The sequence below is a fragment of the Camellia sinensis genome, chromosome 15 (assembly GCF_055761805.1).
Source record: "Camellia sinensis isolate YWXY chromosome 15, ASM5576180v1, whole genome shotgun sequence".
NCBI classification, from domain to species: Eukaryota; Viridiplantae; Streptophyta; class Magnoliopsida; order Ericales; family Theaceae; genus Camellia; species Camellia sinensis.
The window spans coordinates 135,984,735-136,056,823 of NC_138975.1; the positions used below are offsets into that span (position 1 = coordinate 135,984,735).

The window sequence follows — 72,089 nt, forward strand, 5'->3', positions numbered from 1 at the left end:
ATCACACTTTTTAAGCGTGATTAATAACATTTAGATCACACCTTTTAAGTGTGATTAAAAACATTTAGATCACACCTTTTAAGTGTGATTAAAAACATTTAGATCACCCCTTTTAAGTGTGATTGATAATATTTAGATCACACCTTTTAAGTGTGATTAATAACATTTAGATCACACCTTTTAAGTGTAATTAAAAATATTTAGATCACACATTTTAAGTGTGATTAATATCATTTAGATCACACCTTTTAAGTGTGATTAAAAATATTTAGATCACATCTTTTAAGTGTGATTAATAACATTTAGATCACATCTTTTAGGTGTGATTAATAACTAATAAAACCTGTGATAATAAACATTTAGATCACAGTGTGATTAATATCTAATAAAACACGTGATTAATAATCAGATAAAGTCACATGTTATATGCATTTGAAGAATGTAATACACACTATATACTATATTTTGAATCATAACCATATATGGAATGGAATAACGTCATATATTTCATAAATAAGAGTTAAATGTTCAAAAAGTATATACAAAAGAATTAGTAAAAAGTTTTTAACTGTGCTTACATATATTAAAAAATAAAAAAATAGAAAACTTGAAAAAACTAAGTTGTTGAATTCTTTGACCACATTTTGCATTTCTCCAATAAATTTCTGACCTGAAAAATAAAAACACAAATTAATTCAGAAACCGCTAGAAGCATATGAATAAACTTAATATTTTTGTAGAGACTTACAAAAGACAAAATCGAACATTTTCTCATCACACTGACTCTTCATCTCCTGCATCAATAGAAAAGGAATAACAACTTTGATTGTTACTAATATAAAATACTTGGATTACCATATATGAATATGACATATACATAGAATCAATAAATCCAAAATGAAAATCTTCAATGTATGAGCAGATATTTTAAAGTCATAAAATCAAATATACATAGAATCAACAAATCTAAAATGAAATCTTGAAGTGATTATATATTCTTTACCAACTAAAGAAATTGTTGATTAGTAATTTAAAGAATGGAAATTATATCATACTAACATTGGATTTCAACTCATATTCTTTAGTACGAAATTAATCCATTCAACTCGCACTTCATCAAGTTCAGTTTCCGTGTAAGTCTTTTTTCCATTGAACTACAAGAGGTTATTTACAAACAATTTGATAATGAAGAAGATGTACAAGTATCATGAATATAATCGTAATAAAAGTTTAGAATTTATCTCACATTTTGTTTTCTTAGGATGCTTTGATCTCTAATGTGGTCTTTCATATACCGCATTACATAAAACCCACATTCCACGTTTGTAGGTTGTTGTGGGGACTATATAAAAGCATTTTCATTATTATTAGAAACTATATATAAAGTGTCATGATCAAGCTAAACAATCATTAGCATAATATAAGTATGATAAAATTAGAGAAAATGATATTGATTACCTGAACTACTTTCCAAACTGGATTGGTCCTCCTCCTCCATTGGGTAGTTTCATAAATTTTCAAAGCACTTTACAAAAGAAATTTCAAATGTCAAAATATTTTTAGAGTAACTCAAATTGCTTAAAAATGTACGAACTAGCCAAACTTACGTGTTTATTACAATTTCAAAGCTTGTGTTTATTTTAGAATTAATCGGATCAAGTAAGTACACAATCATCAATGTTAGATCAATGACTAACAATATCCAATGGTACCTACAATTGAACAAGTCACAAGTATAAGCTTAATAAGTTTATTATCATTTGAACACATGAAATAAATAGTTTTAGATAATTACCCAATATTATAAGGAATTAAAACCAATTGTTCTAGCATAGCCTCCTCTAATCTTCTTGCAAGCAACACTGATTTTGATTTCTCCCCGGCCATAGTTTTTCCTGTAACGCCCTCAAAATAATAACAATAAACCCATCAGATAAGACATGCATTTACATTTAAACTAACTGCATTCCTTTCATTCATTAGAATTTCCAAGACGTAAGTATTACATGTTAACCTCATAACAAAATGCCCTACGGGCTTACAGCTTTCCAAGTTAACACTTGGTTACAACAAAGAGTTCTAACTCGTTTACACATTAAGCCCTTGGCTTGAAATTACATGTAATACATCAAAAGTAAAACGACAAAACTATGCCCGCCACTAGCCTCCCAGCTATGTCCTTGGAGGTGGCATGCTTCCTGTACCTGAAAATGATATTCCCATATAGGGTGAGCCACAGCCCAGTAGAAACACACTAAACCAACCATGGACAATGACTAAAACATTAGCAATTGATAGTTGGTCAACACTGATACAATCACATAAATTACATATTTATGTCAACGACTTACAAGTCCCAATTACTTTTCATTTTCCCTTTTTCAACAGATAAGCATGCTAGCTCTATCATCATTTCCATAGATATGTATAAAAACTATATCTCACATTCAGATAAGCATAGAAGCTACATCCACATTCTCAACAGATATGTATATCAACAATATCCACAGATAAGCATACAAGCTGTATCCACATTCTACAACAGATATGTATATCAACAATATCCACAGATAAGCATACAAGCTGTATCCACACTTCACAAAGATAAGCATATGAGCTCTATCTTCACTTCTCTAGACAAGCATATGAGCTCTGTCTACGGAGTTCATCCCCTATCTCCTCCCAATACCTATCCGGTTTAGAGGTACATCCCCTGTCTTCCCCTAAACTGCGGAGTACATCCCCTATCTCCTCCTCTACACATAACGTATATAAACACATTGGTTCTATATACAATCACACAATACACGCAATTAATGTATTCTATCAACCGTCAAGTTCCATGACACATTCCATTGATTAGTTTCCGTTTACCTAATCATCATGCATTGTCTACAACAATCTCGACTATCCTCCACCGATAGCCCAAAGCAGTTATTTCTAAAACAGAAAATAAATGCACAAATGGATATTCAATCAACATTTCATTTCCTCATTTCTCACCAATTAATTATCCCAATTAATTAAACAATGTAATTAGGCCATTTTCCATAATTACTATTTCAACCCTTAGGTCCCATTTTCATCAATGATTCAACAATCATTCTATTTTTCTATGCCAAACATGCATCTAGGTTTATTATGAATAAAACCCCCAACTTTTGTAAAATTACACAAAAGCCCCAAACTTTCACAAAATTACCAAACCAAGCCCAACATCTCAAAATACCAAAATTTAAAGACAAAACCCATAGAGAGGAGTAGGTTATCCCTACCTCAAATTCGGAGTCCCAAAGGAGAAGACGACAAAACCCAACGTGCTCCAAAACCCGAGATTTTCAGATTAAAATGAAGCCCTCGACGATCAACAACTTTTTTGTAAAGGCCAAAGGTGAGTAAATCACTCCTACTAGATCAAAACCTAGAGAGAAGGTAGAGTCTAGAGTGAGAGACTCAACAATGGTGTTTTTGGAAAAGTAAGAGAGAGAAGAGAAAGTGAAAAAGTGATTTGAAAAGTCACAATTTCGGGACTTTAACCCAGGTCTCCGCTCGAGCGTAAAACACCCCGCTCGAGCGGCCACTCACAGACTTCCGCTCGAGCGGCCAACCTCCCGCTCGAGCTCAGAATGCACTCGCACAGCACATTTGCAGAACCAGGCCTCCGCTCGAGCTCCCAACCCTACGCTCGAGCTCACAACACTGCACAACAAAATACTGGATGGACGTAATCTACGCTCGAGCGCCAACACCTCCGCTCGAGCGTACAGGCCAAAAATCTGGGCAACTAGTTTTGGTTTCTAAACTCAACCAACCTGTAACAAACCCGCCCAACACATCCTATAACTCAATACAAAGTAAGAAAGGATGTAAACAAGATAATAAACAACTACCAACATCCACGGACACATGTCCGGATCACGGTATAACAAGGGTAAACCCGGGATCGCTATAACCTCCCCCCCTTAAAGAATTTCGCCCCCGAAATTAAGCACAAGTTGCAAAAAAAAACTTTTTCTCCAATTTAGACAATGTTACACTTGAACATTCAACAATTCGACCCATTACCGGTCATCCCATCCCTTTAACAAGAGACATATCACAATGTGTAAACAACATATGTATTTTCAACATGCATCAACATTATGCACTATCTTTCCAATTTCAACAATATATTTAACACATATAATGTTACATTCAACTTCCATATGAGGCAAGTTCCAAAACATACTTCCAATAATCAAAACATTTTCAATGTTTCACAACTTAAGACATATATAAAAGCTCTTAAGTTCAACAAAAATGTAAAATTTAAATATAAGATTACATATCAACAAACAAGTCCGGATATTTCTCTCGGACTTCCAACTCACGTTCCCAAGTGGCTTCCTCCACTCCGTGATGTTTCCACAAGACTTTCACCAAAGGAATGGTCTTGCCACGCAGGACCTGATCCCGCCTATCCAAGACCCGAACCGGTCTCTCCTCATACGAGGCATCCTCATCTACCTCTAAATCAGTCCAATCCAACACATGTGATGGATCTGGCTCATACTTCCGAAGCATACTCACATGAAACACGTCATGCACTCCGGACAACTGCGGTGGTAAGGCTAATCGATAAGCAACCTCACCAATCCTCTCAAGGATCTCAAAAGGACCAATAAACCGAGGGGATAACTTCCCACTCTTCCCAAACCTCATCAGGCCTCGTCTAGGTGATATCTTCAGAAAGACATGATCACCTACCTCAAACGCCAAAGGCCTCCTCCTACGGTCGGCATAACTCTTTTGTCGACTCTGGGCTGTAACAAGCCTTCTACGGATAAGCTCAACTTTCTCCGTCGTCTCCCTAACCAACTCCGGACCCAACAAAGGTGCATCACCCACCTCGGCCCAACAAACTGGAGACCTACACGGTCGGCCATACAAGGCCTCAAACGGTGCCATACCGATGCTAGACTGAAAACTGTTGTTGTAGGCAAACTCTACCAATGGCAAGTGCCTCTCCCACGTCCCGCTGAAGTCCAGGACACAACCCCGAAGCATATCCTCGAGGATCTGAATAGTACGCTCGGACTGCCCATCAGTCTGAGGATGATAGGCCGTACTAAAGGTCAACTTAGTGCCCAAGGCACTCTGCAAACTCTGCCACAACCTAGCAGTAAAACGAGGATCTCTATCTGAGACGATCGTCACTGGGACCCCGTGCAATCTCACTACGTCCCGAATATACAGGTCGGCAAGGTGATCTACCGAATCTCTCACGCGCATAGGAATAAAGTGCGCCGACTTAGTCAATCGGTCTACAACCACCCAAATAGCATCACTACCCCGCTGAGTCCTCGGAAGACCTACAACGAAGTCCATAGTGACATGCTCCCACTTCCACTCGGCAATAGGCAAGGGTTGCAACAAACCCGCTGGCCTCTGATGCTCGGCCTTCACTTGCTGGCAAGTAAGGCACTTCGATACGAAAACAGCCACATCTCTTTTCATACCCCGCCACCAAAACTGGCGACCCAAATCCTGATACATCTTAGTACCTCCCGGATGCACCGTAAGGCGCGAATGATGAAACTCTCGGAGTACTTCCTCTCGGCAAGACTCCGGTACAAACAAACGGTCTCGGTATCTCACACTCAGGTCGGGATACACCGTCAAACCCTTCTCAACTTTCCCACTGGAGATCTTTTCTCGGAGGGATTCTACCTCAAGGTCACCTCTCTGTGCCTCTAACACTCTAATCACAAGTGTAGGCTGCACAACGACAGAAAACAAAGCCGCAGCCTCAACAGATTCGCCCAGTAGCAAATCAAACTCGCCAAGTGCTCCCAACATCACCCATTCCCGGATGGCTATACTAGCAACATCACTAATGGTCTTCCTACTAAGGGCATCGGCCACAACATTGGCCTTTCCCGGATGATAATGTAACTCAAAATCATAATCCTCGATGAACTCCATCCATCTCCTCTGCCTCAGATTCAAGTCTCTCTGTGTAAACAGATACTTCAAACTCTTATGATCCGAGAATACCTCGAACCTCTCACCATAAAGGTAGTGCCTCCAGATTTTCAAGGCAAAGATCACAGCTGCTAACTCTAGGTCGTGTGTGGGGTAATTCTTCTCGTGTATTTTCAACTGACGTGAGCCATAAGCTACCACTTTCCCCTCTTGCATCAACACACAACCCAAACCCTCTCGTGAAGCATCACAATAAACCGCATAACCCAACCCTCTCTCCGGAATAATCAACACCGGAGCGGTGGTCAATCTAATTTTCAACTCTTGGAACGACTTTTCACAAGTCTCACTCCACACAAACTTGACTCCCTTCCGAGTCAGTCTAGTCAACGGTGACGCTAACCTGGAGAAATCTTTCACAAACCGACGGTAATACCCAGCTAATCCCAGAAAACTGCGGATCTCAAACACACTCTTAGGCTGTGCCCAATCTTGCACTGCCTCAACCTTGGATGTATCAACAGACACCCCTTTCCCGGATACCACGTGGCCTAAGAATTTGACTTCCCTCAGCCAGAACTCACACTTCCCAAACTTGGCATACAGCCTATGGGCTCTAAGTAACTCAAGCACCACTCTCAAGTGTGCCTCGTGCTCCTCCTCAGAAGACGAATAGATAAGGATATCGTCCACGAAAACAACCACAAATCGGTCTAAGAACTCCCGGAAAATCCGGTTCATCAAGTCCATAAAGACTGCCGGTGCATTGGTAAGCCCAAATGGCATCACCAGAAACTCATAATGGCCATACCGCGTACGGAATGCCATCTTAGGAATATCTTCCTCCCTGACCCTCAACTGATGGTAACCCGATCTCAAGTCTATCTTAGAGAAACAACGGGAACCCTTCAACTGGTCAAACAAATCATCTATACGGGGCATAGGATACTTATTTTTAACCGTAGCCCGATTCAACTTCCGGTAGTCTATACACAATCTCAAGGCACCATCTTTCTTTTTAACAAAGAGGGCCGGTGCTCCCCACGGTGAAACACTAGGGCGAACAAAGCCCTTATCTAGCAATTCCTGGAGCTGAACTTTCAACTCAACCAACTCTGCTGGAGCAAAACGGTAAGGTGCCATAGAAATCGGCGCCGTACCAGGCACTAAATCAATAGAGAACTCTATCTCTCGGTGAGGTGGCAAACTAACAAGATCTTCGGGAAAAACATCCGAATACTCACAAACCACCCTCGGCAACACAATCAGTGTCTCATCACACTTACTACTCTCAAAGCTAGCAAGTAGACCACTAAGCTCACTTCGCCCTCGCGAATCATACCCCGGTGGCAAAACACTACCAACCCGGTCTCCCAAGAAATGGAACCACTCCCCGCTCAAGGTACATAATGTAACCCTCTGGCGGTAGCAATCAATAACAGCCCGGTATGACGATAACCAGTCCATACCCAAAATAACATCAAAACCCTTCATGGGCATGACAACAAACGGAAAAGGAAGCCTATAGTCGGCGACCTCTATATCACATCCTCTAACACCCTGTTTCAGAATCAACTCACCACCCAAAGGTGATACCACACAAATAGGAGATGCTAACTGTGCTAACTCCAATTCCAAAACAGATGCAAATGCAGCAGATACAAAAGAATGAGATGCACCCGTGTCTATCAACACATTAGCAACTGAGTTGCAAAACAGAAAAGTACCTCTCACTACTGATGGAGCCGGTACTAAATCCTGCGCGGTAACAGCATACACGCGCCCCGTAGGCCCCTGGTCTACCTGCTCACCTCTCGGAGCAAAAGACTGCTGCACAGACTGGGATGACGAAGCTCCCGGATTGGCCCTCGAGGCCTGCACAGACTGAGCTGGCTGAAAACCCTGCGTCTGCCTAGAACCAGACGCTCCCGAAGTGGCACTCAACTGTGGGCAAAACCTCTTCATGTGCCCAGGTTGTCCACACTGATAACAAGTCAGGAGCTGCCCCCTGCCCAAACTCTGACTCGGCGGTCTAGCTGAAGAAGAAGCAGCTTTCTGACCCCCACCCTTCTGCGGGCAAACCGAAACCTTGTGACCCAACTGGCCACACTTGTAACAGGTGAAATCCCCCTGACCACCTCTCCCGGAGCCTGCACTCGGCACTGGGAAGGTCGATCTAGCAACACCACCCTGCGACTGCTGAGGGTTAGAACCCCTCTGCCTCCTGCCATCACTCTGACTATCCTGGCTCCTCTTGGAGCCTCTCTGACCCTCATCCTCCTCCTGCATCATAAGCTCCATATGAGCTGCAGCATCTACCAGGTGTCTATACTCTCGAATGTAAGACCCACCAATTCTCAACTTGAGGCCCCGCCTCAACTTCCGCTCAAACTCATAGCAACGGCGTTCCTCAGACGCCACCAGTTCAGGTGCAAACCTAGACAGACTGGTAAAAGTAGCCTCAAACTCGGCCACTGACAAGCCCTGCTGATTAAGCCGGCTAAACTGATCCCTCAGCTTCTCCCTAGCTGCTGCTGATAAAAACCTCTCCTGAAAAGCATTCACAAACGCCTCCCAAGTACCACCAACACGAGCTCTCTCGTACTTCCACCATTGACCCGCATCTCCCTTCAGTTGGAAGGATGCCAAGGTCACTTTCAGTGCTCCGTCCTCGATGCCAAGCATCTCAAACGTCTTCGTTGTCTGTTCGAGCCATTCATCTGCCTTAAGCGGCTCTTTAGGATCCCCGATAAACTCGTCCGGATTACACCGGAAAAACTCCCTCTTCAAGAAAGAAGGCCCTGCCTCAGCTGCCTGATTCCCAGCTCTAAGAATACCTAAAGCTCCTGCTATCTCTCTGGCCAAGGCACCCATAGCCTGCTGACCTACTGGCTCGGCCACATTGGCCTGCCCAACTCCCTCCTGCACTGCCGGAATCTCACCCTGTAACGGTACTTCCTGCCTCGCAGGTCTACCACGCCTAGCACCTCTTCCTCGTCCTGACATCCTAATAAAGGCAACACAGAACGTTAGCACATTCATAGGTGTGCCGAAACTAAACACTCACGTCCTAATGCATGGACAAGTGTAATTCACTCCACATAAGCACATAAACACATAAGCACTTACGAATTTCATTTCCGGATAATAATAGTCCCGAGGCGTTACTAGAGTTCCGGTTAGAAACAGCATTGATCAAGTGCTTTTCCAACAAGACTCCCAGAAACTCAAGGATCCAATCAATATCCCAGAAATTAAATCCCATACCCACATAGTCACATAAACATGTTATCAATTAAGCACATAGCATAAGACACTACATCTAAGTCTCTACCAAGCGAGACAAACCCATTGTGATACTAATCACTTCCCACGTACCCAAAGTATTCGAACCCGGTACGCTCTGATACCAAGTTGTAACGCCCTCAAAATAATAACAATAAACCCATCAGATAAGACATGCATTTACATTTAAACTAACTGCATTCCTTTCATTCATTAGAATTTCCATGACGTAAGTATTACATGTTAACCTCATAACAAAATGCCCTACGGGCTTACAGCTTTCCAAGTTAACACTTGGTTACAACAAAGAGTTCTAACTCGTTTACACATTAAGCCCTTGGCTTGAAATTACATGTAATACATCAAAAGTAAAACGACAAAACTATGCCCGCCACTAGCCTCCCAGCTATGTCCTTGGAGGTGGCATGCTTCCTGTACCTGAAAATGATATTCCCATATAGGGTGAGCCACAGCCCAGTAGAAACACACTAAACCAACCATGGACAATGACTAAAACATTAGCAATTGATAGTTGGTCAACACTGATACAATCACATAAATTACATATTTATGTCAACGACTTACAAGTCCCAATTACTTTTCATTTTCCCTTTTTCAACAGATAAGCATGCTAGCTCTATCATCATTTCCATAGATATGTATAAAAACTATATCTCACATTCAGATAAGCATAGAAGCTACATCCACATTCTCAACAGATATGTATATCAACAATATCCACAGATAAGCATACAAGCTGTATCCACATTCTACAACAGATATGTATATCAACAATATCCACAGATAAGCATACAAGCTGTATCCACACTTCACAAAGATAAGCATATGAGCTCTATCTTCACTTCTCTAGACAAGCATATGAGCTCTGTCTACGGAGTTCATCCCCTATCTCCTCCCAATACCTATCCGGTTTAGAGGTACATCCCCTATCTTCCCCTAAACCGCGGAGTACATCCCCTATCTCCTCCTCTACACATAACGTATATAAACACATTGGTTCTATATACAATCACACAATACACGCAATTAATGTATTCTATCAACCGTCAAGTTCCATGACACATTCCATTGATTAGTTTCCGTTTACCTAATCATCATGCATTGTCTACAACAATCTCGACTATCCTCCACCGATAGCCCAAAGCAGTTATTTCTAAAACAGAAAATAAATGCACAAATGGATATTCAATCAACATTTCATTTCCTCATTTCTCACCAATTAATTATCCCAATTAATTAAACAATGTAATTAGGCCATTTTCCATAATTACTATTTCAACCCTTAGGTCCCATTTTCATCAATGATTCAACAATCATTCTATTTTTCTATGCCAAACATGCATCTAGGTTTATTATGAATAAAACCCCCAACTTTTGTAAAATTACACAAAAGCCCCAAACTTTCACAAAATTACCAAACCAAGCCCAACATCTCAAAATACCAAAATTTAAAGACAAAACCCATAGAGAGGAGTAGGTTATCCCTACCTCAAATTCGGAGTCCCAAAGGAGAAGACGACAAAACCCAACGTGCTCCAAAACCCGAGATTTTCAGATTAAAATGAAGCCCTCGACGATCAACAACTTTTTTGTAAAGGCCAAAGGTGAGTAAATCACTCCTACTAGATCAAAACCTAGAGAGAAGGTAGAGTCTAGAGTGAGAGACTCAACAATGGTGTTTTTGGAAAAGTAAGAGAGAGAAGAGAAAGTGAAAAAGTGATTTGAAAAGTCACAATTTCGGGACTTTAACCCAGGTCTCCGCTCGAGCGTAAAACACCCCGCTCGAGCGGCCACTCATAGACTTCCGCTCGAGCGGCCAACCTCCCGCTCGAGCTCAGAATGCACTCGCTCAGCACATTTGCAGAACCAGGCCTCCGCTCGAGCTCCCAACCCTACGCTCGAGCTCACAACACTGCACAACAAAATACTGGATGGACGTAATCTACGCTCGAGCGCCAACACCTCCGCTCGAGCGTACAGGCCAAAAATCTGGGCAACTAGTTTTGGTTTCTAAACTCAACCAACCTGTAACAAACCCGCCCAACACATCCTATAACTCAATACAAAGTAAGAAAGGATGTAAACAAGATAATAAACAACTACCAACATCCACGGACACATGTCCGGATCACGGTATAACAAGGGTAAACCCGGGATCGCTATATTTCCACTAACGACACAAGGGTTAACAAATACAAATTGTTTCCTCCAATTGGAAGCCTTCAACACTTGATGGAGATGACTAATAAAATAAACAAATTTTAATTAAATTCGTAATTCATAAAATCTACAAAAATAACTATTGATGTAGCAAATTTCCTTACCTTATGTACAACATGATACATGTAACAGATAATTCTTTTACATGACATATGTACTCCATGTCTACTCTTTGAAGTTGGATATTGATCTCCTCCCCAAATATGTCTTTCTCTAGTGGAATGTCTATGGCTTCATCATACTTGATATGCTCAACTAATGAAACAAAAGATTGAATGGACTCTTGATATTTTCCACATTCAACATTAATTGAAGCTCCCTAAGTTTAAAATTTTCAAAATAAACAAATATAAGTCAACTTTAACTTTAAGAAATTGTAATAAAGTTTTTAAGTTTGAATATTTTACCTCATCACCGACCAATACAAGATTTTTGGGCCAAGCAACAAAAAATCCCACTGCTTCTCCAACAATAAGCATCTCATCTGGGATAGGTATAGGAAGAGGGGCATCTTTTTGAATAACAACTTCAATAGACACACGTACATTGGATTCTCCTAATGGCACCGTATGAATGGCTTCATTGTGTTCAATTCTCTCATACACCGTACCATGAGCAACAATATTTTCAATGGAACCTATCGCGAGTTTACATGGTTTGCCCTATAACACAAAGTTAAAAATGTAACTTCTAATAATATCACTAACGATATTAGAAATTATAACATCAATAGATAAAAACTACACACCTTTCTCTTATTTTGTTTAGGATCTTGAGGTGGAATGTCATCCTTAGTTCTCACCATATTTTCTTCTAATAAAGAATCATGCTGAAAATTGCCTCTACCACCACTTTTCAATGTGTTTGAACATTTGCTCTATAACAAACACACAGATAACAACAAAAGCACTAATAAAATTACTAACAGTATTAGAAAATATAACTTTAGGTGTTCTAAATGCTACACACCTTTATAATCTTTTGGGTAAGAGCTTGGGGTGGAATGTCGTCCTTAGTTCTTACTCTGTTTTCTGTTAAGAGAAAATCAGGCTGAAAATTTCCTTCATAACCACTTCTTAAGATGTTTGAACTAACATGTTCAGATTCTGGTGTATATGGTATTTGTTGTTCATTGCAGTAAGCCTAGCTTGCAATTGTACCACCACTGTCTCAAGATCATTACACTTCTTCTCCCAATGTGATTGATTCCCACGTCTAGGCAAGTGAAAGTAGGTGCTAGGTGTGACAGAATTTCCTACACCCCTTACTCGACTAGAAGATTCAGGAGTACCCAATGCCATAGTTAGAATGTCATTGCATCCTTCAATCTTTGAACTCCCATCACTTTTTTGTTTGGTCAACTCATCCTAGAATAATACATTACTATATAAGAAAGATGAACAGTCAAGATAATATAAAATAAATGCAATCAGTACATACAAATATCTTACAATTCTCGCAGCTTGTTCCATAATTGTCTTGTCATCATATTCTCCATTTTTATTTTGACGAGCCTTTTTCCATAGAACGCTTCTGTCCAAATCTTCAGTAGATCTGGTCATACGTTTCTGTCAATTAAACATACATCAATTTTTCAAAATAATGATATCAAAATTGTTATTAAATAATAAAATTTATAACCACTTACATAGTCTTCTTGAAAGCGAGCATAGCCCTTTCGACTAATTCCATGGTTATACTTATTTTGACTTCGTCTCCATTTTTGAACCTGGCTCAAAATCTTTGAAAATGTAACACACAAAATTAATCCAAATGTATAGCATTTAATATTTTTTTTAGGTGAATAAGTCATAAAATAAAACATAAAATTTACAAGATTACAATACGAAGTTTGATGGGTCTAGCATTTAATACTAACATTTTAAATAACTAAAGTTTGATTATTTTTACCTCAAACTCTTCTGATAGTCGCCTTACAAGAAATGAGTCCTAATGTCTTTGTTCAATGAATCCATAAATTGCTGGTGGGTTTGATATGATCTCAGGATTGGACTTGTTTTCACGTATGTACTTGGTAAGTTCTTTCTTGAATGTCCTCCATTTTGAACAAATTGAAGATAACACATTTTTCTTACTTCTTTCATCCACTTTGTATGTTAACTGAGTAGTCAAAAAATATAACGTTATAAAATTCTAATTTTGATTGCATTTAAATACATGTTTATGTGTCTTACTTACCTCCACACAACTCCATAATTTTTCTTTCAGTTCAGATGGCACCTCAAACCAGTCTTTATAGCATATCGGAATCATTGTGCGAGCCAACACCCCATGATAGCTTGAACATTTGATTGAATTGTTTCCAATCAATTGACCATTCTTGTTATAGTCAATGGCTTTTCGTACATCAGAACTCCTATCCTTTATGACATCCAGTAATGTTGTCGAACCTCTGCCTTTTCTTTTATTAGATGTTGGTTCTGTTGCTGGTAACCATGCATCCTCTCCATCAGTAGGCAGGACATGAGAAGTATCCATCCTGTGAATAAAATAAAATAAAAATTTAAGAAAAAATGTCAAATAGTTAGACAATTAAATATAAAGACATGAAGAAAATGAATATAAGTCAAACATTTTAACATGAAAATACAATACTTAGACATACATTCTTACAAAGACATTTTTTTTTTCATCATGGATTATCGAGCCAAGTTCCCTCACAATCTCCTCGCATGTAAGATGACATAGAATCATCAACCACATCTAATTATTCAACTTCTGGCAAAACTTTTGTAAAGCCATGATGCTCTATACAAAAATCATTGAACTCATCATCCTTTTCACAAGAATATTGTTTTTGAGGAGGTTCTAGCACAACTGACCATCTCGGATCAAGTTGATCTTGTACATAAAAAACTTGCTTAGCTTGGGAAACCAAAATGAAGGGATCGTCTTTATGGCCTATCCTCCCTAACTCAACTAATGTGAAACCCAACTCATCCACTCTAATTCCTTTTGTGTTGTCAACCCAATCACACTTAAATACCGGAATCTTGAACATATTGTAGTCAAGTTGCCATATCTCAATAATAACTCCATAGTAACTCATATCAGTAAACACTGGGTTCTTATCCTTGTAACCTGTCACATGCATTGTTGTTGCCACTAAACTAACTCCACTGTTTTGGCTAACTCGTGAGTTATCCCGATCTTTTGTGTGATAACGGTAACAATTGATGATATAGCCAGGGAATTTTATAACATCCAATCGAGGTCCTTGTGCTATCCACTTCAGGTTATTTGAGATATTATTTTGGCCACTTAATTCCTTTGAGACCTGTATATGGTTGAATAGTTAGGTAACTTTTTCTTAATAATATTTGCTATTAGAAAAAGATAAATGTTGAATTACCCCAATACCTTTTCACGAAGCCAATACATAAATGTTTTGTTATGCTCAATTTGTAGCCATTTTTGACTTTCTGATTGACGATGATATTTTAGCTTCAACCAAGCCATATGCTCCCTATCAAATCATCAATAAAGCAATATATTATGAGATAAATCTCTAACTTGTGAGAATACAATTATACAAAAATGTACATGAAATATTCTTACTCAATGTATGGTTGAATGTCACTTGTATTTTCTAACACATAACGATGTGCTTGCTCCCATTCATTACGATCAACAGTAACAACATAACCACTTGATAAAGGCCTTCCAATTTCTATATCATCATCAACTGTCATGTTCCTATTAGAAGGAATCCCGATTGCATCCACTCCAGATAAGTACTCTGCACAAAACTCAACAGCTTCTTCTACAATGTAACTTTCAGCAATACAACCTTCAGGACAATTACGATTACGAACATAACCCTTTAAGATCTTCATGAACCTCTCAAATTGGTACATCCATCTAAAGTGAACTGGTCCACAAAGTCGAACTTCTCTAACAAGATGCACTGTCAAATGCACCATGATATCAAAGAACGAAGGTGGCAAGTACTTTTCAAGCAAACACAATGTGACCACAAGCTCTTTTTGAATCTCATCTAATTTTCCCACATCCACCACTTTGTTACAAATAGCATTGAAAAAGAAACATAACCTGATAATGGCATGTCTCACATGCTTAGGTAACACAGATCGTATTGCCACAGGTAGTAACTGTTGCATCAATACATGACAATCATGTGATTTTAGACCATAAAGTTTCAAATCTTGCATTGATACACGACTTCCCAAATTTGAAGAGTATCCTTCTGGAACCTTCAATTCCAATAATGTTGTACATACTCTTCTTTTCTCTTCCTTAGACAATGTGTAACATGCTGGAGGCAAGTATGTTCGCTTCTCCCCAATTTGCGGTGCCAATTCTTCACGCAAACCCATTTCTACAAGATCAAGGCGAGAATTAATTCCATCCTTTGTTTTTCCTGGAATATTAAGTAACGTACCAATGAGGCTCTCACACACATTCTTCTCAATATGCATAACATCCAAATTATGTCGAACATGTAAGTACTTCCAATATTCAAGATCAAAGAATAATAATTTCTTCTTCCAACATTTTGTACCACCAACATGTAATGCTTTTTTATTTTTCTTTCCCTATATGGTTACAAGCCCTTCAACCGTATTTAATATCTCCTCCCCAGTTAATGGTATTGGGGCCAATCCAAACTCTTGCTCACCATTAAAAGCATTTTTTTGCCTCCGATATGGATGATAGCGTGGAAGAAATTTTCTATGGCCAACATACATGTTCTTCTTACCATATTTTAATATGTGAGAACATGTTCCTTCACTGCAAATTGGACAAGCATAATATCCCTTTACAATACAACCGCTCAAATTACCTAATGCTGGAAAGTCGTTAATTGTCCACAACAATATAGCCTTCAGCCTGAAGTGTTCTTCTTTATAAGCATCATAAGCTTCAACACCTACCTCCCACAACATTTTCAAATCATCAATTAGTGGTGCCAAGTAAACATCAATGTCATTACCAGGTTGTTGTGGACCTGATATTAACAATGATAACATCATAAATTTCCTCTTCATACATAATCACGGTGGAAGATTGTAGGTAATCATTATAACTGGCCAACAACTATACCTACTGCTAAGGGAACTGTGTGGATTTATTCCATCTGCAGAAATAGCTAATCGAAGGTTTCTTGGCTCTGCAGCGAAATCTGGCCACTTGTGGTCTACTAACTTCCATGATGGAGAATCCGCTGGGTGACACATTGTGCCATCATAATCTCTTTTGCGAGCATGCCATGTCAAATCCTTCACTATTTTTGCTAATTGAAACATCCTTCGAAACCTTGGGATAGGTGGAAAATACCATAAAACTTTTGCAGGCACATCATTTCTTATTTCAGTGGAATTCTTCTTCAACTTCCATCTGGATGTACCACATGTAGGGCATGAAGTTGCATCTTTGTACTCCTTTCTATAGAGTATGCAATCATATGGACATGCATGTATTTTCTCATATCCCATTCCCAATGCAGCAAACGTCTTCCCAGCCTCATACATGGATGATGGTATTTCATTGTTCAATGGCAGCATATCACCCAACAACGTCAATAGGTCTGAAAACCCAGTGTGAGATAGGCTATTCGTAGTTTTAAAGTTATACAGTTTAACCAATGCAGATAACTTGGTAAACTTTGTGCAACCTGGATACAATGGTTTTTCGGCATCTTCAAGTAATTTCTTGAACACTTCAGGATCAGCCGTGCAATGATCGTATGCATCTTGAACCATTTCTATTGTTTCAGCTACATTGTCTGTGGGAGACGGGTCAAATTGTTGTTGGGAAAAATCTTGTTCATTTAAACATGGTGATGTCCCACTAGTGACTGCTTCTCCATGCGATATCCATGTGGTATAACTTTGGTCAACACCATTGAAAAAGAGATGATTTCTAATCTCTCGAATAGGTTGGCTTCTCAAGTTTCCACAGACTCTGCAAGGACAACATATGGATTGAAGATCACTTGCACGGATCATAGCAAAATTAAGAAATTGTTCAACTCCATTCTCATAGTCTTTTGATCTTCTATCCTTGAACATCCAAGATTTGTCCATTTTAAATGTATTTTTGAATACCTATACCAACAAAGAAATTAGAATATAAAATAATAAACTAGAGGCTACACAGTTGATAACCTTAAAGGAATGTCATTGATAAGGCACAATTTCTTTGATAGAACATTAAATGCCTCAAGCAAACTTGCAACAAATAAATAAATAAAATACAAGATCTTATAACAAATAATTTATCTGATCTATGAATAATTGCAAAGTCAAAAAAAGAAAAAAATAATAATTCCATAAAGTCTAAACAATTTCGTAAAGTATAAACAATGGTGGGATTGGGTGACGCTCAAGATGAAGGAGAGAAAAATGCTCATAATGTGGAGTGCAAAAGGATTTTTTTTTCATCCATTAAACATGGGTGGTGGTTTACATATTTTATCCAAAAATGCTATCTTATCCATACCTGAATCTGAATTAATGGATAGATTTAAGAGTAATTTAGTCAAAATCCTTTCATTGGATCATTGTTTGGTGAAAAGAATAACCCAATTTATTTATTTTTTCATAATCCTCTAAGGAGAAAACACATAATTGAATAAGAACAAAATAAAATATCTTTTTTTTCTTTTCTATTTTTCCCTTTCTTGGACAATATTGCCAGAGAAACATATTACTATGAACCAAAATAACATGTTATTCTCAAATAGAGTAATTATCACATAGAGTAACATATTACTGTCAAACAGAGTAACATTGTTTACATTAATTTTAACAGTAATAATTACATAAATCTTATTTGATAGATCTTAATAAGAGAATTCTAAAAATATTAATTTTATTAAAAATCAACATTTACATCAAAAGTTATATTATTTTAAAATTTAATATTCTGATAATAGTGATATTTGTTAGACTTATTAAAAAAAACTTTTTGTGCATGTCCTTAATGTATTAAAAATTTATTATGAGAAAATTTTGATCAAATCTCTCTAAATTTAAATAACTAAGAGCTGTTTGTAAAAATTGACTATTTTAGTAATTTTTAAATTTCTTATAATATGTAAATAAATAAATAAGTTAAAAGGTTAAATCTCTTAGTTGCCAAGCCAAATCTAAAATGAATCAAACTCCAAAGAAAAATGTTATGAAACCCAAATGATTTACCAAATTTTCTACCAAACCTCTCATGGATTTGAGATAAATTTCTTAGTTATTTTCCAGATAAATTTTGTGAATAAAAAACACTGGTATTTTATCATCTCAATTTATTTACTTGTGTTAAAGAAATGTGACAGAACATTGCCATGCATAATATTTACTCGTGAATATTTTAAATGAAAATGCTCTCTTGTACAAAAATTATGATGGTATGTATAGCATAATAGCAATTTCGTTTTGGAAAATATTTTTTGACAAACAAACAAACAAACGAACAAACTCACAAGCTCAACAGAACTTGTCTACTAGCCACTGCTTCTGACTATATGTTCACAATCTCACATAACCATTTCATCAAACAACTGATAAACATATTATCAAACCCCTCCTATCCAAACAAGAAGCTAGTTATAGAAATATGACTCTAAAATGCCCATAATAATGCAAGATTAAAAGCCTTAGCATAACAAGAAGTTTTAGGAAAATGTGTGATTCACAAGTGTAAAAGACTATATACTACATATAGTTGAAGTTTACCTACATAGAAATTTGTCAAGAAATAGTACAACAAATGACTGAAACGGAATTGTATTAATTTGAATTCTTCACAAAAATACAGTAGCCCATGTTGCAAAAAAATCGGCACTAGCAAGGTCGTCAATGTTGGAAAATCATTGTTGGTGCTTGAAAGTTAAAACTTCTTACCAGCTTCTGAGTTATTGGAGTGATCTTTGCTACTTGCTTAAGGTTTTTTGCTATGTAGTTACGGCATTTTATAGTTTTGGCTAGGTTGTTGTACATGTAGCAATTTTGGTTACATAAAGAGTTGATAAAAATAGTAAAGTATACAGACCCGCAGGTCCATTCACATTGACCTATCAAATTATCACATAAAGAGTTGATAAAAAGCACTAAAGTTTAATGTTAAAGATTACCCCTAGATGGATTAAAGAGTCAACAGAAGGCTTTGTCTAGTATCTGATAGTAGTAACAAAGACAAAGACGAAGGGATCGGTAAACAAAAGGATATGCAGAGAATATCCACAGAGACTGTGGTTCCCATCATTCATCTCTACAGATAAAAGAAAAGTTTCCAATTTTTTAGGAAATTGAAGAATAGTTGCTGTACCAATTTGAGGAGCAGGAGCAACAGCACAGGGTGTAACTTTCGAAATGGGTAGGCATGATAGCACTCAACAGCACCTATGCTATACAATTTTACATCGTAAAATTATTAGGTATTATAATTTTTAATTATTTTATATTTTTTCCCTCATTTACCTCAACAACCAAGGACTATAAACAACCAAGCATGATCAAGCAAAACTGAAAAACAAAAAAAAAAAGGTGTTGAACATAGATCCCATGAATGAGCATGTGAAGACTCTGTTATGGAATTAATAAATAATACGAATCTCCACGACTTGGGTAAACAATCACACACACAATTAATCTAAAAATGGACAAGAAGATCAAACACTCAAACAAGAAACATAAGAGATTTATGTGGTTCACCCAAACAAAATAATTCTTTTTTTAAGAAAGCAAGCCTTTCATAAATGAATTTTTTTGGGGAGGTCAGACAATTTTTGTTCTCTCTATATATCAATCTCCAAGTTAAAGATAAATGAGTTTTTGCTTACATCCATCTCATCATGGGACCAAATCATTAAGCACCCAAGCACAACAGTTCATGCCTCACCTTTGACATGCAAAACTTTTTCCTTACATATTCTATTGAGTTTCCAAAACTTGTTTTTTGAAATCTTTTTGAAAAACTAGAAACTAGTGTTTTTTTTTTTTTTTAAATGCACCGTTAAAAAAAATTAAAATTTTCAAAGATTATTTATGCCCCATAAAGAGAAAAACATATGAAAATAATGATTATTTTTTAATTTTTTTCAACTGAACTTGTTTTTGAAAAAAAATTAGAAACAAATTCTGAAAACTCAACCAAACCGCATAAACTATCTAAGTTAGAGTTAAGAACTACAAAGTACCAACCAATACTAAATGAAGCTTCATCAACTCCAGCCTTTTTGCTAAATGTTCTAAATTAATAGAGTTATAGAATCAGTACTTGAAAGTGTTGCAGAGCAAACAAGTCACCTTTAACAAAAACAAAGAAAAATTAACGTTCATAACTTATTACCTTCCAAACCATAAAAAAATAGAGAAAGAAAAACATGACTCTATCTACCCTTTCTAGCCATGTAAAACACATCCAATTTGAATGGGAATTTCTGGTTCACTAGTCTAACCAGCTAATCTGGAACTTCAATGTTAAATGCAATGCTACATGTGCTTGGACACAGGACACCCATCGATACAAATGACATGGATAAGTTGATACAACAAACCTTTTTTATTTTAATTTTACTTTGGTGAAAAGGAAAATTTATAAAATAAATATGTATAATGACACTTAACAGAGGCCAATAAAGTAGTGAGTTTCGCTATTTCGGCACTCAACCACTGGTTGCAAAGAGTGACAATCATCATTTGTCTGGTTCGAGTAGGAAGGATAGCAACCTTCAAATGATCCAAGCATAGCAAGTTTCTATAATTAAGAACCGACGGAAGAACAGAAAAGCAAATTCCAAAATATATAGAAGGCCAACCAAATACACATCCTTAGCATACATACAAATACAATACACCCAACAAGTTAAAAGACCAATCAAATACATATCCATATCCAATACCACAAGAGGATAAATACACATACAGAGAAGAAAATTAATTAGTCCAACTCCTTGTCTTATTATGCAAGTCCTTTCTGGGAGTAATTAATTGTTTTCCTCAACACCCATATTCTAAAATGTTCACACATGACAAGTTTTAGCATGCTTTATTGTTTCTTTGAGTACACCCTGAAATGTGTAGTAATTGACGATGATTCACTATAAAGATTTCCCGGAAAGGAAGAGCTTACATTCCAACTTAGATCTAGAATTTTGCGGCATCTATTTAGCTTATACGAAGCATCAGTTCTTTGAGTCTAATGAAGGCATAGGAACTCAGCTTGAACGTGGAAAGGGGGGTATTGAAAACTTACCTACAGATTCCACTAATAATAACCTATATCACACAGAAGGGGCATAAAAACCTATATCTATAAAATTTCACTAATAATAACCAAAATCATAAATATATACACACAGAAGGGACATAAAAAATAGAGAACTCACCAGAAATTCCAAGAGGTTTTTGATTTCAAAAGACAAATTTGAGTAACTTCAACGGTGGTTCGGAGCTGTGAATAACTTCAATGGTGGTTTGGAGCTGATGAAACAGGGCTTCGTTTCAGAAACAGAAGGCAAGAAGAAGGAGAAGGAGAAGGGACATGCGTGTTTGTGAAATTCAATGGGGAATGGAAGAGTCGTCTCTCTCATTCATGGGTATGGGTATGGGTAGAATAAAGGCGCGAATTGTATAGTATAGTTTATATAAAAATCAAATTGAAATGTTTTATACAACCATACTATTTAGGAGTGTGATTATATATATATATATATAAATATATATTCACATTTAGAAATAAAGTGTGAAAAAGAGTGAATAAGAAATAAAAAATAAAAAATAATTATCATTTTAACTTTTGGGCAGGTTATATACATACGTATGGCTGTTTCAATTAAATTTGTAAAAAATTATTTCTAACCACTCGAAAGATAAAAATTATATTAAAATGAAAATTATTTTTTATTTTTTATTTCTTAACCAAATTAATTTTTAATTTTTTTAAAAAAAAATTCTAAAAATCAAACTATACATAGCCTAAGAATATTTTGATAAGTCATTTCTTACGTTGATAACTTATTTAATTATTTGTTAATTTTACGACATTTTTACCATCAAGCTTGTTTGGTAACCATTTCGTTTTCAGTTTTCAATTTATATTTACAAAAATTTTAAAAACTGTAATAAAAACTTGTTTGATAATTTTTTTAGTTTATAAATGGTTGTCTCAGTTTGTAAATTTGAGGAAAAAACGTAAATTCAAAAAATGAGCTTACGTTGGTTTTTAAACAGAAATTTAAAACCTTTACTAACAAATTTTTTTTTCAATTAATCTTTTTTTTCAAATAATTTTTTTCCAATTAATTTTTTTTCCAACTAATACTAACCAAGAGGGCAATTGGTAATGCTACTTTAAACCTTAAAGAGGGGATTGTAATTTCTAAAATGTAAGGGGTGTCAATGTAATTTACCCAATGAGGGAAAAATTAGATTTAAAAAAATTAAATTGCTGAAGGGGGGAATCTGTAATGAAACTTTAAATCTCAGGGAGGGAGATGTAATTTCCAAAAGGTGAGGGGGTGAACTATAATAAACATAAACCTCAGGGGGGTGTCAATGTAATTTACCAAAAAAAATTAATTGGAAAAAAAATTATTTGAAACAAAATTAATTGAAAAAAAAATTTGCTAATAAAATTTTTAAATTTCTGTTTAAAAATCAACGTAAACTTATTTTTTGAATTTACATTTTTTTCTCAAATTTACAAACTGAGACAACCATTTATAAACCAAAAAAATTATCAAACAAGTTTTTATGATAGTTTTTTAAATTTTTGTAAATATAAATTGAAAACTGAAAATGAAATGATTTAGCAAACAGGCTTTAGTTGGTAAAAATGTTATAAAATTAACAAATAATTAAATAAGTTACCAATGTAAGAAATGACTTATCAAAAGATTCTTAGACCATATATGGTTTGATTTTTAGAAATTCTTTTTAAAAATTAAAAATTAATTTGGTTAAGAAATAAACAATAAAAAATAATTATCATTTAAGGGTAAAAAATAATTATCATTTTAACTTTTGGGCAGGTTATATACATACGTATGGCTGTTTCAATTTAATTTGTAAAAAATTATTTCTATCAACTTGAAAGATAAAATTATATAAAAATGATAATTATTTTTTATTTTTTATTTCTTAACCAAATTAATTTTTAATTTTTAAATTTTTTTTTCTAAAAATCAAACCATACATAGCCTAAGAATCTTTTGATAAGTCATTTCTTATGTTGGTAACTTATTTAATTATTTGTTAATTTTACGACATTTTTACCATCTGAAGCCTGTTTGGTAACCATTTCGTTTTCAGTTTTCAATATATATTTACAAAAATTTTAAAAACTATTATAAAAACTTATTTGATAATTTTTTTGATTAATAAATGGTTGTCTCAATTTGTAAATTTGAGGAAAAAACATAAATTCAAAAAATAAGTTTATGTTGGTTTTTAAATAGAAATTTACAAATTTTACTAACAATTTTTTTTTCAATTTATTTTTTTTTCCAGTAATTTTTTTTCAAATAATTTTTTTTCCAATTATTTTTTTTTCAATGAATTTTTTTTCGAACTAATACTAACTGAGGGGGCAATTGGTAATTCTACTTTAAACCTTAGGGAGGGGATTGTAATTTCTAAAATGTAAGGGGTGTCAATGTAATTTACCCAGTAAGGGCAAAATTAGTATTTTAAAAAAATTAAATTGTTGAGGGGGGAATCTGCAGTGAAACTTTAAACTTCAGGGAGGGAGATGTAATTTCCAAAACGTGAGGGGAGAACTGTAATAAACATAAACCTCAGGGGGTGTCAGTGTAATTTACCCTATATATATGTATGTATATATAATCACACTTTAATTAGAAGTGTGATTAATATATATATATATATATAATCACACTTAAGTAGAAAATGACATAAAAAATAAATATTATCACACTCAATCAGATTAAGTGTGATTAAAAATTTGTAAATTGTATATTTTATATAAAAATTAATTTGAAATATTTTATACAATCACACCTATTTAGGAAGTGTGATTAAAAAGTAGTAATGTAGATATAATCACATTTTAATTACATTGTGTGATTAAAAAATACATAAATAATCACACTTTAATTAGAATGTGTGATTAAAAAATATATAAATAATCACACTTATTTAAAATGTGTGTTTAAAAAGTAATAGTGTATATATAATCACACTTTAATTAGAATATGTGATTAAAAATATATATATAAATAATCACACTTTAATTAGAATGTGTGATTAAAAAATATATATATATAATCACACTCATTTAAAAAGTGTGATTAAAAAGTAGTAGTGTATATATAATCACACTTCAATTAGAAGGTGTGATTAAAAAATATATAAATAATCACACTTTAATTAGAATGTGTGATTAAAACATATATAAATAATCACACTTATTTAAAAAGTGTGATTAAAAAGTAATAGTGTATATATAATCACGCTTTAATTAGAATGTGTGATTAAAAATATATATAAATAATCACACTTTAATTAGAAGGTGTGATTAAAAAATATATATATATAATCACACTCATTTAAAAAGTGTGATTAAAAAGTAGTAGTGTATATATAATCACACTTTAATTAGAAGGTGTGATTAAACAATATATAAATAATCAAACTTTAATTAGAATGTGTGATTAAAATATATATATATAATCACACTTATTTAAAAAGTGTGATTAAAAAGTAATAGTGTATATGTAATCACACTTTAATGAGAAGGTGTGATTAAAAAAATGTATATATAATCACACTTAATTGAAAGGTGACATAAAATATAAATATTATCACACTCAATCAAATTAAGTGTGATTAAATTATCAATCTAATTTTTTTTATCACACTTTCAATAAAAGTGAGATATTTTTTTTTGTCAAAGTGTGATCTTTAACCATTTTTGTAGTAGTGTATGTATTTTCATTGAAAATTTTATGGAAACCCAAGTTACCGTCTGTTATGTCAATGTCAATGTCAATGTTGAATTTTTTGAAGGCCAAGCCCCATCTTCATTCTTGTATGATTTTTCATTGAAATTGTATGTATACAGACGGCATCAAGCAAGCATGGTTGTGAATTTTATTTTTATATCTTTTATTTAACCCCCATTCTTTTTTGTTTGTTTTCTTTCAGGGTTAACAAAAACAAACAATAATAAACAAATAAGTAGTGGGTAGAAGTCTGAGCCCAATTTTGTGGCAAGAGTTGGAAAATCTTGAGAAAGGTGCAAATAACAGAAAATCTGCAATGAAAATGCTGAAATCATTTGTTAAAGACTTGGATTCAAAGGCAATTCCACTCTTTCTTGCTCAGGTTTCTGAAACCAAAAAGAAGAATGGTTTGGCATCATCGCCATTTGGGGAGTACAAAATTTCCCTCTATGAAGTTATTGCCCGTGTCCATGGCCCAAAAATTGTCCCTTATATGAGAATTTAGTGTATGGTTCTGTTAGCCCCAAAGTCCAGCTTAGATGAGTCAGTTGGGCAATTAGTGAACCGAGCTGTGAGCTGTGCATAAGATGGCTACTTGGTTTATTGGAATTGAACTTGTTGGATTTTTTTCATGAAGGATGTTGTATTGGGTACTATTATAGATGGGAGGGAACAGTAATTAAACAAATATTTGTAAGTCCAACTTAGTTGAGTCACTCGGTGTACTATTTTTTTCATTAATGCTATTTTATAGGTATTTTTTTTAGTTAAATCTCACATAGTTAGCAATTTGGAAAAAAAATAAAATGAAGCTATTATGGTGTTTTTCAAATGCCGCTCTAGTGCCAACGGTTATATTTTTAAAATAGTAAAAAAGCTACATTTTTAAACCGTCGCTAAATACCGGTGTGACGTCATGTGTTAGGTACCACATGTAGTGGCATTTATAGAAACGTCACCTATACTAATCTAATGACGTTTTTAAAGCGCCATAAGCCCACAGCGACGGCCGCATCGTTAGTGTTTGGAGCTAAGCGTCACAAAAGGAATTAGCGACGTTTTTGAGACATATAGCGACATTTTTAAAACGCCTCTAAAAGCCTAATTTCTAGCAATGCATTGGGGTCAGTTCAGTTCGGGTATGGACTCGTTAGGTAATTGAAGATACACTTATGTAATTCCTTTGTTGTCTTATTAATGGATTATTTTGTGGTTTTAACCCGTGGTTTTTTTATCACAATTGGAGGTGCTCCAATTGTGATTTATTTTCACGTTAAATCGTTGTATCGATTTGTCTTTAATTATTTGATTGGGATTGTTATACGCTATTTAAAATTGAAACATAATCACGAATCAATATATCAAAAATTTTAGATTTTTTAAATTCCAAAAACAATTAAGAATTTTAAATGAATTTTACTCAAGCTTATAAAATGTTCTATTACCGGAGACTAGGCTACTGTTATTCATTTAATGGTGTGTTGTTATCTTGTTGAAAGTGGAAAGAAACTATTGAATGTGAACACTACCATAGGTATCCTACTGAAATTTTGTTTTCTCTGTTCAAAAATTTTTAATCATTGTGTCTTCTTTGTTCAATGTATGATTAGTTTCATATAACTAGAACATAGTTTATGATTCATATTTGTTTGTAGTAATTTTCTTTGAACAACTGAGTTGGTTTTGATTTTTAACAACATAATTCTTGCATTACTTAACAATTTTTTTGGACTGGTCAGAGATTATAACACTACTTGACTTCTTTTATTCTTGCAGTAGTCATTTCAATGGTTGTTGGAGCAGCAATTTTAGTCACTTGTGCATCGTTGATTTTTCGGTTTAGAAAGAAAAACTCTGCATACAAAACAATATTCTTTTGAAGGAAATCAACAATGGCAGGTGATAATGTGGAAGCTTTCTTGAAAATTAATGGATCTTTGGTACCAAAAAGATATAGCTACTCAAGCATAAAGAAAGTAACAAATTCTTTCCAAGATAAACTCGGGAAAAGGTGGCCATGGTGATGTTTACAAAGGCGAGCTCCTTGATGGACATCTGGTGGTTGTCAAGCTTCTAAATGAAACAAAGGACAGTAGTGGAGAAGAGTTCATAAATGAGGTCACAAGCATTAGTAAGACTTCCCATGTCAACATTAATTGCAAGCCTTGTAGGGTATTGTTTCGAGGGTCGCAAAAGAGCTCTTATCTATGAGTACATGCCAAATGGATCTCTTGAGAAATTCAAACACAACAACAAATCACATGAGACAAATGACCACTTGGAATGGAAAACAATGCACAAAATTGCAGTAGGGGTTGCTCAGGGATTGAAATACTTGCATCGTTGATGTACAACACGCATTTTCCATTTTGACATAAAACCCCATAACATTCTTCTAAACAAAGAATTTTGTTAAAAGATTTCTGATTTTGGGCTTGCTAAATTATGTCCCAAGAAAGAGAGCATTGTATCCATGTTGCATGCTCGAGGAACTATTGGATATATAGTGCCTAAAGACTTCTCTAGGCATTTTGGAAGAGTCTCACACAAGGCTGATTTGTATAGCTACTGAATGTTAGTCCTAGAGATGGTTTAGGGAAGAGAAAACACTAGACAATCAGTTGAGGACACTAGTGACTTATATTTTCCACATTCGATCTACAAGAACCTAGAATGTGATGGAGATATAGAACTTCATGGGATTGAATCTGAAGAGGATGAAAAAGTTGCACGAAATATGATATTAGTTAGGCTATGTTTTGTACAAGCTAATCCATCAAAGAGACTAGCAATTAGCAAGGTGATTGAGATACTTGAAAGAAATTTATGTAGGAAAATATTTTTGAAAAAATCAATTTAATTCAAATAAATAATAAAATAAAATATAAGAAATTTCTTATAGAAATTCAATATAGATTGTGACCGAGGCCAACATTTGAACACTGTATCTTTAAGATAAAATTCCATCCTCATCTCTGGTGCTTGCGATTAATGGACGTCTTGTCTCTAGGATACAATGATCACCCTACACAGAAATTGCACAACTTTCTGTGTGTACAGCGAGCTAATTTGTGTTATGCACTCTCTCTTTTATACTTGACTATGACTTATGTATGAATCCTAACAATTGCCTTTTCAAATGAATACCATGGGAATGGTATTTATAGAAGTATTTATGACTATTCATAAGGGTTAGGGTCACACCCTTTCATATGAAGAGACACAATGAAAGGTTTATGACTATTCATAAGGGTTAGGGTCACACCCTTTCATATGAAGAGACACAATGAAAGGTTGCGTCCTTTCATTTGAATGGAGTCAGTTCCCATTCACTTCTAAAATTTTCCAACAATCCTCCACATGAATGAAATTGACAACACAATGCAAATGAAATGCAGACACCGACAAAAAGAGTACAAAATGGAAATATCCTGCATCAGGATAGGTAGTTTTCAGCTTTGAACCTTTCTTAATGAAAGACTATCGGACTTACTAGCTAACTAGTGGACATGATGCCTTGAACTGTTCCGCTATTTAAGTGAACACAGCTTGGTTCTTTCGGTTGTGCCTATTTTGGCCTTGGGCAATTCCTGGTTTTCATGAGTGCTTTAGAGAATATAGCCTTATTCAATTCTCATAGAAGTGGCCCTTTCACATTCATTAGGTGATTCTTATATTGAGTCTCTTAAATACTCCTCTTGAAAGATACCCCTCTGGGTTTTTCAAGATATAAGTAATCATTAAAAATATAGCTTATCCTAAGCACTCTGCATACAACACACGTTCTAGATATCACTTTCATCACAAAAATGGATAGGAGATAGACTCCTTTAGTGATTTTTGGTGAGTCATCCATAATTCGGTTGTCCCTTTCAACCTAGGTCTTGGGATCTCCAATTAGCTAGGTTGGGTTGCCATTATGGCAACTCAAAATTTATAAGTTTTAATCACATTCCTCTCGATGAACTTTCCTTCATTTGTTCTCTAGTCAAATGTTTTGTTTAGCAACTGTTATTTTCTGTTTGACCTTCTTTATTATATATTATTGAGTAGCTAGTGGATCCGCTGTATTGTTCTCAAACAATACTCACGTTTAAGAGCAAATGCCATACGGTATTAAGTCTATGAATAAGTTGAGAATTACCGTTACTCTATGTCACTCCCATTTTTTAATTCAAATAATAAATATAGAGGTGTTCCTTAGGAGTTAATAAAACCATTTTTGCTTCTACTCCAATTTTGTCCTATAGAAAGAATTGAGATTCTTTGTGGACCTACTATCGAAACCGTTACTTTGGTAAAATTCTCCAAGCACCCCCAAATTTTAAGTGCTCTAAGAAAAATTAATTTCCTTTTAAGATATTACCACACGAAAATATCAATACACCCTCACAATTTTGATACAAATTAGAATAATAACATTCATCACTTACTAACTAAAGTGTGCTTGAATAATAAAATTCTAAACCAAATTCATGAAATAGAAAACTTAGAATAATTATGACTATACAAGTCAAAATTAATGCTTAAACAAAATTATATTTTAATAAAGATTTTGCCCAAGAATCAAACAATTCAAAAACTTCATTTTATTGAATCTTAGAATGCATTCAAGTTTTTGTAAGTAACTTGTCATGAATCGAGATTAGCAAACAACTATGCTTCTCTCCCCCATATTTGTTGTAATACATAAATTAGCACAAACAACATGACTCATTTATGAACAAGTATTACTGCCACAAAAATATTTGTGACAAAAGAAAATTGAATTATCTCTTATAATTCAAGGATAAACTCCCACCATGAGTAATCTTTATTTATCTTAAACCATAGTTTTCATGCTAAGTGTTTAAATATGCATTTATCCTTTCAAATAACCAGATACCCACTTTAACATATAAACAAACTATTCTCAATAAGTTTGAGAAATTAAAAATTGTGGGCCTTAAACAATCAAAAACTTTAGATATGAAGAACTAAAAATTTCTTGTATCTCAAGTTTCATGACTTGCGTTTGTATTTGTTTTGAGTCATAAATTGGGCAACCAATATGACACTTTCATTCAAATACAAGTCACATAAATTAGAAATTCTAACTTAATTATATGCAAAAAAAAATTCCAAGTATATAATGTATACTCCATGTTTTCTCAAGTTTCAAGAGTTCACAAAAAATCATACCTATTTTAAAAATACATTCTTAAAACTTTCACAAATTATATTTCAAATATTATTTTGTGCCTTTTCTTAAAACCAAAACAATGATTTAAGTTTCATTTTTGATCTTGTGGACTTTCAATTTTAAATTCATACCATAAATTTAAGCAGATGCAATCAGCAGATCGAACCCATCCAAAAGATTATTTTAGACTGACTTATGTTGTAACGCCCTAAATTTCTAACCCAAATGAAAATACAACAATCATGGCTCTTTCAAGAAAAACCAAATATAAATCTCCAAACTTACATTACATGATACAATAATTCTTCATGCAACAATACATTAATCCAACAAGAAGTAAATAAACAAATAAATAACCCCAAGGGTTTACAAGTTTCAAAGGCTAGAGCCTGGTTACACAAAACGATTATTCAAACCCACACAAACACAGCCCTTCGCTTACACACAGAATCACAGCAAAATGAGAGTATTGTACTCCTAACACACATACTTCCACGCTCCTAGTTGGGTGGGATCACTACATCTTTTCCTACACAAAAATCCTGTAGAGTGAGCATAAAGCCCAGTAGGAAATTCTTAACAAAGTATATACATTTTATACAAGTCTCAAGAGATGAAATGCACATGCCATGCTATGCCCTTTTTTAAGATAAATCACATTTTCATCTTTTGAAAACCATCATGCTCAATGATATCATGCAATTTCAATTGTTCAAAACTTAACAATTTATTTCAAGAGTAGTAAACACGACTCTGCTAATCCCTAGGCCGGGGGTCTGCAAGTAGACTATACAAGTACTACCAAATTTTCATTTTTACCGGCATTAACCAGAATGCTCGACACCTATTCGCGCAGGTTTTCGATCTTTCACCCCGGACTCTCAGGCCAACTTATTCAATATCATCTACACCACCTATCAAGACTTACCAACGTATTTACCCCAAAACCATTTCATGAAAACTTGTTTCTCAACATTCTTTTCTCAATGCAAGTTTTCAAATCCACTTTCAAAGTTTAATGTAATCAAATGAATTGTTATGCTAATAACACAAGATGAATATAAATACTTTTATTCCAATTCATCATCCAAGGAAAAACACAATTCCCTCTTCTCAAGTATCCTCAACAATTAGTCATTTCAAGACTATTTCAACGTTTTGAACAATAATTTCTAAAATGAACAACAATTCTCATATTCCCTGAAATTCATCATTTATATAAATATAAACAAGAAATTTTTTAAACATCCATTTATTTTGACACACAAAATAAATACAACAATATCATTCATGGATTTTCAGTCTCTTTTAAAAAATTCCCAAATTCTAGGTTTTCTCACCAAAACTATACAACTCAAATCCTTTGAAAGAAAACTTTTCAAAATCATCCTTTCTTCAATCAACGAAGATCAAAACCCATAAGATCATTTTAAAAGAACAAGAGACAAACCCACTTTCAAAATCGCTCAACTTCTTGAATCAACAATCAATTTTCAAAGCTATTGAAAGATAATTTTGAAAATCATATAGATCTTGCAAAATATATATATAACTCTAAGAAAATCCCTACCTCAAGTTTTGAAGAAGAAATGAGATGAAACCTCCAAAATCAACAGTGTCGAAACTCAATCTTCACCGCACACAACGAAACCCTCGAGATGATAACCAACTTTGGTGAAGAACTTAGGTCTAAATCCCAATGGATTTGGAGAAATCAAAAAGAGAAGATAACTTCTAGAGAGAGAAGCTCCCGATCTAGAATTCTGGAAAGTTTTAGAGAGAAAGAGGACTGAAAAAGTGATCTGAAATATCAGATTCACGAACTGATATAACATGGTCCACTCGGGCATGGAAAGCCCCGCTCGAGCATCAAATACACTAGCCCAGTATTTTTACAGACCGGTCAAACTTCTGAAATCAAACATTCTCCGCTCGAGCGAACAAGCAACTTCGAATGCATTTTGCATATTTGCTTCGGGGGTGCTGCCCCTCAACCCCGCCAGGGCGCTGCCCTTGGACCCACCAAGGGGCGCTGCCCCCTCGACCCCTGCGAGCTGACCAGGCAGCTCGATCCCCAACCGGCCCAGTCGAAATGGCAAAAACTGAAAGAAGGATCGAAACCGAGATCGCTACAACCTTCCCTCCTTAAAGAATTTCGTCCCCAAAATTTCAAATCAAACTACCCAAACAAAGGGGTTTCTAGCGATCAAAGCCATGCTATTTTCAAATCACAATACTAACTCTCAACCAAATTCCACCATTTCTACCATGGTTATCTCATTAACAACAACCTCCCAAATATGCATAAACATGAAATTTCCTAAAAAGTAATGGCAACTCTCAATAACCTTATGCTTAAAACAACAACGCACATATCAACATGTGATTAACAACTTTAAATATGTTTCCCTCAACACTAGGGAATATTACAAAGAAAAGCAACTTAAGCATTTTCAAACAAATCCGAATATTTGGAGCAGACTTCCGCCTCTCGTTCCCACGTCGCTTCTTCAACCCCATGGTATCTCCACAACACCTTTACCAACAGTATAGTTTTGCCCCGTAGCACTTGCTCTCGGGTATATAATATTTGAACCGGTCGTTCTTCATAAGAGGCATCCTCACCTACCTCCAAGTCAATCCAATCAAGAACATGAGAAGGGTCGGGTTCATACTTCCTAAGCACAGATGCATGAAATACGTTGTGAACTCCCGAAAGTTATGGCGATAAAACTAACTGGTATGCCACTTCCCCAATTCGCTCTAAGATCTCAAAAGTCCCAATGAAACTTAGAGATAATTTACCACTCTTACCAAATCTCATCAAACCCCGCATTGGTGAGATTTTTAGAAACACATGGTCACCAACTTCAAAAGATAAAGGTTGTCTCCACTTTTTAGCATAACTCTTTTGTCGGCTTTGGGCTGTAGCTAACCTCTTCCGAATGAGAACAACTTTCTCGGTTGTCTCTCTAACAATTTCCGGACCCAACAACGGTACATCACCCACTTCGGCCCAACAAACCAGTGATCTACAAGGTCGGCCATACAAAGCCTCAAATGGTGCCATCCTAATACTAGCTTGGTAGCTATTGTTGTAAGCAAATTCAATCAATGGTAAGTGCCTTTCCCAAGGCCCCTTAAAATCAAGGACACAAGCTCTAAGCATGTCCTCCAAAATCTGAATGGTACATTTCAACTGTCCATCGGTTTGAGGATGATAAGCGGTGCTAAGAGTCAACTTAGTTCCCAACGCCTCTTGAAGGCTTTTCCATAACCGGGCAGTAAAACGAGGATCCCCATCCGACACAATAGTCACAGGGACTCCATGAAGTCGAACTATCCCTCTAATGTACAACTCTACCAAGCGTTCAACTGAGTCGTTGGTGCACATCGGAATGAAATGTGTAGACTTTGTCAACCTATCAACAATCACCCAAACAGCATCATTGCCTCGTTGTGTTCTAGGAAGCCTAACTACAAAATCCATGGTAACACGCTCCCATTTCCACTCAGCTATCAGTAAGGGTTGTAACAAACCCGCTAGTCTTTGGTGTTCGGTCTTCGCTTGTTGACAAGTAAGGCACTTCGATACAAATAAAACGACATCCCGTTTCATACCCCTCCACCAAAACTGACGACTAAGATCATGATACATTTTAGTGCCTCCTGAGTGTACTGCAAGGCGTGAGTGACGGAACTCTCGAAGTACTTCCTCTCTATAAGATTCTGGTACAAACAAACGGTCTAGGTAACGTACACTTAGATCCGAGTGAACGTTCAAACCTTTCTCTTCCTTCCCTTTGGAAATCTTAACATAGATTGATTCCACATCACAGTCTCCCCGTTGTGCCTCTATGACCTTCCTAACCAAGGTAGGTTGAGCATTCAAAGTAAGCAAGGTAGCACTCTCTCCAGACTCACCCAAGTGCAAATCAAACTTGCTAATAACATCTACCATATCCCATTCCCGAATGGCCACACTTGCCAAACTACTCACAGATTTTTGACTCAAAGCATCGGCCACCACATTGGCTTTCCCTGGATGATAGTGTAACTGAAAGTCATAATCCTCCATAAATTCCATCCACCTCCGTTGTCGTAAATTCAAGTCTTTTTGAGAAAACAAATATTTTAGACTCTTATGATCGGAGAAAACCTCAAACTTCTCACCATACAAGTAATGCTTCCAAATTTTCGAGGCAAAAATCACCGCCACTAATTCTAAATCATGGGTGGGTAATTCTTCTCATGAATTTTCAATTGTCATGATCTGTAGGTCACAACTTTTCCCTCTTGCATCAAAACACAACCAAGTCCATCCCAAGACGCATCACAATAGACAGTGTAATTCAAACCCCTTTTTGGAATTATCAAAACCAGTGCGGTAGTCAATCTAGTCTTAAGCTCTTGGAATGACTTTTCACAAGCCTCACTCCACACAAATTTGATACCCTTTCTAGTCAACCTAGTCAAAGGTACAGCTAGTCTAGAGAAGTCCCTTACAAAACGTCGATAATACCCTGCTAATCCCAAGAAACTCCAGATTTTAAAAACATTCTAGAGTTGTTCCCAATCCTGTACAACATCTATCTTTGAGGAGTCCACATTTACTCCCTCTCTAGACACTACATGCCCCAAAAACTTTTCCTCTATTAACCAAAACTCGTATTTTTCAAATTTGGCATACAATTGGTGCTCACTAAGTAAACCCAGCACTACAACCAAGTGAGTATCGTGTTCCTCTTCAGAGGTTGAATAAATCCAGATGTTGTCCACAAAGACGACCACAAAACGGTCTAATTATTCCCAAAAAATTATGTTCATCAAATCCATAAAGGAAGTCAGTGCATTGGTCAACCCAAAAGGCGTTACAAGGAATTCATAGTGGCCATAACGAGTACGAAAGGCCATCTTCTGAATGTCCTCCTCCCGAACTCTTAACTGATGGTACCCCGACCTCAAATCTATTTTTGAGAAGCGACGAGACCCTCTAAGTTGGTCAAACAAATCATCTATTCTGGGTAGAGGATACTTGTTCTTAACTGTAACTCTATTCAACTTGCGGTAATCAATACACAACCGCAATGACCCATCCTTCTTCTTCGCAAAGAGAGTCGGCGTACCCCAAGGCGATGTACTAGGGCGAATGAAGCCCTTGTCTAAAAGTTCTTGGAGTTGAATCTTCAACTCATGCAATTTGGCAGGTGCAAATCTATACGATGACATGGAAATCGATGCCGTGCCAGGCATTAATTCAATAGAGAACTCGATCTCCCGGTGAGGTGGTAAACTAGTAAGATCTTCTGGAAAGACATCTGGGTATTCACAAACTACCCTTGGTAACTCAACACGAGCCCCGTCACTCTCACTATCCAAGAGAGTTGCAAGAAGGCCACTAAGTTTGCTCCTAATACGAGGGTCATCAACTGGCGACAAGGCTCTATCAACTCGGTTCCCCAGAAAATAGAAACGATCACCGCTCGAAATGCACACCGTAACTATCTGACAGTAACAATTAATCACAGCTTGGTAAGAACACAATCAGTCCATGCCTAAAATGACATCAAAACTCAACATATCTAGCAACACAAAAGCAAACAGAAGTCGACGCCCGGCAACTTCTATTTCACAATCACGACAACCCCAATCTAAATCAACTATACCCCCAACAGGTGAATCTACTCTGAGTGGAGGCACCAACCGTGCTACCTCTAACCCCAATGCAGAAGCAAATGCAGTAGATATAAATGAATGAGACGCACCCGTGTCTATCAATACATTAGCCAAAGAATTACACATAACAAAAATACCTCTCACAATTGAGGATTCTGGCAACTGTTCTGGCACGGTAACAGCATACATATGCCCCTTGTGGCCCCTGATTATCCTGCTCCCCTCTCGGAGTATAGGCCTATTGTATTGACTGAGCCGAAGGGCTCCCTGATTAACTCGGTAAGCTTGGACTAATTGAGCCGACTGGTGGCTCTAAGTCTGCCTCGACCCTGATGTGCCAGATGCGCCTCCCAACTGTGGGCAAGTTTCTTCATATGCCCGACTGACCACACTGATAACAATTAAACTCTTGACCTTTATTCTGAGACTGAGACTAACTTTGAGATCGGTTAGGTGGTGGTAACATTAATTGCCCTCCTACCTTTTGTGGGCATGAGAAGGATTTGTGACCCTGTTGGCCACACTTGAAACACGAGAAGCTACTTGATGCACTTTTTTTCGGACCCGCACTAGGCAAAGGAAAAGTGGATCTAGACTACTGTGGTTGGAACTGGGATGGATAGGTGTTCCTGCTCTTCTTGTTCTGCCTATAGTCTCATTGAGACTCTTGGCCTCTAGACCTTGAACTCCAAAGCCTCTCCTCCTCGGCTTGTATGGAAATTTCTACGTGTGTCGCCGTCTCCACAAGATGGTCATATTCCCGAATCATATTTCCGACAAGCTTGAACATAATTTTTGTTTTTAATTTCTTTTCAAATTCAATGCAACGGCGCTCTTCCGTTGCCACTAACTCTGGTGCAAATCTGGACAAACTAGAGAAGACCGCCTCAAACTCGGCCATGGGCATGTTGAGTTGTTTAAGGTCTTTAAACTCTTGCCTCAATCTCTCCCTAGCAGTGGGATGTATGTACTTATCTTGGAAAGCAACCGCAAAGGCTTCCCATGTTGACTCCACTCTACCCTTGGCATATTTCCACCATTGACCCGCGTCTCCCTTCAGGTAGTAACTCGCTAGAGTCACTCTTAGTTCACTATCTTCGATGTGAAGCATCTTAAATGTCTTCACAGTTTGTTCGAGCCACTCATCCGCTTTCTTGGGCTCGGGACCACCATGGAACTCATCCGGTTTGGCCCGTAAGAACTCTCTAGTAAGGAAACTCACCCTTGACTCCGCGGTGTTCTCTCGGGTTTGATTCTCCACCCTCAACAAGTTCATAGACTCTCTTAAAGCCTCTGCCATTTCTCGAGCTAGGGCCCCCATTGCGGTTTGACCCCCTTGTCCTAGGATTCCCACCTGCCCCACTTGTTCGGCCACATTAACTTGGCCTGCTTGCTCAGCTATATTAGCTTGGTCGAACCCTTCTTCTTGCACCGGAACCCTATGGACCAGTACCTCATGCACACCTCAGCGAGCGCTACCACGCCTCCCATCTCTACCACCATGGACTTGACCCCTTCCTGACATCCTAATAAAGGATACAAGAGAAATAATTTAGCACATTAACTCATATGTGCTCGTAATTTGACTCACACGTTCAACTACAACAATTCTATATATTTCTCTACCATATGCACAATTCAATTTCACTCCACATAAGCACTTAGTCATGTAAACATATATGGGTTGTTCTTTTACGATGAAATCCGTCCCACGAAAAACTAAGAATTCTTAGTAGAATGAGTATTGATCAAGTACCCTTCTAAGAAGACCTCAAGGAATTTAACAGGCGCAAGCAACATCCCAAAAGTCCGATCCCATGCCCACATAGCCACATAAGCATGTTATCACATAGTCACAAAATGTATAACATCTTCCTATCATGCAACCTATCATGCAGCATGAACCCATGGTGGTAAAACAACCACTTCCCATGAGCTCCAAGTATTCGAACCTGGTAGCTCTGATACCAAGTTGTAACGCCCCAAATTTCTACCCCAAATGATAATACAACAATCATGGCTCTTTCAAGGAAAACCGAATATAAATCTCCAAACTTACATTACATGATACAATAGTTCTTCATGCAACAATACATTAATCCAACAACAACTAAATAAACAAATAAATACCCCCAAGGGTTTACAAGTTTCCAAGGCTAGAGCTTGGTTACACAAAACTGTTATTCAAACCCACAAAAACACAGCACTTGGCTTACACACAGAGTCACAGCAAAATGAGAGCATTGTACTCCCAACACACATACTTCCACGCCCCTAGTTGGGTAAGATCACCATATCTTTTCCTGCACAAAAATCCCGTAGGGTGAGCATAAAGCCCAGTAGGAAATTATTAACAAAGTATATACATTTTATACAAGTCTCAAGAGATGAAATGCACATGCCATGCTATGCCCTTTTTGAAGATAAATCACATTTTCATTTTTTGAAAACCATCATGCTCAATGATATCAGGCAATTTCAATTGTTTAAAATTTAACAATTTATTTCAAGGGCGGTAAATACGACTCTAGTAATCCATATGTCGGTGTCTGCAAGTAGACTATACAAGTACTACCAAATTGTCATTTTTACCGGTATTAACCGGAAGACTCGACACCTATCCGCGCGAGTTTCACTCTTTCACCCCGGACTCTCAAGCTAACTTATTCAATATCATCTACACCACCTATTAAGACCTACCAACGTATTTACCCCAAAACCATTTCATGAAAACTTGTTTCTCAGCATTCTTTTCTTAATGCAAGTTTTCAAATCAACTTTCGAAGTTTAATGTAATCAAATGAATTGATATGCCAATAACACAAGATGAATATAAATATTGTTATTCCAATTCATCATCCAAGGAATAACACAATTCCCTCTTCTCAAGGATCCTCAACAATTAGTCATTTCAAGACTATTTCAATGTTTTGAACAATGATTTCCAAAATGAACAATAATTCTCATATTCCTTGAAATTCATCATTTATATAAATATAAATAAGAAATTTTCCAAACATCCATTTTTTTTGACACACAAAATAAATATAACAATATCATTCATGGATTTTCAGTCTCTAAAAAAATCCCCAAATTCTAGGTTTTCTCACCAAAACTATACAACTCAAATCTTTTGGAAGAAAACTTTTGAAATCATCTTTTCTTCAATCAACAAAGATCAAAACCCATAAGATTATTTTAAAAGAACAAGAGACAAACCCACTTTCAAAATCGCTCAACTTCTTGAATCAACAATCAATTTTCAAAACTATCGAAAGATGATTTCGAAAATCATATAAATCTTGCAAAAATATATATATAACTCCAAGAAAATCCCTACCTCAAGTTTTGAGGAAGAAATGAGATGAAACCTCCAAAATCAACGGTGTTGAAACTCGATCTTCACCGCACAAACCGAAGCCCTCGAGATGACAACCAACTTTGGTGAAGAGCTTAGGTCTAAATCCCAATGGATTTGGAGAAATCAAAGAGAGAAGATGACTTCTAGAGAGAGAAGCTCTCGATCTAGAATTCTGGAAAGTTTTAGAGAGAGAAAGGACTAAAAAAGTGATCTGAAATATCCGATTTACGAACTGATATAACATGGTCCGCTCGAGCGTGGAAAGCCCGGCTTGAGCGTCAAATACACTAACCCAGTACAACTTGCAGACAAGTCAAACTTCTGAAACCAAACATTCTCCGCTTGAGCGCATAAACGGCCGCTCGAGCAGACAAGCAACTTCGAATGCATTTTGCATTTTGGCTTCGGGGGCGCTGCCCTCGGACCCGCCAAGGGGCGCTGCCCCCTCGACCCCCGCGAGCTGACCGGACAGCTCGATCCCCGACCGGCCAAGTCAAAGTGGCAAAACATGAAAGAATGATCGAAACCGGGATCGCTACATGTGCCCACAACTAGACTATAGTAAAGGGAACACTGAAAACGGCGGAAGTTAAAATAAAACCCAAGAAATTTCTGATAAAATTTCTGTAAATTTAATACAAATTGTGATAGAGGCTAGTGTTTGTTTAAACACTATATCTTTAAGACCGAATTTTGTCCTTACCTCTAATGCTTGCAGTTGATGGATATCTTGCCTCCAGGATACAACGATCACTCCCCACAAAAATTATACAACTTTCTATACGTACAGTGAACTAATTTGTGTTATGCACTATCTCTTTTATACTTGACTATAACTTATGTATGAATCCTAACATTTACCTTTTCGAATAAATTCCATAGGAATAATATTTATGACCATTTATAAGGATCATGACTTTAGAGCCCCAGCCTTTCATATAAAGAGACATCTCATCCTCACTTCTTTTTTTTTTTAATTCATGACATCTCATCCTCACACCCGTTCCCCAGAGCCATTCTTATCCTCAGTTTTAAGATCAATCATTGCTTCTTCCACTGTTCAAATATTGTAAGAAAATGAATCTGTAATGATGATTTTCAATTCGTATTTTTTTTAATATATTTAATTTAGATGTATTTAAAAAAATTAATAAATAGAAAAAAAATTTTGCATTATTCCATTATTTTTTTTATATTTAGTGAATTCAAAAAGGTTAAAAAATTTTGTAACTTTTAAATATATTTAAATTAAGTAAATCTAAAAATAAAAGAAAAAAAGTGTTTCAAATATTAAAAAAAATTACTAAATGTTTGCATTAGTAGGATGTGATGTTTGCTTCAATATTATCACAAGATAACTCCGCAAATGTTAGAGTAGAAGCCGCACACTATATGTTAAGAATATATGCGTCATCTTAAGTTTTGCTCAAATTAACATTGGACTTAATCTAGTTATCTCAAATTTGACTCTAAAAAATTTTCAAATTTTAAGCCTACCCACTTAACCCACTTTATTTTTTTTTTTTTTTTTTTAAATTTGTCTTGAAGATATATTAAATTATTTAGATCATTTTAATTATTATTAAATGTGACCCAAAAAAATTAAAAAGTCAAAAAATTAATTTTTAACTAAAATTCTCAAAATAGACAATATATTAAAATATTTAAGAGAATTCCCTCTTTCATATATTCTATAATAATCAATCAAACAAAGCCTTACGTACCTTACCCGTTGGGGCCATTACGTCCATCAAAGCCAAGACCAATAGTTGTTGAATATCTCTCCCTTGGAAATTCCCAGAAGGTCATATACTTTTCTTCTTGAAAACAATTGCTCTGCTTTCTTACAAAATTATAATCGTTATATAATTCCAAATGACCTGATCTGTATCAACCCACAACAACGTGCCTCTTCTCAGCATGCCTCCTCTTTGTGTTAATTTCATCATCACCATCTTCTTGTTCATCGTCAGTAGTCCAACATCACATGGCGCCGACAATGAAAATTACACGACTTGCCAAGAAAAAGAATACGACTGCGGAGAGCAAATAAAAGGAATTGGATATCCCTTCTGGGGAGAAGATCGACCTCAGGACTGCGGCGTTCAAGGTTTTGAGCTCACGTGCGTCGGCAATGAAAACACAACCATAGTTATCGAGAGACAGGCATTTCATGTTCTTGATATCAATTAATCTGCTTATATCATGACCATTGCACGAACCGATCTGTGGAATAATATTTGCCTTCCGGATTTTAGTAACACGACTTTGAATTGGAATCATTTAGATTACGATCCGTATCATGTCGTAAATATTGCTTTGTTCTATGATTGCCCCCCTAACCCCGCCGCATCTTCTGATTATATAAAAAACAAGAGTCATTTTCAATGCCCGGTGGTAGCGGGTGGCCAGAGTAGTAATTTTAATTTCTTCGTATAAAAAACAATAATAATACGTATTATGAAAAAAATATCATGAAAATGATCATGCAAAATTCTCCACCGTTAGATTACACATACAAGAAAACATCGTACATTAATCAAGGAATGAAAAAACTTTATTAAGCATTTCATGATATTTTTTTCATGATCCTTATTATTATTGTTTCCGGAATGGGAATGTAAGAGCAGAATCAAGGTTCCAGTTTTGCCAGAGGTTCTTGGTGCATTTTGGTGGGATGATACCATGACTGTGGAAGAGCTGGTGAAGCAGGGATTTGGTGCTGATTATCATGAAATGGACAAATTCCAGCACTGCAAGGCGTGCAATGACTCTGGAGGGGAATGTGGGACTCACACTACCACAAATCAAGCAATTTGCTTTTGCCACAATGGACCTCAACCGCAAATATGCCAAGGCGTGTCTCTCCTTTTGCCATATTTTCTTATTTAACTTTTCAAAAGCATAATTCGTGTCTTTCTGTTAAAGAGTCTGCAAATGATCAAGCTCAGTCATGATCATGCCTCCTCATCATCAGCTCAGTCATGATCATGCCTCCTCATCATCAGCACCTGCAACTGCTGTTGTCATACTGCTGTGGTCACCTTGCTTCAGTTAAACAGTTACAAATCAGTTAGATAAATAACAGAGTAGTTAGTTGGTTACACAGATTGTTAGTTAGTTACAGAATAAACTAGAGGTAGTTAGTTTGTTATGCATTGGTTAGCTTAAGCTTAAACCAGAGTTAGCTTATGTAGTTTATAAATATCTTCGTTCCTGTAATTCATTCATATTGAGAAATACAAACTATTTTACTTTCTGTGAAATATCTGTTTTTCTGTTATGGTATCAGAGCTACTCATCTCTTGCGAGTATTAGTGCTTGAGGATTCATCAATGGCATCTTCCCTGCCGTCTCTGAATCTGTCCTCTTCTGCTGTATCTTCTTCTTCATCTTCCATACCTCCAAATCTTGCATTACTCATTACAAATCTGAATGCCTTCGTCACTGTCAAACTTGATGCCACAAACTTTATTATCTGGAAGAATCAAGTTCATAATATTCTGAAAGCTACTCAGCTTCTCAGTTTTGTTGATGGTACACAAGTATGTCCATTATCCACTATTGTTGATGCACACAATCATGAGGTTCCGAATCCAGATTATACAAATTGGATGTTGATAGACTCTCATCTTCTCAGTTGCTTAACTGCAACTCTCTCACCATCTATCTTCACATCTGTGTTACATTGTTCCACAAGTCATGAAGTATGGAGTGTTATTCTCAAACGTTTCACTTCTCTGTCACGCTCACATATTCACCAGTTGAAGAATAAACTTAGTCAAATTGTAAAGAAAGGCCACACAATGGATACTTATTTGACTCAGATCAAGCCCATTGCTGATCAATTGGCTTTAGCTGCATCACCTGTTGATGATGAGGATCTGATTCTCCTAATTCTTAATGGATTGCCTGATGAATATAATGCATTCAAAACAGCAATCAGAACTAGAGTAGAAACTATTTCCATTGGAGAACTCTGTTCCCTATTAAATTCTGAGTCCATTCATGTTGAAGCTGCATCCAAGCAAGCTCTTGCTTCAGAACTACCTTTTGCTTATCATGTTTCAAGCACTTCTTCTAGAGGTGGCTTTAGAGGTGGTTCTTACAGAGGTCGAGGAGGAGGAAGACCTGGTAGCAGGTTTTTCAAAGGAACTTCTAGTTCTAGCAATGCTATATTTCGAGGAAAAGGCAGATTTTCAACTTCAGGCCACGGTCACACAGGTCAAGGTTACACAGGATCTCAAGGTCACACAGGTTACACAGGATCTCAAGGTTCCACAGGATCTCAGTTCTATCATTCCAATTCTACTGCATCCTCTGCTGCTTCTCATCCTCATTCTTCTCAAGTGATTTGTCAGATCTGTGGAAAATTGAATCACTCAGCATTAGAGTGCTGGTACAGATTGGACACATCTTCTTTCCACTCTTCAAGGCCTCAAACTCATCAAGCCTATATTACCAATACAAATCAATTTGCTACTAGTTCTCCTGCTAACAGTTCTTCCACCACTACCAACTGGTTTCTTGATTCAGCAGCTACTAGTCATATCACAAATGACTTGAACAATCTCTCTTCCTATCAACCATATCATGGCCATGATCAGGTTACTGTTGGTGATGGAACTGTCTTACCTATTCATCACACTGGTCAAGGTCTTCTCCCTACTCCTTCTTTTCCTTTCCATCTCTCAAACATGCTTCATGTACCTTTCATTTCTTCCAACTTAATTTCTGATAATCATTGCACTATTACTTTTGACAAAGATATGTTCATTATACAGGACAAGAGTACCAAGAAGGTGCTATATAAAGGCTTCCATTCTCATGGTCTTTATCATCTCCCTAGTGCTGCTCCATCTTCTGCATCTGCATCACCAGCTTGTTTCCAGTCCATTGTTAATTCTTCTCATTGGCATTTTAGATTAGGCCATCCTTCTTCAAGGAAACTTCAGCACATTATTACACATCATTTGCTTCCTTCTTCATCTGTAAATGTTCCATCTGATATTGATAATAAAATGTGCTCTCATTGTTGTGTTTCCAAAAGTCATAGACTCCCTTTTAGCTTGTCTAATTCTACAGTTAATAAGCCATTAGCTCTTATTCACTCTGATGTATGGGGCCCATTTACTTCATCTGTTTCTTCCTACAAATATTATGTGTTGTTCATTGATGACTATAGCAAGTTCACATGGTTGTTTCCTCTCCATTATAAAAGTGAAGTTTTTCATAAGTTTTTGGAATTTAAAGCATTTGTTGAAACACAATTCTCTACTCAATTACAAGTGCTAAGAAGTGACAATGGTGGTGAATATCTTAGCACTAAGTTTCATGATTTCTTAAAGCATCATGGTATCCAACATCAGTTAAGTTGTCCTCACACACCTGCTCAAAATGGAGTAGCAGAAAGGAAGCATAGACATCTCATAGAGACTACTATTGCTCTCATGCATCACTCTGCCTTGCCTCTTGCTTATTGGTTTGATGCCCTTGCCACATCTGTTTATCTCATTAATAGACTTCCTACAGCTAAGATCAATTTTCTTACTCCTTTTGAAATGTTGTATCATCATGCTCCTGATTACACATTGCTCAGAACTTTTGGTTGCAGATGTTATCCTTGGCTTAAACCTTATGTTTCCAATAAACTTCAACCTAGGTCTGTGCCTTGTGTGTTTCTTGGTTACATTCCATCTACCAAGGGCTATAGATGTCTTGATCCTACTACTGGACAAGTTCATGTTTCCAGACATGTTGTTTTTGATGAAGATGTTTTTCCTTTTGCCTCTTCTCCATCAGTTAAGCCTGCTTCTCCATCTTTGCACCAGCTAACTTCATTTTTCTGGTCTGCTCCATCTACAGTTTTTCCTGTTTCAGATCAGTCACATCCTCACACCACAACACAGTCACCAATACCAAATCCTGCTTCAACTCAATCCCCACAGTCACCACCAAGTCCAATTATTTTTGGTCAATTTGCCTCTCTTCCAGCCACTACTGCTCCTCTTGGCAGTATGCCTACTGTTTCTGATTCACCTGCTGGTTTGTCACAGTCTGCTGATGCTGGTTTGCCTCCTCTTAGCAGTCTGCCTACTGTTTCTGCTCCACCTGCTGGTGTGTCACAGTCTGCTGATGCTGGTTTGTCTACATCTGCTGCTATTTCTCCCTCTACTGGTTTGCTTCCTTCTTCCTCTATCTCTAAATCTCATATTCCCATCTCTTCCTTATCTGTCCTTTTACCTCCTATTTCTTCCTCTCATACTATCCACTCCAATTCTCCTCCTAACATTCATCCCATGATCACTAGATCTAAATCTCTGCACCAGTGTTTTCTCACCTCTTCTGAGTCTACTGAGCCTCAATCCTATCAGGAGGCCTCTCAATCCAGTGCATGGACTACTGCCATGAAGGAGGAATACACTGCCTTGATCAAACAGGGTACTTGGACTTTGGTCCATCTTCCTCCCAACAAAAAGGCTATTTGGGTGTAAATGGGTTTTTCGCCTTAAGAAAAATTCTGATGGGACTATTGCTCGGCATAAAGCCCGGTTGGTTGCAAAAGGCTTTCTTCAAACTGAGGGTATTGATTACTTTGACACTTTTAGTCCTGTTGCCAAGCAACCTACTATCCGCATTCTCCTCTGTTTGGCTCTTCATTTTCAATGGTCTATTAAACAGCTGGACATTTCGAATGCTTTTCTTCATGGTATCTTAGAGGAGGAAGTGTATATGCATCAACCTATTGGTTTTGTTGATCCAAACAAACCTTCCCTAGTTTGCAAACTTAATAAAGCCTTGTATGGCCTCAAGCAAGCCCCTAGGGCCTGGTTCTCCACTTTTTCCTCTTTTCTTCTTACTCAAGGGTTTAAAGCTAGTCATTGTGATTCCTCTCTGTTTGTTAAAAAGACTTCTCACTCTATCACTGTCCTTTTAATCTATGTTGATGACATTTTACTTACAGGCAGTGATTCTTCCTATATTTCCACACTCATTACTCAGATGCATTCTACCTTTTCTATGAAGGAATTGGGGCTGATCAATTATTTTTTGGGCATCTCTGTTACTACTTCTTCCTCAGGATATTTTTTGTCTCAAAGAAAGTATGCTACTGAAATTTTGGTTAAAGCTGGTATGACAAACTGTAAAGCTTCTCCTTCCCCTTTGCCTCTCAAAACTTGTACTGATTCTGTTGATGATTTACCCTTTTCTCAGCCTTCTCTCTATCGCAGTCTTGTTGGTGCCTTACAATATCTTACTATTACGCGTCCTGACCTAGCTTTTACTGTTAATCATGCATGTCAATTTCTTCAATCTCCTCTTACCAGTCATTTTGCTTTGGTAAAACGAATTCTCAGATATCTGAAAGGCACTCTTCATCACGGTCTTCATTTTGCTCCTGGTCCTCTTACCTTACATGCCTTTTCCAACTCCGATTGGGCAGGTTGTTCCCTTGACCGTCGCTCAACCACTGGTTATTGTGTGTTTTTAGGTCCTAATTTGATTTCTTGGTCCGCTAAGAAGCAACCTACCGTGTCTAGATCTTCCACTGAGGCTGAGTATAGAGCTCTTGCTCAAACTGCTGCTGAATTAAGCTGGCTTGGCATGCTCCTGTCTGATCTTCATATTACTGTTCCAGCTCCCATCCTGTGGTGTGATAATCTATCTGCCATCTCCTTATCCAGCAATCCTGTGTTCCATGCCAGATCTAAACATATAGAAGTTGATTATCATTATGTTCGCGAAAGAGTTGCCGCCAAGAAACTGTTTATTCATCATGTTTCTTCCATGGATCAGCTTGCAGATTTGTTCACCAAACCTCTCCCCTCTTCTCGGTTTTTGTATCTGCAAAACAAGCTTCTGGGATCTTTCATCCCTCTCAGCTTGCAGGGGCCTGTTAAAGAGTCTGCAAATGATCAAGCTCAGTCATGATCATGCCTCCTCATCATCAGCTCAGTCATGATCATGCCTCCTCATCATCAGCACCTGCAACTGCTGTTGTCATACTGCTGTGGTCACCTTGCTTCAGTTAAACAGTTACAAATCAGTTAGATAAATAACAGAGTAGTTAGTTGGTTACACAGATTGTTAGTTAGTTACAGAATAAACTAGAGGTAGTTAGTTTGTTATGCATTGGTTAGCTTAAGCTTAAACCAGAGTTAGCTTATGTAGTTTATAAATATCTTCGTTCCTGTAATTCATTCATATTGAGAAATACAAACTATTTTACTTTCTGTGAAATATCTGTTTTTCTGTTACTTTCTAGCAATTTTTTGATATTTGATTCATGAATTTGAATCAAGGTTCTAAATCGCGGTATCGGGTAACGTAACGGTATCGATCGCGGAGTATCGGTATCGGTAGTATCGATCGGTACGTATCGGGAATCGGGTGTCGCGGTGGTGAAATTTTAAAAATCATTTCAAAAGTTTTTTAACTTTTTCTTTCCCGTACCGGTCCGAACCGGTGAGTATCGGCCCGTCGCGGCTTGTGTAACGGCTTGTGTAACGCTTACAGGCCGATACGTACCGGGACTCGGCCGATACTCCTGCGATTTTTAATCTCAGTGGTATATCGGCCTGTATCCGTCGCGGTACCCCATTTTTCCGATACGTATCGGCCGATACGTAGCGTATCGGCCGATATTTAGAACTATGATTTGAATAGAGATTTGAAAATGAAAAATAAAAAAAGTGTGTCAAATGTAGGTAAAATGTAGTTTTATTTTATTCATATTTCATCTAGTTTTTTCTTTATTTTTTCAAATCCCTCATCAAATTCATAAATCAAGCACAGCCTAAAAGGACAAATTCTAAAATTTTAGAGTAAAAGGACTAATTTGATACAAATTGAACACTGGATAAAAATTACACAACAAAATAACACATAATAAATAAATAAATAAAATTAATATTGAAATAATTATAATCCTAACTCAAAATAAACACGGCACCATATTAACCACATACTGCGTGATCTATGGGCAACACAATTAGGATTGCAAACGGACCGAACTGTTTATGATCAATTTGAATTCGGGTTGCTTAAAGTTCAAGTTTGATTTTTAAGGTTGTTTATTAATTAAGCCGAGTTTGAGTAGTCCTAAGTTCAGCTCAATAAGGCTCGTGAATATGAAACAAAAATATATATATATTTACTTTTAATAATGTATCAAATAAATTTTCAATAATTTATTTTATTTTTTTTATTTGTGTTTGATGTTTGTGTAAATTTACATATATGATTGATAAAATTTATTATTATTATAAGCATTCTTGTATATTTTGCTCATAATTTTTTTTATCTTAATAAGTAAATTAATTTAATTAATTTTTTTTTCAAGCTCGATCTCAAACTTGGCTTGTCTATGTAATTGAGCGAGCTCAAGCCGAGCTCGAGTTTATCAAATATTTAATATTTAAACTTGACTTGAACTTAGCTCAAGCTTGAACTCGATTAATTCTTATAAAACAAGCTTGAACACTAAAAAATTCGGTTCAACTCGACTCGTTTGTAACCCTAAGCACAATATCTTTACTTTTATTTAACAGTTGACTAGAGAAAAAAAAAATTACAAATACATAAGAGGTGTAAATAATTATGTGATGGAGTGTAAATAAAAAATTGTGAAGGAATAAGTCTCACTCACATTCCTCCATATTTATTTATTTATTTATTTTTTTTTATGTTGAAGTTACACATTAAGTAATTCTCTCTATCTCCGAATGTATCCATATAATGATTGACATCATAGATTTCTTTAACCAATGCCATGAAGTCAGACTTTCTTTTAATGGGTCCAGACTTGACGAACTGCTTGGACAGACCAATTGGATCAGTTAAATTATCAAAGCGGGAAAAATCTTTGATACATGATAGTTGTTTTCATGTATGGTACCTAAATACATGTGAACCATTAGATTTAGATAGGATAAAATTCTAGCCATTAAATGTGTTATGACTAAAAATAAATAGGAAATTAAAGTGGTTTTTCAAAAGTTAAAGTAGTTTTAGTTAATTTAGGAATGAAAAAATAGATCTAACTTTCTCACTACAACATATATGACTTTTGGCGACCAATTATTTTGGTCCCTAAAACCATTATTTTGGTTTCTAAATGGTTTTTGTGACAAAATTAAATTCGTCACTAAAAAAGTCACTAAAAGTATGTCTAGAAAAGTCTTTAGCAACGAATTTTTTAAAATGTCCCTAAAAATGACAATTAGCGACCAATTTTATATTGTCACAAAATGTTTGATTTTGCAAAACTAAAATATTTCGTCGCTAATACTTTGTCACAAAATGTCTCCATTTGGTCACAAAAAGCAAAATAGTGACCTTTTTAACAACAAATATATTTGGTCGCTAAAAGTTTGAAATAACATTTTGTAAACATTCAATTTCATAACTACAAATTAACATCCACAGCCCAAATCTATCTCTGTATATAGAAAAAAAACAAGATCAAATCTTGCACACAAGATCAAATCTATTCTTGTATATACAAAAAACAAATTACAAAAATCAAAACTCAAAGTATCCAAATTCACTTCAACATAGTTCATTATATGAGTTAAATCCCAAAACAAGATCAAAATAGTTCAACATTGTATGAGTTAGAACTCTATGACGACTTCAACTTTGTCTTTCTCTCGCACCACCTCTTCACAAGTTCAATTACAAGAGCAACATGCCCTAAACAATTAGTTGTTCCACGACCACAAAGCTTATCACCGTCTATAGTCACATAGAGAAAGGATGAAGATCCTGCACACACGATCATAATCAGAAGTGTAAACAAAGTTCAAAAATGTAAAAGAGATGTAGATGAAATCCAAAAATGGATATCAACCTTGAAGAACTTAACTAAGGCATTTAAAGCAAATAAAGGCTCAGATTTTTGGGGCAAATTGAAAGAAAAAAAAATTTTTAAAAATTATTTGACTTCTATTACAAGTGTAGCATTATCAGCAGCCCAAGTACAAGCAGTCTACACAAGAGCTGCAGCCTCAACACAAGTGTGTGCAATTGCATTACAAGTATAGCATTATCCAATATGGAAAATTGACATTTGACCAACAAGATTAAAATAATGTTACCTGTACAATAACAAATTTACACTTGTACTTCTGAACAATTTTCAAGAATGTGTCGCAAGCTCAAATTTACTTTTCTAAGATTAAAAGGTAAAATGCTAGCCATAGATGATGAACAAGACAAGAATGACAATACCCAATTAATGTAGCACCACAAACTCCATATATGATATTAAAAAGGCTATCAAAGTAATTAACTAGAAATACTGAAACAATATAAACACTCCAAATTTTATAACAAAAACTAGAACATAATTAACAAGTCTAAAATAAACACATAGATAGGACACATTGTGTGGATTGCATAAGGAGCAAAAAGTTATTGCAATGCATACCATTAATATCATAAACAACATCAAAGCCTTCAGCTGAGAGACTGGCTTTCACGAATTCAATGTCCTTCCTGTCTCCTTTCAAGTGCAAGATCTACACTTAGAATACAATATTTCATTCCTCAACAAAGAAAAATATGAAACTGATCAAAAAGGCAAATAGAATTTTCCAGTGTATATGTCATAATTAATAACCTTGGAAAAAAAATCAGCATAATCCTTCTCTGATTCACCAGGCAATTGTTGGGTAATGGAGCTTTTCCTCTTGTGAACAGTGTCACCTGTGTTATGACATAAAACTTGTTTATTAAAAAGTCAAAGACGTCATTAAATATAAATCTGTGTAGGAATTTGTCAACCCAATATTAATTGCACACCATAAGGTGAAAAAGATGGTTAAGAAAGTTAAAACAATTGGGAAAAGAAAATCAGTACATGTAAATGTTAGAATGTAAAGAGAAGGGTTCATACCTGGTGGCCTTCTTTTACAAGAAGTCTTAACAAAAGCACACCAATAAACCGAGTCCCTCCCATTATCAGGATTTTCTTAAGATAATCATTAGATATTGAAATGCTAGAAACAACATATTCTGAATAATGATCATCATCCGTCTAGAAAAATACAATAAAGTCAATTAAAAAATAAGATGAAAGTTGTGATATCCAATGCTGATGAAAATTCTCAAACAAGATTAAGGTCTATACTCGATAAAACAAGCCCGTAATTTATTCATCATTCTAAACAAATAGGATTTTGGAGTTAGTTAACTAAATCTCACATACTTACTTGAGGAAGGTAACAAATAAAAAAATGGGAATAAACATCACGTAGTAGAACTAGACAAAACCCCCTATGCATAACAACAAATGTTAAAAGAGCCATGAATGATATGTATAATTCTAAAATTATAGTATGGCCAAAGAAGAACTTGACATAAACCAAGGAAACCGAGGCAAATAACGAGACAATGTGAGCCACAATGGATCCTCATTGAAATCAATGGAGCAGATAGTTTTTGTGCTAAACATTGAGGAAATTATGGATTGCACTGAAAACAAGGGGATTTATATTTCGAATTGCTGAAGGTCACTAGAAACATTGATTGCAAACTTGAGAGTGACTAGAAACATTGGCTCGCTCACCCTTTTCTTTAGTAGCTTCATCTTTAAAAAGTTTCTCAATCTAAACAATGACCCAAGTAAAAACATAAGCAAAAGGAAAAGAAAGAAAGAAAGAAATGAGCAGATTTCTCATCATTCCATTCGATGTGTCATTGTCTAACATACCGCCATTAGAAACAAATAAAATAGACAAACTTTGAAACCCAAGTGCTACCACAATCAATATCTGAAACAAAGAGAAGGAAACACAGGATATTAAATCAAAAGGCAACAAGAGAATAAACACAGGATATTAATTTACTTTAGTCTCATTTCCTATCTTTTTTTATTTCATTTTGCTTTCCCTCAATAAATCTAAGATCCAAACATTGCCTAAAGTTACTTTAAGGATTCTATAAACTATAAAAAGGCAAAGCACAATAAAGAAAATTCACAACCTTGAAATATCAGTCAAAGCACAGCAAAACATTTGCAAACTTAAATTATATAAATATTTGAACAATGAAAAAAGATGCAATTCAAGATGAACCTTAGGTAGAAGTACTTGTTTCTGAAGATTCAATAAAGTCAATAGTTCTTTTCTCAACTCAAGATGCTCTGCACATACAGCTTTGGTTGGAACCTTTGGTTTTAAATTAACCTATGTGAAAAATCTAGAAATCCCCTAGATATTGATTTGTGATTATGTAATAATTTGAAGCAGTATAAAACAATCCCAATCAAACAATCAAGACAAATTAACACAACGATTTTAACGTGGAAAAAACCACAATTGGACACCTCCAACTGTGATTAAAAAACCATGGGCAACAACCACAAAACAGTCCACTAAGAAGATTTAAAGGAATTACACAGGTATACTCTCAATTACCTAGCGAATCCACGCCTAATTGAACCAACCTCTATATGCCTCTTCCAACCCCGTCTTCACCTCGGAATTGTCTTTACGATGAGCCACTCCAGAATCCACCAAAGCTTCAGGCTCGAATTCTTCAGAATCCACCAAAGAACAACTCTCTCTTTTGTAGAACAAACAAAACCTTTGATGTATACTCTTTAAAACATGAGTTGAATACTCAATCAAAACATCAAAGAAAACTCACAAAGTATCGCCAGATATAAACCCTAGAACCCAAAATGAAGATCTGGAGTAGTAATCCTAAAATCTGACCCAACACACGAATTTATAGAATCTGTCCCGCGATCTCCGCTCGAGCACCCAACAGCCCGCTCGAGCGGCTTCAGCAAAATATGCGCGTGATATAACAGAGGTTCGCTCGAGCGCTAGAGAACCCGCTTGAGCGTGAAATCACACAGCTCAGTACTTTTACAAGCAACCAAAACTTCTGGAACCAGGGATTCTCCGCTCGAGCGGGGGAATGTCCGCTCGAGCAGACAGGCAACTTGGAATGCATTTTTGCATTTTTCTTCGGGGGCGCTGCCCCTCGACCCCGCCGTGGCGCTGCCCCGGACCCGCCACGGGGTGTTGCCCCCTGGACCCCCACGAGCTAACCGGGCAGCTCGATCCCCGTCATAATCAGCGAAGTGGCAATCTTGAAAGCTTTATCATCACAAACTTCTCTGAAAGGCTTGATTCGGGTTGGATTCGTATCTAACAACTCATAGCCTCACTGAAATAAAAATGCGAATAAAATTTTAACTCAAAGGAGTTTTGTCAAACGAGATTGCCAAGAAATAAAACCTAACACTATGAAAGGAAAGGGCATGATTGCTTATTAAGAAGCATTTTAATAGAAGACAATGTGTAAGAAGTGACACCATAAGATAGCAAATTCTGAAACATCATCCTTGCATGTTTAGAAACATCTATTGAAGAACAATATGTTTATTATTTCCTGAAAATTTAAAAACTATGTTAGGCTTTGGAGCAATAAGGAAACACAAAAAGGAGAAGTATCTGAAGCTTAAGTTACACAAAAAGGTGCACCTTAAGCAAGCTAGCTTGAGCAACTCAAGTTATAACTCTCACTATAGTATAATAAGTGTAACACCAATAATTAAAGCAACTATGTGATTCATATATATGGAACACACTCATTATTTTCATAGTATCATCATTAGGCATATTGTCAAACACATGGTGAGCAAAATATAAAATTGTAGTAATCCAATCAAACACCAACAAGATAGAAATCCATCAAGAAAAAAAAAAGTAACAGATATACATATTATGAAGTTTCTGATATCAATCAGTCAATGAATGGGAAGTAAAAAAAAAAAAATCATTCATCAAATCCATCAGGTCAAAAATTACAGAAAAATTCATATATAGAAACTCGAACAACAATCACAAAACACAAAAAGATATAAAAAATTTTTGCAGAAATTAAGATCAGAAACTTCATATATAAAACTCTGATACAGAGTTTAGAAATTAGAGTTTACTTGGTCCCTATATATTTAGAAATCAAAGTTTCAGAGTTTTAAACTTCATAAATATCAATAATTTTAACAGTTTAGAGAGTACTGACCTAGGGTTTTCGATACCAGGTGAGAGAGAATTCAGAAGAGAAGTAAATCGACAACCGAGATTCTTCTTCAATGAATCGATGATGAAAACTTCCATTGATTGAAGATTGTGATGTAGAAAATGATGAAGAGAAAGAAAAAGAGATGATCAGATCAATATTGTAAATCAGATATATGTGTAAAGGCGGAGACTGAGAGAGAGAGGCACCGAAATTTGAAGAAGATTGAGCAAATCTTCCATGGATGCTTCCAATCTGTATTAGAGGTCTAGAGAGAGAGCAAACCCGTTGAAGAGAGAATGAGAGTTGCAACTTTTTGATTGCAAGCAAACCCGTCAGGGCTGAACTGAGGTCCCGACTTTTTAATGGTTAATGATTAAAATATTTGGTCGCAAAATGTTTTTAATTGATAATGACAAAAATATCCCTAAAAAAGTTAATAATGTATTAGCAACCAAATTTATTAGTCTCAAAAAGTTATGTAAATATTAAGTGAGAATATTAATAGTGATCTTTACAATCTTATAAGTAATTTATCGTATGTTTAAATTTGCCCCCAAAAAATTATTTTTAGTGACCAAATTCAACTAGTTCTTAAATATTAGTCTCTAAAAGGCTAATTTCTTGTAGTGACTATTTATTACAAATGTACATACTACTTAGAGCATCTGCATCAGTTGAGGCAAAATAACAAAAAGTTAAAATATATCTAGTAAATCATAAAATTCTTCCTTCATCAGTCTCAACAAATTTTTTCTAAATTAACTTTTTGTTAAATTTGCTACAATACCTCAACAACTTTGTTGAGCCACTGTTCATTAGTTACATGATTTTTTTATTATATTTTCTAGAGCAAAACTGGGACAAAATCTTTATACCAGTCGTTCACCCGGATGTCCTCCTAGATATTCTACCGGATGTCCCGTGAGTACCTGTAGCAGAAGAAGAAAAATGCCCAAAATTAGCTTAACCGGTCAACTGGCCGATCAACCAATCAACGATAATTTTTTTTTTTTTTTTTAAGAATTGTTTTGGGTGGCATCTCATCAATTTAATAAAAAAATAAAAAATAACGAATACAATAAGAAATTAATATTTTAATAAGATTGAGTTAGAATAGAGAGTTTGATGCAGTGAGTACTAAAAAGGTAACTAGCTAAAATAACAAAAGTGGATTTTGGGTTATATTTTGACTCAAAATTTGTTGAGGCTGATGCAGATGCTCTAAGGGGCACTTTTTCATAAATCTCTTTTCACCTACTTATGTTCTATTTAGTCCACATTATTTTTTTTTTTATATTCCAATAAGTCATATGAGTGACATAGTTACTAAAATACTCCTAATAATATTCACATTTACAGTGTGAATGTTCCGTGATGTGAATATTCACACCGTCAATGTGAATGTTCACACTATCAATGTGAATATTAACATATCAATGTGAATGTTCACACTATCAATGGGAACATCCACACGTCAATGTGAATATTCACATTGTAAAATACGAATGTTCACATCACTAAATTGCTAACCGCTCAAAAAATATTTGTAAGAATAGAAATGCCCATAAAATACTTTAAATATGAGAATTAGGATTTGATAGATCAAATGTTCAAATAATAGGACTTATTGGAATACAAGAATATCTTATGGACTAATCGAGATATAAACACTTGAAAAAGAATTTTCTAATAAATCTCCCTACTACTTATCATTTATTCATTTACTACTTGTTATAAATAAACTTATTATTTAAATATAAATAAAATACAATTCAACAATATTACCTGTTAGTCACGTCACCTTTTTTTTTTTTTTTTTTTTTGCGACACATGGAACTAATGCCACACTATATATAACTATTTGTCCTCCATATTTAGTCTCTATCTCTATTTTATTTTAACATTATGTGACATTTTCCATTTATGGAATTTAAGATTTTTTGTAATAACATTTCACCTAATTAAAGAAAAATATTCAATAGTACGTAGAGTCTCTTTGAGTAGTAAGTCAAATTTAATGAAACAGTAAGCGAAGTCCCATTGAGTAGTAACTCAGGTCTAATAAAATAGTAAGTGGAATTTTCGTTTGTTTTGAAGTAAAATGTTTTTATCAAAAATATTTTACTCATTTTCTATTGTTTGGTTGAACAAAAAGCAAGTAAAACATTTTTTGAAGAAAATATTTTACATCACTTTTCAATAAATAACTTACCTTTAAAAATTTCATAAATCAATTTTTACAAAGTTGACTCTGACTCATTATCTTTTGAACACATTTATCATTTTCAAATAAATATCTTAGTTAGCTCATTAAAAAGTCATAAATGATAGTCTATTGAATCAAAATTTCTTTTTTAAGCAATAAAATATTTTTGTTTCAAGTATCAACCAAATGCCAAAAAACGAAAACAAAAATATTTTTTCTATGTAAAATCAATTTATAAGAAAAATATTTTTTTGTGTAAAATATTTTATGTCGAAACAAATGGAACCTAAGTAATAAATGAATTCTCATTAAGTAGTAGGTCAAAGCTACTTACTATGAAGTAGTAAGGGTAGTTTTATTGAATAGTAAATAGTATTTAATTGAGTAATAAGTCAAATTTAATCAAGATTAGAATCGCCCTTTGGGTAAAAGGACACTCTAAAGATTGCTAGTATACAGTGTAGGAGATTATCAATAATGTTCAACAGATTAGATTTATTGCTTAGTTCTTGATTGTAGTATGCAGTAGACTTATGGCGGCGGTTGCTTGGTGGTGGGTGTGTTATGAGTTGTATTTGTGTTTGTTTGTCTGGTTTTTTTTTGTGTTAGTACCTTACCAACTCCTTGGTCTTGAGCTAGCATATGATTAGGTGATCTCTTAGTGCCAACCTAGGTGAGATTAAGATGTTTTGTTGTGATACTTTTTGCTTTTGTCCTCCCCTTTATTAATGTATTCCACTATATTTCATATGTTTTCATCGATAAAGTTTCCTTTTTTGCTGATCGAAAATAAATAAATAAATAAATAAAGTCAAATCTAATAAAGTATTAAGTGGAGTCTCATTGAACAGTAAATGTAGTTTAATTGAGTAGTAAGTAAAATCTAATAAAATAGTAAGTCAAGCCTAATAAAATAGTAAATGGAGTCTTATTAAATAGTAAGTCAAGTCTAATAAAATAGTAAGTGAAATTTCACATTAAATAGTAAGTCAAGTCTAATAAAATATTTAATATTCATTTTCACTCTTTTATTTATCATATTACATCTTTAAACTCTCATTATCTATAATATATTATATTATTGTAAAATATAAATTGAAAATAAAATATAATAAAATAATTTAGCAAGACCTCTCATTTGTCAATGTTTATTAATGGTAATAAATGAATACATGTACATAATTACTTTCTTTTACCTACTACACTTGAAAACTTAATTTCTATACAAGAATAGGTAAATTAGGAAAATATAGAAGAACTCTCAACTCATTTGTATACAAAATGAACAAGATTGTATTTTTCCATATTTTTTTCACAAAGAATACGTAAAATATGGTGATTTAGATTTTACAAATTGAAGACAATTTCCAGTTACTAATTTATCTATTTCTCTATCTCTCTTTTGTTTGAACATTATGTGATATTTTTAATTTTATAAATTTTAAATAATGTTTTATTTTAACATTATTTGATATTTCTAATTTATTACTTAATAGTTATTGTGACTTTACTTACAATTTGTTCTCATCCTACTTACCAATCAATAGTAACAGGGTCTTATTGAGTAGTACTCATGTATTATTGAGTAGTACTCATGTATGATTGAGTTGAAAGTAAGTTTGATGTAGTAAGTAGAGTATCAATAAGTAGTAAGTAGAGTCTCGTTAACTAGTAAGTAGAGTTTAATTTAGTAGTAGAGCAAAGTCTAATGAAGTAGTAAGTAGAGTCTCATTAAATAGTAAGTGAGGTATAGTAAGTCAAGTCGAATTATTAAGTGACAAGTGAGATTTAATTAAGTAGTGAATCAAGTCAAATGAAGTGGTGTCTTATTGAGTACCAAGTCAAGTCTAATAAATTTTTATATTTTGTTACTATTTTGAAATTCATATTTATATTTATTACTGACCATTCATTGTGACTTAAATTACAATTTGTTTTAATTCTATTTACCACTCAATAGTGATGAAGTCTTATTGAGTAGTAGTTATGTTTGATTGTGTTCTAAATCAAGTTTGATGGAATAGTAAGTGGAGTATCAATGAATAGTAAGCTCAGTCTCATTGACTATAAGTGAGGTTTAATGGAATAGTAAGCAAAGTCCAATAAAATAGTAAGTAGAGTCTCATTAGATAGTAAGTGTGATTTAAATAAGTAGTAACTAGAGTCTCATAGGATAGTAGGTGGTGTTTGATTGAGTAGTAAGCTAAGTCTCGTTGAGTAGTAAGAGGTGTTTGATTGAATAGTAAGTCGAGTTTGATAGAGTAGTAACTAGAATGTCATTGAGTAGTAAATGAAATCTCATTAAATATCAATCGGTGTTTGATTGAATAGTACATGAAATTTGATGGAGTAGTAAGTGGAATTTGATTGAATAATAAATCAAGTTTTATGGAGTAGCCAAAATAAAATTTAATAGAGTAGTCAGTAAAAGTCTAATCAAGTAGTAAGTGAAGTGTATTGAAATAATAAGTAGAAGATTTTTGAGTAATAAGTGAAATTTAATTGAGTATTAAGTAAATTCTAATGAAATAACAAGCAGAAACTTGTTAATAGTAAGTACGGTTTAATTGAATCGTAAATGAAATCTAATTAAGTAATAAGTAGAAACTCATTTGAAAAATCTAGAAAACCCCTAGATGTTGATTTGTGATTATGTATCAATTTTAAGCAGAATATAACAATCCCAATCAAACAATCAAACAATCAAGACAAAGAGACACAACGATTTAACGTGGAAAAAACCACAATTGGACACCTCCAACTGTGATCAAAAAACCACGGGCAACAGCCACAAGAACAATCCACTAAGAAGAATTAAAGGAATTACACAGGTATACTCTCAATTACCTAGCGAATCCACAACGCCTAATTGAACCAACCTCTATGTGCCTCTTCCAACCCCATCTTCACCACGGAATTGTCTTTCTGATGAGCCACTCCGGATTCCACCAAAGCTTCAGGCTCGAATTCTTCAGAATCCACAACTGAAGAATAACTCTCTCTTTTGTGTATAACAAACAAACCTTTGATGTACTCTCTTTAGATCATGAGTTGAATACTCAATAAAAACATCAAAGAAAACTCCCAAAGTATCCCCAGATATAAACCCTAGAAACCAAAAAGAAGATCTGGAGCAGTTCAAATCAATCACATAGTTTTGGGAGAAAACCAAGTTTTTATAGGGAACCAAAAAGTAATCCTAGATTGGGCAGAAAACGAACTCTTTATCAAATCTGGAAATCTGGATTCGCGCGGTCCGCTCGAGCTCAACACAGCCCGCTCGAGCGGACTGACCAAAAATTGCGTGCGAACAAACTGAGATGCGCTCGAGCGTAGGATAATCCGCTCGAGCGTAAAATCACACCTTCCAGTATTTTTACAGGCAACTGCAGAGATGCTGAGAGCTTCCAATCCACGCTCGAGCGTCCGATTCCCCGCTCGAGCGGACAGGCCAAAACTGGAAAAACTGGAAAAATATAACATGATCGGATAGGCAACTTTGAATGCATTTTTGCATTTTGCTTCGGGCAATCTTGAAGTGGCAATCTTGAAAGCTATATCAACACAAACTTCTCTGAAAGGCTTGATTCGGGTTGGATTCGCATCTAAACACTCAAAGTCTCACTGAAATAAAAATGCGAATAAAATTACAACTCAAAGGAGTTTTGTCAAACGGGATTGCCAAGAATAAAACCTAACATCATTGAATAGAAAGTGAAGTCTAGTAAATTAGTGAGTAGAAGCTGATTGAGTGGTAAGTGGAGTTTAATTGAGTAATAAGTCAAGTTTGATTGAGCAATAAGCGAAGTCTCATTGAGTAGAAAGTCAAGTTTGATTGAGTAATTTGGATAGTCTCGTTGATTAGTAATTAAGATTTAATTGAGTAGTAAGTCATGTCTGATTAAGTAGTAAGTGAAGTTTTATTGAGTAGGATATATGAAAACTATTTAGTAATTTTTATAAATTCGGATATTTTAAAAATACTTGATATATCCAAAAATTTTATTTAAGAATTTGATGGAGTAGTAAATGGACTCTTATTAAGTAGTAAGTTATGTTTAATTGAATAATAGTAGAGTTATGTTTAAACAATCATGTAAATTACTGTTATTTATAAAATGATAGCACATTGCAACCCCAGGGGTATGGCTTAGTGGGTAGAAATTCCTAACCTTGGAACCACTGGAGGTTTGCCCGGCTGTTAACTTTAGGGCCCTAGGATTAGTAGAGGTGCACGTAAACTGGCCTGAACACCCGGATATCAAAAAAAAAAAAATGACTCTACTTAAGTTTATAAGTAGTAATCACTTTGCTTGTTTCCACTTTTCAAAAAACACTTTTCAGAAAATTCTACTTTCTTATTTTTCGTTTTTTTTGTTTTTACTGAATTTTTTTAATATTTTAAGCAATTTTTTTTTTTACTTTTTAGACACACCTAACATAAATACACCTAAAAAGTAAAAAAAAATTTAAATACAAGAATTGAATACATTTTTTTTGTATTTTTATGTATTTATTAATTTTTTAAAATATTTTTTCACAATTTTTTTACTTTTTAGATACATCTAAGTAAGGTACATCTAAAAAAGTAAAAAAAAATGTATAAAATTTAAAAAATATTCACTAAAAATAAAAAAATACGAAAACCAAACAAGTCAGTTTTCAAAAAACTTAATCCAGAAAACTCAAACTAAACACACTGAATATTTTGCGATTATGTTGTAAAATTACTCCTTTAGTTTGATTTAGTTTTAAGATTTTTATAAAAAAAAATTAATGAAAATTTTTATAGTTTGATTCTAAATTTCATAAATCTGTAGGTAAACATTTGGTCATTGATTTATTAAACAAACTAAATTGAATCATTCTCACCCCTAATAAAGAAGTTTGCTATGACTCTACTTACCATTTGTTGCGAGTGAATTTACTACTAAATGCAATTAATCTCATAAATTTGATATAACTATAATGATTTCTCTTTTAATAAAATTAAAATAATCATAATTAATGCAAATAATATGTAAATACAAGGTCATTTTACAATACACGTCCTTTTTGGAGTATGTACCATATTTAGTGATGACACAAATGTCATAATTAAACTACTTTAAGTTATACCTAAAATAAAATGTGGGTCATAATCAAATATCATTTAAGGTATAATCAAAGACCTTTTCGCTCATAATTAAAATAATAATCATAATAAGTCATAATCAACATCATAATGAATCATACCAGGGTAATAACCAAATATCATTTAAGGCATATAATGTAACACCCTGTCCCACATCGGAAGTTTGCATGGGTGATCTTGGGCATATATAGCACCACTACCTTGCTACTAAATAACTTGGACTTAAGCTTTTGGGTATTGTTGGTCAACCCACAAGTTATTTGGGCCAGCAAGTAGTGGGGCGTTACAAATGGTATCAGAGCCGACCCATGCACACAACCATGTGGGCCACTTATTCTGGGCTGGCCACGAGCTTGTCGTGGTATTCTGATTGATTATAGACCCTCGCGAGGACGCGAGGATTTATAAGTGGGGGAGTTTGTAACACCCTGTCCCACATCGGAAGTTTGCATGGGTGATCTTGGGCATATATAGCACCACTACCTTGCTACTAAATAACTTGGACTTAAGCTTTTGGGTATTGTTGGTCAACCCACAAGTTATTTGGGCCAGCAAGTAGTGGGGCGTTAAAGAGCTCTTCAATCATAATCAAAATTAAAATTACAAGAGGTTATAACTAAGGCATAATTAACACAACAAATTATAATCAAAGAGCACAAAGGTTATAACTAGACATATGATACACATCAAAAAATAGAATGTATTATAGAATTTTTGTGTAAATATAAAAATAAATACGAATATATTGTATATATTTCAATTTTAAATAATTAATATTATTTTTTTATTCATACAACTAATAAAATACTATTAAAAAATTAGCAAAATTTTATTTAAATTAAAATTTGAAAAAAAATCAATATAATTATATCAAATTTAATAAAATTTAATACTATAATTTTTAAATCTTAAAAAGGATTAGTTCAATTTTTTTTATTTAAGTAATTTAATTACATCGACTCATCACTTACTAGTTAAAAAAAAAAAACGAAAAAAAACAAAAAGTCACGTCACATCGCTGGTTTTATCGGTAACTCCCAATGATCCATACCTGTTGGATTAGGATACCACTTTAAGTTATAGTACACAAAAACCATTTTTATGTACAGTAGTCATACCGTTTTCACTTCTCATAAGCTTATGTACTTTGTCCCATAAAATTTTAAAAAAATTCTTGGCCAGCCGGCTAAAATATGATTGACTCAGACAAAAAATGAGACACCTGGCCAACAAGAAGCTCACCTGGCCAAGGCCACGGCCTCGCATACATGTGTGCAGCCTAGGCAAGGTCACGGCCAGGTTAGCATGCAGGCGGTCTGGAAAACGGCCAAGGCTGCGGTACTTGGTAAGGTCGCGGCCTGGCGATTGAAAAAAACCTATATGAATACATATAAAATAAAATTTAAAAAAAGCTATAAAAAGTTGTTTAATATAATTTCACAACAAAATATACAGTATTCCCTATTTATTGTAAGGTTTTTTAAGATGTGGTTACCAATGATTTGTTTTAAGAAGAAAACGCATTAAAATTTGAAGAGCAATCCTTACACAGACTTTATACGGATTGCGATTTTAGATTTTTTGACGGTAATTAAATTTCGGAAGTCATTACTACACGAGGTACAATTTTTTTTTTTTTTTTTTTTTTTAAAAAAAAAAGAGGATTGCACTGGTATAAAAATAGGTTTTACCAAAATCTTCAAAAGTTTTGTTTATTGACATAAGAGTACCTACTGCTCATGAGTCTTTAATCTTGGGTCAGTTGTTGAAATCTCACTACTGAAAATTCTATGTGATAAAGTTATGGGTAAAATCAAAAGAAGCTAGAAAAGAAAATTGTGACACCATGATTGCAATGAAAAATTTCCAAAAACAAACAATAAAGGGGAAAATGTGTTATTTATTTATTTATTTATTTATTTATTTTAGATTGGGGGAAAATGTGTTATTAAAGGACTAAAATGTCATTTTACTCCCGAAAGTGATAACGAGTATGCAAAAAGATTCATGTAAATGAAAGATTAAAAAGAGAAGCAAATGCGACAAACATCAAATTTGTACTGTTTCATTTAGCCTTCTAACAAGCTTAGAAAATGTTCTATTACTAAGACTAGATTGCAGTTATTCATTTAATGCGGGCTTTGTTGCTTCAAAATTATGTCTCTTTAGACTGGTGTTTGGATTATTGATTTGCGTAGGGATTTACAAAGGAAAAGAGAAAAGTAGTGAAATATGAATGAAATATACGTACATTTCACTCACCATTTCTCTTTTTCTTTCTAAATTCCTATCCAAACACAGCCTTAGTTAATGATGTGGTGTCATGTTTTGCAGGTGGAAAGAAACAATTGACCTTGAAAGGTGCCACAGGTATGGTACTGGAATTTTATTCTATGTCTTTCCTTAATTTAGTAATGCATAAAAACTTTCATCATTTTGTTTTCTTTGTTCAAGGTTTGATCGATTTCATTATAACTAGAACATAGTTTATGATTCATATTTGTACGTAGTAGTAATTTTCTGTGAACAACTGAGTTAGTTTTGATTTTTGTTAACATAATTCTTACATTACTTCAAAATAAATAAATAAATAAATAAATTGGCTGGTCAGAGAATTTAACACTACTTGACTTCTTTCATTCTTTATGTAGTCATTTCAATGGTTGGAGCAGCAATTTTATGTGCATTTCTGATTTTCTAGTTTAGAAAGAAAACCTCAACATACAAATCGATATTCTTTTGGAGGAAATCAACGATGGCAGATGATAATGTGGAAGCTTTCTTGAAAATTAATGGATCCCTTGTGCCACAAAGATATAGTTACTCAAGAATAAAGAAAGTAACAAATTCTTTCCAAGATAAACTTGGGAAAGGCGGCTATAGTGATGTGTACAAAGGCAAGCTTCTTGATGGACGTCTAGTGGCTGTCAAGCTTCTAAATGAAACAAAAGACAGTAATGGAGAAGAGTTCACAAATGAGGTCACAAGCATTAGTAGGACTTCCCAGGTCAACATTGTAAACCTTGTAAGGTATTGTTTTGAGGGTCGCAAAAGAGCTCTTATCTACGAGTACATGCCAAATGGATCTCTTGAGACACAACAACAAACCACAGGAGACAAATGACCACATGGAATGGAAAACAGTGCACAAAATTGTAGTAGGGGTTGCTCGGGGATTGGAATACTTGCATCGTAGATGTACAACACACATTTGCCATTTTGACATAAAATCCCATAACATTGTTCTAGATGAAGATTTTTGTCCAAAGATTTCTGATTTTGGGCTTGCTAAATTATGTCCAAAGAAAGAGAGCATTGTATGCATGTTGCATGCTCGAGCAACTATTGGATATATAGCGCTTGAAGTCTTCTCTAGGCATTTTGGAAGAGTCTCACATAAGGCTGATGTGTATAGCTATGAAATGCTAGTCCTAGAGATGGTTCAGGGAAGGGAAAAGATTGGACAATCAATTGAGGACACTAGTGACTTATATTTCCCACATTCCATCTACAAGAAGCTAAAATGTGATGGAGATATAGGACTTCATGGGATTGAAGGATGAAAAAGTTGCACAAAAGATTATATTAGTTGGGTTATGTTGCATACAAGCTAAACATCAAAGAGATCGGCAATTAACAAGGTGATTGAGATGCTTGAAGGAAATCTAGAATCTTTGCAAGTTCCCCCAGAACCATTCTTATCTTTACCTTCAAGAACACCAATTGCATCTTCTACTATTCAAATATCAGAAGAGAATGAATTATGTGAGGTTGAATCAATGTAATGATGTTTTTCTAGGTTAAATACATCATGGACTGCAAAGCTTATGTAGAATAATATCATGTGAAGTAGATTCCTCAAGACCCTCAAAGTAGTGAAATTCTGTTTGAAGTTGTTATGTTAATTGTTGTCCGAGTATATCTTTGATTCTTCACTATGAATTGTTGTCCTAAATTTTTTCTAGTAAAAACAGAGCAAGATGTCTACTGTGGTTGTAGATTTCCTTTCCTTTTCTTTTTCTTGTTACCCTTTTTCTCTTCTATTACACAAAAGCTGCAATATATCAATTTGAACAAAAATTATAATTCTTTTCATGAACAAAACTTCGAAGTCTTCTATTATGAGGTATGGGGAACACTAATAGACTGTGAGATTGGTCCTTGGATTAGTCGGTCCATTAGGCTAGATACTGAGCTATATTAAAAAAAAAAAAAAAGTATGGGAAATTTTTTTCTGCTATCATGAATTCGGGAATGAACAAAAATTAGACTAATCTCATCATCCCATAGTCTACAAAAATTAAACTAATATCTCTGCTACATTGATATGATTCTCCCCTTTCTATGCATAACATATTGAGCCCAAAATAAGATATCTTTCTCTCTTTTTTTGATGGTACTCTACAAAAATTGATTGGATAGTACTCTACAAAAATTGTGACGGTATAGAAAATAATTGATGATACTCTACAAAAATTGTGAAACCCCTTTATATGAATACTTATCTCCTTTTTGATGAGTTGCTTTAAAAAACTATTTTCATTATTAGTTACATCTATTATTTGATTTTGTTCAAACTTTCTTGTAGGGTTTAGGGTTTAGGGTTTCAAAATAATAAAAAAACAATGATGTTAATGATGATGGTGAGTTTTGGTAGGGTGGATTGGAGTTTTGGAGAGAGAAAGAGGAGGAGGAGGAAGAAGAAGAAGAAGAAGAAGAAGAAGAAGAAGAAATAACTTTGATCTCTTGGAAATAACTTTGATGATTGGCTTATGATGTTTGTGTTTGTTGCTGCTATTGTGTGATGCTTTGGTGATGTCTGCACAAGTCTCACTGCTCTGATGTTGAAGTTCTGAACAGGTCTCATTGTTGTTGTAGGATTACTTTGCTGCTTGTGTGCTTGTGTTATTGTTCTGTTTCTTCTTTGGGTGTCTTTGATTGGCTGCTCACCAATCTTGGGTCAAGTGCTAGCATATGATTGTACTTCCTTCGCGGTGCCAACCTAGTTGGGATTGCTAAGATTAGCTATGATGCTATATGCTCTTCTGTACTTTGTTGATGTAATTTTGCATGTATTATGCGTTTTTCATCAATAAAGTTTTTATTTTTGTTGATAAAAAAAGAATAGGAACAACTAATTAGGATATACCATAAGAAAAAAAAATTTGGGATTTAATATGTGTTATTCTTATTAGTAAATTCATATTATGATATATTAGGAATTAAAATTTATAAACTTAAATTGGGCATACTGAGAAATATTTTGGGTTCAAATAGACTTTCCCATGTAGGACTACCAGTAAGACTTGACTTTTCATTGGGCTGGCCTGGCCTTGATTGTGGAATAATTTGCGAGATGCAAATACCTTTTCCAGTCAAATTTGTCAACGAGGTTTGTTTGATTACCGTGTTCAGAAATTATTTTTAGATAATTTTTTTTGTTTATTTTTACTGAATTTTTTTTTTCATATTTTGGGGTATTTTTTTTAGATACAACAAGATTAGATTTATCTAAAAAATAAAAAATTGATTAAAATGTTAAAAAAAAAGTAAAAACAGACGAAAACCTGAACAATAATACACATAGATTTGTGTTCGAGTTTGTTTTTATTGATCTTTTAAATATGTTTAGGCAATTTTTATTTTATTTTTTATACTTTTTAGATGTATCTAAAAAGTACAAAAAAAATTATTAAAATATGAAAAAATAAAACTAAATCAGAACTCAACTAAAAATAGTTTTTGAAAAATCAAACTAAATAGATATTGAATTATGTAAATTATGTGTATCCTTTTTGGGACCGGATTGCCTCTAGGTTGGAAGGTGTTGTCCAAATTTGGGGTACTCATTATTGGTTTTGTTTTAATAATTTGAATTGTTTATTTTGTAACCCCTTTGAACATATCATGCACAATAAAAAAAAATAATAATAAGTGGATTCAATAATCGTAACTTATTTAATTTATTGTGTTTGCCAGTAAAAAAATAATTTATTTTTAAAAATATATTTATTATTTACTTTATTAAACAAATATAATAAATTAAATAAATTATAATTATCTAATTGACATAATTAAGCAATAATTCCAAACATTTTGTAAACTTGGGCGTTGGGGCCTTTACGTGTAGCAAAATCTTCCTAAGCCAACACAGTAGTAGAAATTTCTCCCTATGAATATTCTGAGAAGCTCGTTCTTTTCTTCATCCAAACGATTGGTCTCTGCTTTGTAATATTATTATATATTGTGAAAAATCTAGAAATCTCATAGATGTTGATTTGTGATTATGTGTCAATGTTAAGCAGTATATAACAATCCCAATCAAACAATCAAGACAAATCGACACAACGATTTTACGTGGAAAAATCACAATTGGACACATCCAATTGTGATAAAAAAACCACGGGCAAAAGCCACAAAACAATCCACTAAAAAGACATAAATGAATTACACAGGCATACTCTTAATTACCTAGCGAATCCACGTCCGAATTGAACCAACCCCTATGTGTCTTTTCCAACCCCGTCTTCACCTCGGAATTGTCTTGACGATGAGCCACTCCAGAATCCACCAAAGCTTCAGGCTCGAATTCTTCAGAATCCACCAAATAACAACTCTCTCTTTTGTGTAGAATAAACAAATAATCCTTTGATGTATACTCTTTAAACCATGAGTTGAATACTCAATCAAAACATCAAAGAAAACTAGCAAAATATCCCCAAGTATAAACCTTAATATTCAAAAAGAAGATCTGGAACAGTAATCCTAAATTCTGACAGAAACACGTACTTATAGAAATCCGAGACTGCGAAGCTCGCTCGAGCGAAGACTCTCTCGCTCGAGCGAGGAACCAAAACGCGTGTTTTCTATAAGTGGCTTCGCTCAAGCCAAACAACCTTTGCTCGAGCGTACATTCATCCTTCTCAGGTTTTTTGCCAGACGCAGCCTTCGCTCGAGCGAGAACTCCTTCGCTCGAGCGAGCAAGGGAGGACATGCAACTTCGAATGCAAATTTGCATTTTGCCTCGGGGGTGCTGCCTCTCGACCCTACCTGGGGCGCTGCCCCGGACCCATCAAGGGGCGCTGCCCCCTCGACCCCAGCGAGCTGACCGGGCAGCTCGATCCCCGTCATAATCAGCTAAGTGGCAATCTTGAAAGTATTAACATCAAACCTTCTCTGCAAGGCATAATTCGGGTTTGATTCGCATCTAAAAACTCATAGCCTCACTGAAATAAAAAGTGCGAAAATAAATACAACTGAAAGGAGTTTTGTCAACTGGGATTGCCAAGAATAAAAACCTGACATATTGAATTCATCTAATAATATAATCTGATCTGTATCAAATTAACCTACACACACACTAATTTAATGGAACACCCAACTATTCTCAACAAGCCTCTTAGTCTTAGCTTCATCTTCATCATCATCATCAGTACTCCTACATCACATGGCACCGGCAATGAAAATTACATGATTTGCCACCAAAAATCAGACGACTGCCGAGAGCAAATAAAAGAAATTAGATATCCATTCTGGGGAGAAGATAGACCTCCGTTCTGCGGCGTTCAAGGTTTTGAGCTCACGTGCCACCGCAATGAAAACATAACCATAGTTATCGAGAAACAGGAATTTCGTGTTCTTCATATCAATCAATCTAGTTGCAATAATGCTAGGTATCATGAAAGAAGTATCATGAAAAGTCTTCATGAAGATTCTCCACCCTTAGATTAATTTATAATGTTTGTAGTGTTTTATTGTATGTTATGCAATTACCCTTGGATTAGTTTCATGAAACTTTTTATGATTTTTATTCCATGATGCATAACATTACTCATCTGCTTATAGCATAACCATTGCGCAAGCCGATCTGTGGATACTATTTGCCCTGCGGAATTCATTAATACCATTTTGAATTGGAATCTTTTGGATTATGGTTCATATCCATATGTTGTAAATCTCACTTTGGGCTATGATTGCCCCCATATTTTCGGACATCCTGATCATACAGTAGAAGAACAGAGTCATTTTCAATGCCAGGAGGGAGCGGGTGGCCAGAGTAGTAATATTAATTTCTTCGTAAACGAATCATATGAGTCAATAATTCTGCAAAATTGTAAGTGCAGAATCAAGGTTCCGGCTTTCCAAGAGGCTCTTGATGCATTTTGGGTGGATAATACCATTACTGTGCAAGAACTAGTGAAGCAGGGATTTGGTGTTGATTATCACTGCGTCGTGTGTGATGCCTCTGGAGGGAAATGTGGGACTGACACTACTACAAATCAAGCAATTTTCTTTTGCCACGATGGACATCAATTGCAAATATGCCCGAGGCCAGGTGTGTATCTGCTTTTCTTGCGCCAACTTTTGCATATTCTTAGGCTGACTGCATTATGAATTTTGGTACTATTTTAAAAATGAAAAAAGAAAAAGTTGGTGAATTATAAATGAAATACAACTATATTTCATTCACTTTTTTTTATTTCTCTTTTTAAATCTATACCTAAAAATCAATAATCTAAATAGTGATAATATGGAAGGTATTGTGAATTGAACATTGGTGCTCGAATCTTATTGACTAAAAAAAATAAAAAGGGCTTACAGAAGGGGAAAATATAGAAACTTGAGTCATATTTTAAATACAAAAAAGCCAATTCTAATAATCAAACCAATTCTTGCAAGAAAAGACAAATATAAACTAAAGCACAAAATATATTAATTAATATACACTATCTCTGATTCTATGACCGCTTTGTATTTCTAAATTTTTTTTCATTCTATAATGTTCCAAAACCCAATAAAATTCTTGTCCAAATAGTACTCGAAATATTATGCAGATAGCTCATGTTGATCACATTCTCTTTCACATTCTCTTTTGTTTGGGATATTTTGTAATTAGTTAGAAATTTCCATTGAGTGGTGGATTCCATGGACTTCTTCAATTAATAGCATGAGGTAACAAGTTATACTACAGATTTAAAAGTTTATGTGATTTAAATTTATTTTATGTTAAGTTTTTGTTATTGGCAATCCCGTTTGATAAAATTTCTTTCAGTTATAATTTTATTTGATCTTTTATTTCAGTGAGACTATGAGTATTTAGATGCGAATCTAACCCGAATTGGGTCTATGTAGAGGAGTTTGTGATCTTAATCTTATCATGTTTTCCACTTCGCTAACTAAGTACGGGCAGAGCCCCCTGGCGGGTCTGGGGCATCGCTGTAGACACCCCATTTTTGACCGACTTTAAGACTCAGACGTCACCAGTTGAGCGCTCGGTGATGTTGCATATTGTGCTCGTTCTGAGGTTTCAGAGTCTCGGCTGCGAGCCTTGCCTCCAGACTTCGGGGCTCTTTTGTGCTTTGCCTCGGTCTGTGAACCAAGTCCTGTTTTCTCCGTTTTCTCTTCCCGAAGGGAGGGAGAGGTCTCGTAGACCATCTCTCAGTGGCCGTAGGCGACATTTCGCGGTCGTAGGCCATTTTTCCCATTTGGAGCCCGGTTTCCGATTTTCGGAGCTGTTGGCCGTGTGCCTCAGTTCGAGACCGCCTAACTACTTTTGTTTGTTCCGGTTTTTGGCACACACCTTATTTCCTCCATTTTGAGGGACACTGTGGCCCAAGAGACCACCTTCGTGGTCATACGCCACTTCCGGTGCCTAACAGCCGGTTTTCGGGGCCCCAGACTGCGCGTTTTGCCCCCTAAACCTTCGTTTTGCATCCGTCTTGGTCCATTTTTGGTAGGGACCCTATTTTCACTGTTATGGAGGGGGTAGTATGGTGGCCAGCCACCTTTTCCCCTGAAAAACTAGTTTTCTCATTTTCTCTCTCGAAAAGTCGGTTTTTCTGATAGAAAGCTGGTTTTTCTCACTTTTGAGCCACAATTTCTGGCTTTTCATACCACCATTGTGTTGTGCTCATCTAGGAGGCCACCAATATGGGTAGGCCGACCATTAATTCATCTTGACCCTTTTGAACCTTGCTAAAAAGCTGGTTTTTCTCTCTCCTAGGTCATATTTTCTGGTTTTTCACTATACAACTGTGTTGCACTCATCTGGGA

At 35.1% G+C, this 72,089-nt stretch overlaps 1 protein-coding gene, 1 long non-coding RNA gene and 3 pseudogenes across 2 annotated transcripts; 2 read left to right on the top strand and 3 right to left on the bottom strand.

Moving 5' to 3' along the window:
• Positions 1-1,458: 1,458 nt before the first annotated feature.
• Positions 1,459-1,896, bottom strand: LOC145813901 (uncharacterized). The gene is made up of 3 exons (XR_014357310.1): positions 1,796-1,896; positions 1,608-1,712; positions 1,459-1,525 (listed from the first exon to the last, which is right to left on the bottom strand). It is a non-coding gene; the product is annotated as an uncharacterized LOC145813901 (long non-coding RNA).
• A 7,589-nt stretch (positions 1,897-9,485) lies between these two features.
• On the bottom strand, positions 9,486-12,413 carry LOC145813320 (uncharacterized). Its single transcript, XM_082908606.1, has 5 exons — positions 12,239-12,413; positions 11,898-12,152; positions 11,595-11,809; positions 11,374-11,512; positions 9,486-9,497 (listed from the first exon to the last, which is right to left on the bottom strand). Exons 1-5 carry the CDS (start codon positions 12,293-12,295, stop codon positions 9,486-9,488), a joined length of 678 nt encoding a protein of 225 aa, XP_082764732.1. The 5' UTR covers positions 12,296-12,413.
• A 1,730-nt stretch (positions 12,414-14,143) lies between these two features.
• Positions 14,144-17,558, bottom strand: LOC145813321 (uncharacterized; annotated as a pseudogene).
• Positions 17,559-27,327: 9,769 nt separating this feature from the next.
• On the top strand, positions 27,328-28,295 carry LOC145813322 (PR5-like receptor kinase pseudogene; annotated as a pseudogene).
• Positions 28,296-64,720: 36,425 nt separating this feature from the next.
• On the top strand, positions 64,721-65,891 carry LOC145812726 (PR5-like receptor kinase pseudogene; annotated as a pseudogene).
• The last annotated feature ends 6,198 nt before the right edge of the window (positions 65,892-72,089 follow it).

Coding starts and splice junctions, on each gene's coding strand:
- LOC145813320 (XM_082908606.1), bottom strand. CDS start 12,295: ATGGTGAGAACTAAGGATGACATTCCACCTCAAGATCCTAAACAAAAT. Junction 12,153..12,238: donor CTAAACAAAATAAGAGAAAG/GTGTGTAGTTTT, acceptor TTTGTGTTATAG/GGCAAACCATGTAAACTCGC. Junction 11,810..11,897: donor TTGTATTGGTCGGTGATGAG/GTAAAATATTCA, acceptor TTTTAAACTTAG/GGAGCTTCAATTAATGTTGA.